Raw genomic sequence first — 72,089 nt, forward strand, 5'->3', positions numbered from 1 at the left:
TCTCATAAAATCCCTCCTTTATTGCCTATGTGCGCAGGTGGCAAAACTTAAAAAAACAAACAAAAACAAAAACAATGAACCTGCCATTGCCATGCATCTACAGAGGTAAGAGGTATTCCACAATCTCAAAGTAGAATTAGTCACTGAAATCTCGAAACGGTTCCAAACGGTTTGATTTGTTGAAAACGTCACGCATGTAGCTATGACACGGGATGGTTGGATATTTTAAAAATGTCAGTTTTACTACCCAAATACAAAATTTACCTAATGTTTTCAGCAGACAATCCTTGACACTCCTGACAAAAGATGCCAGACTTTTGCCGCTTATGGTTGTTCTAATGAGTGGAACATAAATACCAGGTCCCGTGGAATCACTTTTCAAAGGTAAGGTGTGAGGAAGAGATATTATCGATTGAGCAGGTTGTTAAATAGTGAAATGAACTCTGATAGGACATGATATCACCAACTCACTTAGTGAAATAAATAATTTTCAGATTAGTCTCAAAGACAAAATTTGGGTTAGAATTCAATGTTATTTCATCTATAAACTGGTCTGGAAAAAAAAACAAACCTTAGCCTGCAGTGACTCCAGTTAGAAGATCAACGATATTGGATGTTTATGTATTATGTACTTAACCTCAATGTGAAGGATGGAAATTCTTTACATCTCTGGCTACTTTTCTCACATTTTTAAGGTTTCCTAAAGGCATTATTTTTAGGAGACAATGAGAACTGGCAGTGAAATGGGAAGGTTTTGTGGCAAGTGAGAGGTTCTTGCTCTGCAGTGAGCACTTTCAGGCAGAGGATTTTGACAGGACAGGGCAGATGGTCTGGCTGAGACATGGAGTCAATCTGTCTTTAACTTTCCATCTCATTTAAAAAAGGTATGTGTACCATTTGGCTAAAGAGTTCATTCGTGTCCATGATTCAAATGTTAATGGAAGGATTTAATTAACTTAATGACACACTTTTCTTAACATTTTTTCTGTCTGCATGGAATAAAGTACAGTACACGTTTAGCAAGTACCATCAAGGACCACACAAGCTTTGAGGAAAGCTGAATTGTTAAACTGGGAGTGAAGGGCAAAGAAGAATGTGCATGCCCTTCTTGAGAATTTGAGGGAGAAGAACCTCATAAATGAAGAGCTGAAAGACAGGCTTGAATTCTACTCAGGTAAAATAACAACACTAATCTGAATATTCTATATAGGTAGCCTACTTAATGTTCACACTCTTTTTTCTGCTCTCATTCTCTCTCCCTCTCCCTCTCTCTATCCAATTGGTCAGGCAGATGCCCCCCCACCACCACCAAGCCTGGTTCTGCCCGAGGTTTCTGCCTCTTAAAGGAAGTTTGTCCTTGCTACTGTAGGCAAGTGCTTGATCATCAGTGGATCTGTTGGGTCTCTTTAAATCATTTTATAAAGAGTTTGGTCTAGACCCGCTCTACATTAAAAGTGCCTTGATGTAACTTTGTTATGATTTGGCGCAATATAAATAAATCTGATTTGATTTGATTTTGACTTGGTGGGCCATTTTTTTCAATGGCTTCTTTTGTGTTCTGTTCAGAAGGTATGCTATATAATTCCATTTGTGAGTACAAATCAAGCGATTCCTTTTTTTCACTCTCTTCCAGTGTTCACTGAAGTGCCCCTTCAGGTGTAGAGGGTGGCTGAGAACTGCCTCCAGCTGTCAAAGGCTCACTGACTGAAGGAAGATTCATTTCTGGAAACTGAAACATTGTGTACAACATGTATGATTAAAAGCTCTCTTGCTTTCACTTTTACATTTCAGGCTTACAAACATTCAGGATTTCACAGTTTTGATTAAAAGTCTACAGAAACTATATGTAAGACACCTACTGTATACTTACAAGAGGTCAATGTGATGTAGTTCACAAGGATTAACGCAGGGTGTCTTTTTTGTGTTGTGGTCAAATGAGACTGTTGGTCAGGCTTCAAAACAGTGAGCAATTTCCATCACCTTAGGTAAAATGTTAATTCATACTCTTGGAATGAACTCTTGCATGGGCAGTTGAGTGTGACAAGCAGTCCGGAGTGTGAACATGTGTGGTATCCTGTGTAGCACCTGGCATGTTAGTTATTAGCCTGTCTTAGCATCCCCACAGTGGATTAATGTTTAAGACTACCTGCCATTCTGTCATTACTGATCTGTGGTGTGTGTTAGCATGAAATTTGAGTTCATGTGAATTGATGGCTGACATATATAGTGCCTTAACCTCTACATTATAACCAACACTTGTCTAATACTACTGCATGATAGGCATTTGTGTGAATCAAGACTTATTTGTCAAGATCCAGCACAGAAATATGAATAAGTTAAGGAACACAAGAGCTTACTTACTTGGTGGCTTTATGGAAATATTAAATGAGTGTGAAAATAAAACAAAAATATTGACATATGTGAAAAAAATCAATCACCACACTTACTTGTGAGGGCTCTGTAGTACTCTTCTCAAAATGTTCTCCATCAGCTTCAGACTGTTGTCCAATGAACACAACGGAGTCCTGGGATTCAACCAAATTGTCACTTTGGCTGATGCTGGCCATAGCCATTGGTACTTCCAGCATCAGGATGAGGTATTCCCTATAACCATCCATTATGGAGTGATGCTCTGGGCATATATGCTTTGCTGTTTGTGGGGTGGAATGTAGAACTGGTCTAAGTGTGTGGCATACTGGACTCTGGAGCACTGTTGCTTCTGGTGTGGCATGCTCAACTAGACTGAGGGAATCAAAATCATAATCATCTGTCTCAGAGGGTTGCAGTGGACTTTATGCTGCTTGTTGTGAGGTGTTTTTGACTGGATTTGTCAGAGCTGAAGTCCCATTGGTGTGTTGATCAGACTGTCTGTATCTTTTTGGATGCTGTTCAAACAAACAAACAAAAATCAATGCAAAATGTTGAATGTTGAACAAATGTTTGTAGAATTTGATCTGAGCAGCGAGGGGAGTTTACTCAGGGAGTTAAATTTTCAAAGTTTATATAGAGTACAGGTGTCAAACTCAGGCCGAGGGCCAATTATATTTGGCCCGCCAGTATATAGCTTCCCCGCAAATCGTACAAATCCCAGAATGCTTTGCGTTGGCGCATCAGCCGAGACCGCTAAGCACCCTCTCCCTTACTGTTGATAACCTTTAGCATCCACTTTTTCCAGGCACCTCAGACAAACCTATCTTACCCGCCGTTTTGCCGAGTGCACAGTTGGCTGAAAAACTCAGCGTACTCAGCGCCGACTTTACCCGACGATTTACCAACTTTGAAGCCCAGATTTGGATTGCTCAGTAATCCGTTTGCGGTTGACGTGGAAAGTGTACCAGCCAACCTCCGAATGGAGCTGATTGAACAGTTTCCGTGTTTCCTCCCCAACACACTGCCCCAACTGTTCTCTTTGATGACGATGAACAAAACACCACCAAGGAATCGTCTCAGATGAACCTGAGGATTTCCTCAGCTCAGAGCTGTGGGGAATTCACATAATATGTTTGAGTTATAATCTAGTACTGTAACAAGTGTGAGAATTCATATAATATGTTTGAATCATAATCTAGTGTATTAGTAAAGCAGAGCAGCTTATGTAATAATGGCCTTGAGAAAACTGCTCTGAACAAGAAAGAAGGGGGGGGGGGCGAGAACTGCAAAGACTCACTGTCATTCGAAAGCAGAAAACTCCATAATAGGATAATATACCAGAAACATAGGGGGATCCGGGGGTACAAAAGACTGGGACCTCTCTTTGTTGTTCAGAGCATTTTCACACACGGCACTTGCATGTAATGCTCTCCAACAATCGTTGAATAAAGAAGTGTTTATCCTCACCCGGTTTACCTGTCTTCGCATTAATTCGGACTTTGGGACAGCAACCATGAGAGGAGCATAGCAAGTGCGGTTGCAGCAGAGCCTAACCCCAGACAATGACGCACTTGCATCTAAGAAGAGATGTCAGGTATAAGGCTCGAACCAATGTGCATCAGAATAAATCAGAGCAAACTGAGCTTGAATTAATGTTGTCTTTATGCACTTTTTCTACTCCAAGGCATGGACTGCTGATTACTTGAATTTTCATTGAAGGAAATTATTATTATTATTGGTTGTTTTGTTCTCGGCATGTTAAAAAAGATTTACATTAAATTGGAACTTGAAAGGCTACAGATGGAGAGAGACATAATAAGAAACAAATACGACTATGTGTTTTATTTCAAATTTAATTTCTCATGTGTTAATAATATTAAGCTTTGTTTGTTCCAGATTCAATGTTGACACAAAACTAAAGTTTCCATATGAAAAGTTTCAACATTACATATATGGAGAGAAGGCAAGAGATGCACAGTTGCAGTCCATTTTTCAATAAATATTGAGTTTGGCCCACGATTTCATCCCAGTTTTTAAATTTGGCCCACTGTGAATTTGAGTTTTACACCCCTGATATTGAGTATACTTTTGCTTCATGAAGTGCTCCGATCCCTTCACTTTTTGCAATGTACTGTGCTGTAAATTTAACACTTACTTGTGCTACTTGATGTGAAGTGACGGTATGCCTGGTTCCTCCTCCATTCTTAGCCCTTACTTGATCAAAGTCACCATTTTGAAAATGGAGCCAGCCCCTCCATGTGGTTCTTTCAGTACTGCTATTTTCAATCTTTGCCATTTGACTGGCTTTTTGCACACTTGAAATTTGACTAGGTTCTCCAAGGGGTTGTGCCTTTTTCATTCTTCTTGAGGCAATCTTTTGGGGTGCGCAATCTAAAACTGCTCTGTTTATAGATTCTTCAGCAACATGCCTGAAGCGAAGGGATTTTTCAAGGTCCCACTCCATGTCTACATAAAAGAGTTAGTTAATAGTTCAGGGGCCCGTTTTACAAAGCAGGTTTAGTGGAAACTCGGAATCTGTTAGCCCTGAAATGAGGGAAACTCTTAAGCTTTCTGTTTCACAAAGGGAGGTAACTCAAACCAGAAAAAGGGGGGTAACTATACCCTGTTTCCCCGTGAAAGGTAAGTTAAGCTCTCGGTTGAAGTCTGGATGATTAAACTATATAAGATAGCTCTAAGAGATTCAGAGGTGAGAATGATTCAAGATGTAAAAGTGGCGTTGCAGCTGATTCAGGAGTTGTTGTATTCAGTTAGAGATTTTTATCTAACGTAGGCAAGAGCTGATAAATTCTTTCTCTGATCATGAGAATTTTATCTGTAAAAAAGTTAATAAAATCATCACTGCTTAGAGCTAAGGGGATCACTGGTTCAACTGAGCTATGGCTCTCTGTCAGCCTGGCTACAGTGCTGAAGGGAAACCTGGGGTTGTTCTTGTTTTCTTCTATGAATGCTGAGTAATATGAAATTCTAGCACTGCAGAGAGCGCTTTTATATGTTATTAGGCTATCTTTCCAGGCTCTGTGAGACTGTTCTGACTTACTGGAACGCCAATTTCTTTCTAATTTCTTTTATGTCTGCTTTAAGGCACAGATTTGGGAATTATATCAGGGAGACAGCCTCCTTAGTTTGAATACTTTCTTTTTGAGAGGGGCGGCATTGTCGAGATTTGAACACAGTGTGGCCATAGTGCTAATCACAAGGTCATAAACCTGTTTATGGGAGAAATCCTCATTTGAATTTAGATATGGCATTGTTGGGAATGATGACCGAATGTTCTCTTGAAATTTAGCCACAGCGGCTTCAGATAAACATTTTCTACAGCTGAATTTATTCCTCAATGCTGTGGAGCTCATTAAAGTAAACTCAAATGTAATAAGGTAATGGTAAGTCAGGAGAGAGTTTTGGGGAAGAATTGTTAGCTTGTCAATTTCAATGACATATGTTAGAACAAGATCAGAGATATAGAGCACTTGAGTAAGGCAACTGTATGCAAGGTGGTCAGAGACACCATATACCATAATCTATTCAGAGATTAAGTCATCATCACCACAGCAGGCAAATAAACACATAATATACATATCATTTGGTCTTCTTTATTTACTACAAATACAGGAGCTAGTTCCAATAGTTAACATAATTAACATAATTCACCTGTGATCATGCACCCATCTCTAACTTGTGCTCCAGTATTTCAATTGCTAGATCTGCCCTCCTAATCTGGCGGTCCAAGTACTGCATTTCTTTGTGTTTTTTTTTTCAGCAGGTGAATTTGCAGTGCATTGGAAGTCAGGGGCCCTCCTGCTGCTACCCAGCCCTGTCCTGTTGAAAAAGATGAGAATGTGTTAGTACTTCTGTGTAGGCTAAATGTCACTCTATATCACACCAGAATGTTAAGAAATGTGAACGGGAAGAGAACTATCAGTAACATATCATGTTGTTACCTCTATAGGCCTTTCTGGATCCCCCTCTGTAAAGGCAGCAGATACAGTTTCCTTGTTCTCTTCATCCTAGATGAGTGATATGTTTCAATATACTTAAACAAAATCTTTGGAGTATTGCCTACTTACAGTTTCATGGTCTGTCGGGGCATGAGGGGGCACCACCAGGCAGATAGCACCATCAGAATCTGTTTGGAACAAAAAAAAAAAAAAAAAAGACATCAAAGGGAAATAAATATTTTTACGAATAGGCTTGAAAAAGATATACACTGAAAAAAAAGTCTGTGGGATTTACATAAAAAAATATGGACATTGTTTGCACATATTAAAGTTATGTTTACTCAAAATTATATATTCATATTCTACACATTACATTTTATTATTTGTTAAACCACCATGACTTTTTTATATTTATTTAAAACTTTTATTTAATGTTAAGTATATTCAATTGTCATTTGCTAAAGTAACATACAATTTTAATGTTAAGTTTATGATTTTCTTTAATATTGATATTAAATTATCATCAGTTGTCCCAACTTTTTTATGTGAAGTTGACCTAACTTCCACAGGTAAATCATACACTGTTGAGTTATAAACTTTGGCATACTTTGATTATCCATTTTTTACATGTTAAAATTACTTTTGTAAGCCAATTTGTAATTTCCCTCCATTTGATCCACCCTAATATTTTACCTACAACATTTACTAAAAATAAAAAAAAGCATATGTGGCAATAAACAGACAAACATCTTCACTTCATCACAAAACCTCTATTTGGTGTAACGACATTGTACAACTATTAAACGGCACTATTGTGAGGATTAAAACTGATTTTGGCTTTTCCAAAAATCCCTCAGTGTGCATAAACATACACAAGAAAACATCAGAAAAAGCACATTGTCTTTAAAATACTTTAAAGTGGTAATATCAAAGATTTCAGTGCTGGTTGATTTGATGGCATCTACCAGCAGTTAATTTTCTAAATGAATCATACAGCAACTAAAGAAGGCTGTAGATGGAAAGGTAGGGGAAGTTTTGCATTGTATGTTCAAATTTGCCTATTGCTGGTTTAATACATAATCTTTGTCCTGGGAATGACCCCATATACACCAGTTTGTAATACTGCAAACATATAAATATTACAATACTTTCACCAGTGGGCCAGTGGTAACACAATTGTGTTACCTCATTTGACGCTGCATAGTGAGCTAAAAGACATTTAGTTTTTTTGAGCTAAATATCTTCAAAATTATCACATTAAGATACATTTTAAGATATATGTTATCAAGACAGTGCATAATAAACATCTGTAACTGCTGGAACCTAATGCAACACTCCAGAGAGAGTAATATGTACACCTTCTCGTCAAACTTGACAGGTCCTTTGATCTGAGCTGACCTTTTGGCTGCTCCCCTCTCGACCAATGAGAACGTTTCCCCATCCCTAACCACTCCCCTAGTGTTTCCATGCCTCTGGCGATGAGGTCACAACCAATCAGATCCTTCGAGGGCGGGTACTAGCAGGACGGCGGGAAATTTATTTCCAGGCTGACAGGAATAGAGAGAGGACGTGTTTTGTTAGAGTGAGAGGAAAAAACTTAAAGTGTTCAGAGCAGATTGAGTATGTATTTTAAAAAATATTCGCATGAGATGGTACACAGAGAGTTTCTCTCTCTCTCTCTCTCTCTCTACAAAGAGGGAGTATATTGACAATACTACAATGATATTCACACAACAAGATAGAAAAAATTGTTTTAAATCATCTAAAAGTAGTGTTTTCTCCCTATGAAGGGCTACTCACTAGCGTCTTTGTAATTTTTGGTTTAATGGTTTCGTCCGTTGGTCAAACCTCTGTTGTAATGAAAGGAGAGGATGATTTTCAGATGACACAGAATGTTTCTCTCTACGAAGGATCTTTGCAAATTAGGGTTGAGTGGAGAGGAGGTAGGTTTTCACCCACTGATCCGGCCATAACCACTTCCCTAGTGTGTCCACGCCCCTAGCTATGAGGTCACAGCCAATCAGATCATACGGGGGGCGGTTACGAGCAGAATGGCGTTCAATTCATTCATTCACAGGTAAAGAGTTAGGATGTGTGCTGCAGTGAAAGGAAAAAAACTTAAAGTGTTGAGGGTACGTGTTCAACTATACCTCTCAAGAGATGTGTTTTTACCAGTTGGAAAAAGATGAGGTTTACAGCCTGACGGGATCGAGAGCAACACTCACCTCAACAGACTGGTCGGCACTGACGTTGGTGGGTGTAACAAATTTGAAAGTGAATGGTGTGAAAAAAGAAGAAGAAGAAGAGGGATCATCAGGAGTTCCGAAAAAAACTATTGTAGCCAGCATGGGTGGGAGACCAAGAGCACCCCGTCAGGTTGATGGTGCTACAGAGCCACCTGTTGGGTGAGTGAAGGGTGTGAGGACGAGTTTGTGTTGGAATATTTCAACGAGTGCGGAGTGTTTCAGAGATGTTTGCACATTCTGTTCAAGAACTGGTTGACGGTGATGGACGAATACATGGAGAAAATTAAGACTGTTTCTGAGCAGTCAGCAGAGACATTCTGCTGGTGAGAAAAATTCAGGTGTACCAGACTCCACCCCTTCTGTGCCATTGGTCTACGAATAACTCCTCAACCTCCTCCTCCTCCTCCCGACCAACACCCTTAAAGAAAAAAGTTCTGTTCCATTGGCGTGCAAGTAACTTCGCCTCCTCTCAGCCGTAAAAAAGAGACGACGAGAACAAGAAGATAAAATCATGTCTTTCATACCCACAACCGTTCGCCCGCGGAGTCCTCGTCCTCCTAGGCCGCTGACTTTGCGGTCTCGCAGGAAAAGACATCTGACCCGGATCGGTCCTTATCCGTCTAGCGGATATCTCGCAACAGCGCCAAACTATCCGACGGCTACGCAGATTGCTCCTGACACACCCCCTTCCCCGCAGGCGAGCCAATCTTCGACGGAAAGTGCACCGGAGAGAGAGGATGTGACCGATGGACGGCCGCCGTTCTTTTGAACACGGTGACAGCCGTGGTGTCTCATCTGCTGAACCACGTCATCTGGAGGATGGAGGATGCTCCGGACTACTTTTACCTGAAGTACTTTGAACGTGAACAAGAGACTTTGGACGGATAAATTTATTCCCATTTATTCCCATCTACGACTCCATCGCTCCATCCATGTGTCGGGTGAGAGGATCCAAGGTCTGGCAGAAGCCTTTCTTGATGATCTGAAATTCAGAAAACGCGTGAAGGAGAAAATCGCCGAGCTGTACGATAAAGGAAACGCCCTGGAGTTGAAAAGCATCGGAGAAGTCTTCACCCTATGGAACGGCGGAGAAGAGTTGAACAAATGGGGGATTATTGTGGAAAATTGATGGCGCATTTGGAGGATCACTGTTATGGGATTGTTCTATACTGGTAGTTCCCCCCCTAGTGTTTGCATGGTAATGGTATGGCCCGACTGAAAAACAGGAAGTGCTGTGTTGTTCATGTCTCTGGCGGGAATTCTCAATACAGTTCATGTGATAGACTCGCTCCATGTCTCCTCTCCATTTATTACACACAAACATGGTGTCAGAAGTCAATAACCAAGTCCAATAACTAAGTGACACAGAAGAAGACATCAGCAGCACGATGGCGTCCGCAATACCTCCACCGGGAGAGATGAAATTGTCAGGAGACCTCGCCAACAACTGGGACGAGTTCAGGTCGGAGTTTGAAGACTACATGCTGGCGACGGGTATAAAAGAAAAAGACAAAGATGTGCAAGCAGCAACCCTGCGACGGGTGATGGGCAGTGAATGCCGACACATATATAAACACAATTTGAGACTTTCAGCGGAGCAGGCGAAAGACCCCACAGCTATCCTTGATGCTTTGGAGGTGCATTTCAAGCCAGCAAGGAACGTGATATTTGAGAGATACATCTTCGGCAATTGCAAGCAGGACGAGGGAGAACCCATTGATGCATTTATAACGCGCCTACGAGAGAAGGCTTAAAGAGGATCTGATTAGGGACAGACTGGTGCTAGTCATGTGCGATGAGGCTGTGCGCCGTTGCCTGCTCAGGGAGAAAAAGCTCACACTCGCATCAGCCATAGAAATATGCCGGGCGGCAGAACTGACAGATTCGAGCTTGAAAGCAATGACACATGACAGACCTCCAGAGACAGTGCATGCAGCAGACAGTCGTCGGCCGCGGGCTGCACCGAGGCAGACCCGCCATGACAGGTCTCAGAACCAGCCGCCTGGCGCGAGTGAAGGCGCAACTTGCAGGTTTTGTGGCAACACACACAGGCACGGACGTGAACTTTGCCCTGCATATGGCAAGAACTGTCGCTATTGTGGAACAGCAAACCACTTTGCAAAAATGTGCATGAAGAAGGGCCAAGCCACCAGACAGTTGAACGCAGCAGATACTGAATTCCTGGGGGATATGAGCCCGTATGACACAGAGGCACACATATATACTGCACAGAGCATTGGGGCAGTGCAGGGATGTGGAAAGAAATGGTTCGTTAACATTAAGATAAATGGGGGATCTCAGAGATGCCAGCTAGATTCAGGGGCGACCTGTGATGTAATGAGCGTAACAGATATGAGGAGACTGGCGCCCCAGGCAAAGTTATCACCAAGCCACACCAGGTTGGTTCTATATTCAGGCCAGTCATTAAGATCCATTGGCAGATTCAAGACAGAGTGTGTAGTGAGAGGAAAAATGCACGAGCTGTGCTTTGAGATAGTGAGGAGCAGTCAGAGACCCCTGTTGTCAGGTGACACCTGTGAGCGTCTAGGTTTGATGCACTTTACCATACCTAAGGAGCTACTTATGGTAGGACACAGCAGCTCAGAGTGTCTAACTAGGCAGCATCTTCTCAAAACCTATGACGATGTTTTCAATGCACCAGTTGAATCGCTCCCAGGGGAGGTTCATTTTGAGTTAGACAAAGATGTAGCTCCAGTGCAGGCTTCCCCACGTAATGTTCCAGTAGCTCTCAGGGAAGCAGTCAAGGCTCAACTGGACAAACATGAGAGAGATGGACATTTAGCGTCAGTGTCCGAACCAACCGAGTGGATTAGCAACATGGTGATAGTCAGGCAGCCAGAGAAACTGAGGCTTTGCATAGACCCCAAGTCACTAAATCTAGCTTTGAAAAGGTCCCACTACATAATGCCAACACTTGAGGATGTCTTATATAAACTGCCCAAGGCCCGTGTCTTCACTCTTGTAGACGCGCGTGATGCCTTCTTACAGTGTAAGCTAGATGAAGAAAGCAGTTACACTACCACATTTTGGACGCCCTGGGGCAGGAAACGCTGGCTAAAGCTGCCTTTCGGGGTATCGGTGGACCCAGAGATATATCAGCGGAAACAGCATGAGGTACTGGCTCATGAACCCATTGCAGACGACATACTGGTGGTGGGGTGTGGGGACACAGATGAGGAAGCCACAAGAGACCATGACAGGAAACTGCTAGAGCTCATGGACAGGTGCAGGGAGGTCAAGCTTAGACTGAGTCTAAAGAAACTGCAGTTCAGGGTCAGGGAGGTCAAATTCCATGGACACATTTTGTCAGCAGAGGGGCTCAGGGTGGACCCTGAAAAAGTCAGGGCTGTCCAGGACATGCCTCTTCCCACAGATGCTAAAGCAGTACAGAGACTGATAGGCTTCATGACCTACCTGGCAAAGTTCACCCCACACCTCTCGGAGGTGTGTGAGCCACTACGAAGGCTGCTGGACAGGGACGTCCCATGGCACTGGCTACCAAAGCATGACGCCGCAGTTGAAGAGATCAAGCGTCTGGTCACAGCGGCCCCAATCCTGAGATACTACGACGTGACCAAGCCGGTCACCATCCAGAGTGATGCAAGTCAGAAAGGACTTGGCTGCTGCCTGTTACAGGAGGGACAGCCTATAGGGTACGCATCACGGGCGCTAACTCGGACAGAAGAGAACTATGCACAAATCGAAAAAGAGTGCCTGAGTATAGTGTTTGCATGCCAGCGATTTCACTACTACCTGTACGGGCGGGGGGAGATCACAGTGGAGACAGATCATAAGCCACTTACCTCAATCTTTAACAAGCCCCTCCTCACTGCCCCAAAGCATCTCCAGAGCATGCTGCTCACGCTCCAGAATTACAACCTCAAGGTAATATACAAGCCTGGTTCCGACATGCACATCAGTGACACTTTGAGCAGAGCCACGGTTTCACCACAGAGGACTGACACAAGATACACGAAACACAACATCTGTCACCTGCAGAAGGCGCAGGAGGACACGGAACAAATAAACCAGGCTGATTACCTGAATGTCACCAGCAGGCGCCTGAGTCAGATCAGACAACACACTGAGGGAGATGACGCTCTTCAGTGGTTGAAGGCAGCAGTGCTTCAGGGATGGCCAGATCGCCGGGAGGACACCCCACTGGCCATCAGAGAATATTGGTCAATCAGGGACGAGATCAATGCACAAGATGGAGTGCTTTTCAAAAGCCAGAGAGTCATAGTCCCAAAATCGCTGCGTGCAGAAATGTTGAAACGCATTCATGCCAGCCATGTAGGAGGAGATGCCTGCTATAGGCAGGCAAAAGACACACTGTACTGGCCGAACATGCATGGGGAAGTCAAGGACTATGTGAGCCAGTGCTCAGCGTGCAACGAATACTCACACGAACAGCAGCGTGAAACAATGTTGTCACATGCACTTCCAACGCGGCCATGGCAGATTGTGAGTATGGACTTGTTCAGGCAGGCGGGCAAAGACTTTCTGCTTATTGTAGATCATTATTCGGATTTTTGGGAAATAGAATTGCTCCCAGATCTTTCGGCAGAGACCACAGTACTGAGGTGCAAGGCCCAGTTTGCAAGGCACGGGCAGCCTGACCGGGTAATAACAGACTGTGGACCCCAGTTTGACTGTGAAACCCTCAAAAGGTTTGCAAAAGACTGGGACTTTGAACACGTTAAGTCCTCACCCAGATATCCAAAATCTAATGGAAAAGCAGAGTCCACTGTAAAAATAGTGAAGAATCTGTGTAAGAAGGTGGCCTGTGCAGGCAATGACCCGTGGCTGGCTATTCTACAGTGGAGGAACACACCCTCGGAGGGCATGTTCAGCAGCCCAGCGCAGAGACTGATGTCTCGTAGACTGAGGACCCCGCTCCCAGTGGCTGACACACTCCTGGAGCCGAGTGTGGTCACCGGGGTTCCAGACAAACTGCGAATCAAACATCAAACAGCCAAGCTTTGGTACGACAGGTCAGCCAGGGACCTACCTGAGCTGAGAGTTGGCCAGGACATTAGAATGAAGCCATTGACTGGGGACAGGACGGGCAGGTGGAGAAGAGGAGTTTGTATGCAGCAGGTGGCTCCCAGATCGTACCTGGTGGATGTGGAAGGAACATACTACTGGCGAAACCGGGTGGACCTGCGGCCAGCAGAGGTCGGAGGGACAGGGCATCACCCCCAGCAGCACGGCGAGCAGCAAAGTAGCCCACCTGCCGAGCAACCCGGTAGTCCACCCTGTAATGCGGTGGATGAGGTCATAGCCTGTGGCACAAGTGCACAGGGCACCAGGCCACCAGGGCAGAGTGGTCTTCACCAGCCCATGGGTGTGTCCCCACCCACACCAGGACACAGAACGGCCAGTGGCAGGCTGGTGAAGGTGCCAAACAGACTGAATCTATAGACTGGACTTAGTGCCTGGGCTAATTTCTTGTTCGTTAGGGTGGGGTAAACCTGGAATTTATTTTTTACTTGAATTCAAGTTGCAATACAGTTAAACAATTTAGTGCAATAAGGGCTATGTTAAGCTGCTATCTACAAAAGGGGAGATGTTATGGGATTGTTCTATACTGGTAGTTCCCCCCCTAGTGTTTGCATGGTAATGGTATGGCCTGACTGAAAAACAGGAAGTGCTGTGTTGTTCATGTCCCTGGCGGGAGTTCTCAATACAGTTCATGTGATAGATTCGCTCCATGTCTCCTCTCCATTTATTACACACAAACAATCACTGGACTACCGGCTGGTTAGTCTTTATTTTACAAGGGGTGATTGAAAACACAACAAATGATAATCGTGTCGATGAAATGAGAAAGAGGTTGGACTTGGTTCGAAGTCATGCGGGACCCTTGTGGGGTTTACTCATCATGGTTGCCTCGCAATTCACGGACGAATGGTCATTACCCGAAGCATTTGATTAAATGAAAAGAGAGATGAATTATGAAAATGTGGATAATTTTTTTATGATATATGCTTTGATTGTAGATGTCATAAATCAATGTGTACAAAAGAATTTGCCTACACATGTCTCGAGTGAGTTGCTGAAGCTGCATTGTGTTATTAGAGCCACCATTGGAGCCTCGGTAATGAGGACCGCCCCATACAGCCTCAATGTTTAAATATTATATGTTATAGTGTGTGTTGGCCCATTATATATTTTCAATGTATTTTGAACCTTCATATATTTAACGTATTTCTGATGCTTTATGAAAAATAAAAGTATTTAAAAAAAGTAGAGTCTCACTGATTTTTCATTAACTCTGGAGAGGCGCATGTCTGAGAAAAGTGTAATGAAAAAAGCATATTATAACCCGGTTCACCTGGGCAGCTTTGGCGGAGCGGTCAGACTCCGCAGGGCCTTGCAAGATAAAACGGGTGAAAAAGTTAAAGAATTTCGATCGGAGCAGGATGCTTATACTCTGCATAAGCCGGTCAGAGTAAATTTTCCTAGGAATAGAGTGTTTGTGCCACGACCGATGGTTAAATTTCAGGCCGATCTCTGCCATATGCAGGCCTTGGCCGAGCACAACAATGTTTATCGTTATCTCTTGACGGTCATAGATGTATTTTCCAAAAAGGCCTATGTGAGAGTTTTAAAGAATAAAAGTGCCTCAGAGACTGCAAAGGCTTTTGAATCTGTTTTTAAATAGAGCTGGACCCCCAAAAAGTTAGAAGACTCTGGTAAAGAATTTTTCAACAAGAATTTCCAGAGGCTGATGAAGAAACAAAGTGTTAACCTTTTGCCACAGCCAGCAATTTGAAAGCTTCGGTGGTAGAAAGATTTAACCGTACGCTGAAAACTAGAATGTGGAGGTATTTTACCACTAAAAACAACCGCAGATACTTGGATGTTTTACAGGATTTGGTGAAAAGTTATAACAACAGCTACCATAAAAGTATAAAAATGACCCCTCAGCAGGTGACTGGGGAAAATACCTCTCAAGTTTTTCAAAACCTGTACTGTTCTTTTCCTCTCAGATAAAAAGCCAGGTTCAAGATGAATTTGAAACGGAGACACAGTGAGAATATCCTGACTGAGGAGAAAGTTTGATTAAAAAATACGAACAGAGCTTTACCGACGAGCTATTTACAGTGTCTGAATGCATACCATGTCTACTGCCGGTGTACAAACTCATAGATTACAACGGCGAACCTATCAAGGGTACTTTTTACAAAGTCGAGGTGCAAAAAGTAAAGACGGCTCCGGATAAGCTCTATAGAGTGGAGAAAATTTTAGCCAGGAGGGTGGTGGGGGGTGAAAAGCAAGCCTTGGTGCAATGGAAAAATTGGCCCGAAAAATTAAACAGTTGGATCAGAGCCGACGATCTGAAAAGTGTATAAAACAAATCCAGTGAGCCGCCCATATACACACTTCATTTTATCCCTCATAGCGTTTGTACGGATAGCAAGGGCTTTTACATCACCCTTCCCTCCAACGCCAGCTGCAACGTCTTTAAAAATAATACGGCCTCCGTTTTCCAGGTGGATTTACCTCAACACATTGATTTAGAGGGCCCGTGGCAGGTGGCCTTGACGGAAACTTCATACCGGCACACCTAGTTTAACATACCTAAAGGCGCAGGGTACTTTGAAAAAGAAACCTAAAGAGGATGAGGAAGCGGGAGAAGAGATGAAGGCCGTTCTTCTCGTAAAGAGAAAAGGTGATGTGCGGGTAGCGGCGGTTGCGGGCGCGTCCAAGAAAGAGACGGGGGGTCGTCTTCAAAGATTTACAGAAGGTTTTTACGGAAGCGTCAAGCAATTTGCGGACGAGTTCAACATGTTTCTTAGACGTATAGATTCGGACATTAAACTAGTCTTTAACGACATTCACAAGAAATTTGAATATCATGCTGGGGGTCAGGTTCATCTTCGTTGTTTTCCACCCGTGGCTCACATCCTCGGTGTAAAGCCTGGAGAATGGATCAACTTATCCCGCGGATATAAAAGCAGGGATGTACCACCTCTACTGTTTCACAGACGTGGTACAACACCAGGTGCTGGGTGACGCTCACGCTCCTCTCTTGAGAATCGTCAATGTACAGGGAACGTACGGGGACGTGATCACACAATAATTCCGCTTACTATCTGCCCGTGGCCAAGAACAACATTGAAAACATTCACATAGAGATTAAATCCGATCAAAACCTACCCGTCAATTTCACCTTTGGCAAGACTGTGTTGAAATGACATTTCAGACCCGTCAAAACTCTTTCCGGTGTATAAAAAAAAAAATTATTCAGAGTCTCAAAACAGACCCTCACCGTTTTGTGAGTTATTATAAAAATCAAGTAGGGGGAGCACTTCCTGACTTTTACGGGTACCCTGTGATGTACGGGAGAGGTATAGGCTCTGTATTTAGTAAGTTATTTCGTTTTGTAGCACCATTGGTGAGAAAGAGCTTTGCGGCTTTGCTTTGCATCAAAACGGCGGCCAAAAACATAGCCTCCGAAGTGTTTATCCACGTCGTGGGTAAATTATCCGCCGGTGGTGGGAGAGAGCCCTGGATCTCAAGACGGCGCTGGAGGTATCATGGTTTTGGCTAGAAGACCTAGAAAGAGACCTCCTGGGGAGTGTGATGTTTCGGGAGGGCCGAGGGTAAAAAAAACGCAAAGGAGGCTTCAAGAAGAAATTAGTCGGAAGAAACCGTCCTAAAGGGAGGAACTCGCGCTAACCCTTTAGGAAAATAAATAAATAAATATAAAGGATGGCCTTATTACACCACAAATCAAGCTAATGCAGTATGGCGGCGCTGGATTTATTTTCAGCGCCCATGACCCAGCTGTCTATCGATGAAAAACTGTATACAGAGGTTTTGCCTTTGTCGGCGATTACAAACGGCGGCCCCATACATTTTTTTATACCAGGAGACTGTGACAAATATCTGAATCTGAACGACACCTTGCTGCACCTGAGGGTGAAAATCACCAACGCGGACAGTATGGACTTGACGTGAGCCTGATCAATTACCCCTTGAATACAATTTTTAGTCAATGCGACGTTATTCTAGGAGACAGATTGATATCACAATCCAGCACCACTCACCCATACAGGGCCATGATAGAAACTATTCAGAAGACGCCTTAAAAAGTCAGTTCAGTGCCGGGTTATTCTACAAAGACACGGCCGGTGCTATGGACTCAGTGGTTGTCACCAATGGGCCCAACAAAGGCCTGTGCGAGAGGGCCGCTTTCACCTCCGAGTCCAAAGAGGTCCACCTGCTGGGACTTCTCCGCGCTGACATATTTTTCATTGAGAGGCTTCCTCTGAACGCGGTGGATTTGAGAGTCAAGCTAACCAGAGCCAGCGACGCCTTCAGCCTCATGTGCGCTGGGCAAAGCTTTTCAACCTCAATTTAACCGAGGTGTGTCCATCAGAGAGTTTTACAACATGTTTACCGCCACAGGGAGACACTTGAAAGATTTACCTCTAAGCATCAACAGGGTAGAATTTGAGCAGGATTAATCTCTGTTTGTCTTTAACTTCAACGCCGCTGAAGACGCAGACGCCTTATCCCCTGTTTCCAACGGAAATTTAAGGCTGGAAATGAGATTCAGGGTACCGTTACCTCATACCACCACCCTGATCATTTACGCTTGCTATAAATCTATTTTGGAAATGAACTCCAAGCGACAAGTGTTGGTAGAGTACTACTAAAAGCCAAACCGACGCAAAAATTAATAACCCTCAGCTGGAAAGTCTCATGCATCGTTTACTGGGAAATGTTTTCTGCGGAGTTTGGGCCTTGGATCAGTTGCCTTTAATGACGTCATCTTTCACCCTCCCCGCCTACATGATTGTGAACACACATCCGGGACACAAGCCCGGAGAACGCTGGTTGGTCCTTACTTTGGAAGAAGATGGAACAGGGACTTTTGTCGACTCTTTTGGATTCCCTCCTGATTTTATATACTACCCTAAAGACATTTTAACATTTTTAGAAAAACGGTGCAAAACCGTGTCATATCACGACGGACAGCTGCAGCACACCTTGTCTACGGCCTGCGGCCAGCATTGTGTTGATTATTCATGTCACAGAGCCTGCGGTTTAACTTTTGAAAATGTTTTATCTTTGTACGGTGGTGAAGACGAGGCATTAAAAAATTATGATACGGTGACTCGTTTTGTGAAAAAATATCAAAGCTGTACGAGAAGTTGTAAAGACTCACCACACTGTCTGCTCTTTACAAATGGTTCAAGATTGTCACAAGCTGGATAAGAAATAAAAGACGCACACGCACAAAAAAGAAAACAGTCTCTATAAACTATTAAAATTCAATCCACGGAGGTTTCTTCATCTTTTTCTATCTTTTCTCCACCGGGGGTGTTTCTTCTTCTTCATCATCATCATCTCTTCTCTCTTTGGGGGGCGTGCTCCATCGTGGGGATAGGATGATTTTCTTCCGAGCAGTTTCAAAACAGCCACCACTGCTCTCTTCCTCTTCTTTCTCTTCCTCACCCCCTGTTCTAAGTCTGCTCTATTGTTTGTGAGCTTGAGGGTTATTCATGGAGGATAGGGGAATGTTGACCTCTGTTAGAGTATTTAAAAAAAACCATCCAACCCTTCGGCACTGGTCTGTGGAATTTTTTATTATAAGCGGAGGACAAATGTTTAAACAGGTCCACTATATGAGAACCTCTCACAGTCTTTCCCTTATACACAAATTCACCGTTTGGAGTCCATCCACCGTTGCTCTTGCTTCATTTCTTCATGATATAGGAGGCATTTTTACGATCGCAAGGAGCAAGGTTTTGCAGGACTTCAGAGACCGCATCGTCCTGGTTGTCTCTTCACCGTTTTATTTTTTTTATTTATTTTTTAATTTTCTCATAAGGGGTTAGTCCCGCCTCGTTTAATACAGCCCTCATTTTTTCATCCAAATCACTTTCGGCCGCATGTCTCATGGTTTGAGCCAGAGTTTCTGAACACAGGACGACCGTCGGGCCTGACGTCTGTGTCTGTCAGCTCAGCTGTTGAGGGTTCGGCAGAAACATCTTCTGGCTCATTTTCTGACTCATGATTTAGTTTTTGTGAATCAGACCGCCGAGAAGCTGACCGAACATGGGTACCATGGCAGAGAGCAGAGGCAAAAGAAAACCTCCAGTCTGTTTCATCAAAACCCCTCGTTTTCTCTTCAGACTAGTTTTTTTGTCTGCAGTCTAATTTTCTTCCGGCTTTTGAGTTTTTTATATTGACAAGCGTTCAACGGCACGTTTCCTTTCAACACGTTTAAACAGAGCTCACTGAGACACTGAAGAAAGTCTGTGGAACAGTGCAGGAGAATGTCTTTACATTTCAAGGCCCTCAGTCAAGAAGCGTTCCTTTTCATGTGCGCCGACATACTGTTTTTCCAAATATGTAAATGATTTCACTTTGTTTTAGGCAAATAAACCACCGGCCACTGGCGAGGTAGTATTCCCGACCTGAGTCTGAATCTTTCTGGACAGGCAGGTGTGAGGTCCACCAATAAATATCTCGAGTAGCGTCTTCAAAACTTTGAATAAAATAATCTTTTTGACCGGGACATATTTGTTGAGCCAATATGTTGATTTGCAATTTATCCCGTGGGTTTTTAAACAGCACCAGGTAATTACTGTTTAAGCTGATGGTGCAACTGTATTTACTTCTGTAACACACATTTTGGGTCAGCAGCATCACACTCATATTTTTATGGTGTTTGTATTGTGTGAAAATTCTTACCACTTCTGGATGATCTGCTTTTAATAACACGTTTAATATAAAGAGATGGTTTTGTTGAGGGGGAAATAATTCTTCAAAAGAATCTGGCAATCCTTTGACAAATTTAATATTTTTATTTTTCTTTTGCAGTTCTTCGTACATGCTTTGATAAGAAGTATAAATCCATACAATATTCTCAAGTACACGGTTCATCACATGTTGACAATTTTCCAATACATTTTTTACAAAAAAAGTTTTTCCACAACCGCTGGGTCCCACAATCTGGCATGAAAAAGGCAGGACCAATCTAGGATCAAAATCAATTTCTTCAACATGGTGTGATATTTCACACCTTGGCTGCAGCTAATTCTTGTATGCTGTCTCCGTCTAATTCATCGGTCAAATCTCCCAGGTAGTTGCCCAGAGGCAGTGTGTTTTAGCCCTTTCTACTGGTGTAAATGAGGCTGTCTGTGTCAAAGTAAAGAACTCTGTCCTGCATCTGTTCCAAGTAACCGTACAATTTTAATCTGCTGTAGGCCGTGGTGAAAGCAGCTACACATTATCTACCTTGTTGGGAGGGGCGATGTAGCGATCTCCGTGCACCCACTGGATCAGGGCCACTCTGTCGTTGATGAAGTTAAAGTATTTGACTTTGTGCTTTTCTGAAAACATAAAAGACAAAAACTCTTCGGGTTCTGTGATGAGAGACGTCTGACAGAGGTTATTTCTCTGAACAAACTTTCCCCAGAAGCTGTTGAGACAAAATTTAGAAATTTGTCTTTGTCGGATTTGGTTCAATTTGGGAGGCGTTCAGCAAAATACCCTGATGCGTCTGATAGTTCCTGATGTATCTTTCCTTGCTCTCCTCATCTACGACCTCAGGTGGGTAACCCGAATCCTCCTGTTTACCTTTCAAAAATGTCTGCATGTACTTTAAAAAAGGTTAAAATGCCATACTTCTGTGATCTTGGCCAAACGATAGCCCATGTCCAAAGCCTTGTTAAACTCTGGCATGACCCAGACCCCCTTGAAAGCTCTAGCTTCATCACAGTGAGTGCACACCCCCTGCTGAAAATTCATCTCTGCGCAGGTGCGGCACAGAGTAAAAACCAATTTACCGGAGAGAGTTCTGTAACTGCTGGGGTGTTCAAAATCTTTAAGAATTATTTCAGAGTGACCCAGAGGATAAGGGAAACTGCAATTTACATAGAGATACAGGGAGGTCATGTCCACGTAGCACGGTCTCGTCAGGCTCTGCAGTGTGCCTCAGCTTCACAGCACACGTACTGCCACCGTACAAAGCCTCGCAGGCTGAGGAGTATCATAACGTCTGAGAAAATCTTTCACCCCCTCGTGTGTTTTTTTTCATATCACTGCCCACCTGTGCTCCCTCATGACGACCAGTGTTACACCGTGCACCGAATGTAACCTTTCTAGTCTCCTCACGGTGCTAGAGCGGAGCTCCTCAAATGTGGTCCCTGTGAGAGGAGAGCGTTCTTGAGGCTGAAAACACACGGGGCAACCATGATAAAAACAACCAAGATACTCCCAGATGTACTTAACGCCTCCTGCTTCTGCGTAACCATCTACAAAGTACTTTACCAGCTGTTTTTCACCAGCGTTCAAAGCGTGCTGTATAAAGATGCCGCGGGTGTTAGAAACCCATTCTAACCACTGTATGCTGTTGTGCAAATAAGATTTAAACTGACGTTTGTAATGATCGGGAGGAGGAATGGCTAAGGTTCTGGGCCTGAGAAAATTGGTGAGAAATACTTTCATGCAGGCCGAGGCTATGGTCGACCTGCTGAAAGGATCCACACCCATTTCCTGAATGTAACAGTTTCTGAAAACGGTACAAGCCTCGGAGAGAATGTCCACGTTGTTTTGACAATAAAACAGCGCTTCTTTTTCAAAGTTAAAAACCCTGCCCCTCACCGTTTCGTACCACGCCTCAAACTCCCTCTTGCCTGCGGCTGTCATGTGCTCTGCAGTAGTCCTCAGCTACCTCAGGACCTTTGTACTTCAAACGCTGCTCAGAGCTAAAACCGTGAGTAAAATAGCCTTTGTTTTTATCAGCAAAACCTAAAGCTTTGGGCATGGCGGAGAGAGGCATGGTCAGAAAACTCAGGGAATCTATGTTTTCTCTCTCTCTCTCTCTCTCAAAACTTTTCAGAAACAATCAATTAACTGCATCTTGACAGCCCAGGGAGCTACGCAAGGATCCTGTTTGTGGATTTCAACTTGGTGGTCAGCACCATCATCCCTGAAATCCTCTCCTTCAAACTCCCCCACTTCAATGTGTCTCCGTCCATCTGTCAGTGGATTACCAGCTTTCTGACAGACAGGAGAGAGCAGGCTAAGAGACGTCACCTCAACAACCCGGACTGTCAGCACTGGCGCCCCTTTTGGGTGTGTACTGTCCCCACTGCTCTTCTCCCTCTACACCAATGACTGCACCTCCAAGCACCAGGCTGTAAAACTCCTGAAGTTTACAGACGACAACAGTCATCAGCCTGATCCAGGATGGAGACGAGTCTCCATACCGGCAGGAGGTTGAGCGGCTGGTGCTTTGGTGCATCCAGAACAACCTGGAACTGAACACACTCAGAACTGTGGAAAAGACAGCGGCCTTCAGGAGACAGCCCTTGCCACTGCTTCCCCTCACCATCAACAACAGCCCTGAATCAGCTGTCGAGTCCTTCAAGTTCCTGAGAACCACCTTCTCTCAGGACCTGAAATGGGAGATGAACATCCACTGTATCCTGACAGAGACATGGCCTGTCTCAGGAGCTCCTCAACCATTTCTACACTGCTGTCATTGAGTCTGTCCTGTGCACCTCCATCACCGTGTGGTTCAGAACAGTCACACAGCAGGACAGAAACAGACTGCAGTGCACAGTTAGAACTGCTGAGAGGAGAGAAAAAAAAAAAAAAAAAAATCACTGGAGCTCCACTGCCCTCCATCCAGGAACTGTACTCCTCCAGAACCAGGAAGAGGGTAGGGAACATCATCAGAGACCCCACACACCCTGGACACAAACTGTTCTCCCTCCTCCCCTCCAGCAGGCGCTACACAGCCCTGCACACAACAAACCTCCAGCCTCAAAAACAGTTTCTTTCCTACAGCAATTATTTTAGTAAATTGCTGAACTATGGACCTGCTACACTGTTGAATAGTCATGCATTCACATTAACAGGACACTCATTCAATCTGCACAACATTGTGTACTTTGCACCAGCTGTGTAGATATTCATTTTTTCTGCATAGGTGTGTGTGTGTATATATATATATATATATATATATATATATATATATATATATACATATATATATATACTATAGGTATATATAAGTATATATATATACTTTTTTCTTTTTTCTATTATTTATGTTTAGATTTTAGCACATTTCTGCTGTCCACTCCTTGAGTGACACCACCTGCTGAAACCATATTCCTTGTATCTTGTGAATGTACTTGGCCAATAAAGCTGATTCTCATTCTGAAAAGCTCTCGTATGATAATATTCCTTTGTACCAGTGTATGCTACTGTTTGTGTCTGGGGTCCTTCACCTCAATGGTCAGAGGCATGGCAGTCATGAGGCGCTGTAAGAAATGTATGCCAAGCTACCTGATAACAACTAATTCAGGTGCTAGTTCTCTCACATTTAGATTGTGGTGGAGTCATCTGGTACAATACAACACAAAGTAATTTGCACAAGCTATTAATTGCAATTTCTTAGAGTGAAGTAATATGGAAGTATAGGGGCAGGACAATATAAGCATTTAAGCTTCCTTCCGTCCTTTACTTCTCAAGCATTGTTGGAGTTCTTTAAAAAAAAAAAAAAAAGATTGCTGGATATTTTTTGATGTTTTTATGTTTGAGATAAATAAATGAAATTAAATTAAGAAAATAAGTAGCCCAAAATAAAGCAGCTCATATAACTCTGAGTTGTCCATGTAGAACGAGCAGTACATCAATGCAAAATCAATCTGGTTAAATTTTAAAAGTAAGTTACATTACTCACTTGTATCCTTCATTAAAAAATTCTTAGAAATAAAAAATATAATATAAAAAATAAACAAGTTGGCCGGAGGTTTGATATATGCATTAAATTTTCACTCAGTCTTATCCCCCATTGACCATAAGGCAAACCAGCATACATAAACCGGAACAAAAGACAGTAAACAAATAGCAAAAATAATATAGTGTAGGCCGATTAATGTCCAACCACAGAATTGTACCTGATTCTACCAACAAGTACAGAGCCCCTCAAGCTGAGCGGACACATGGCGCAGATATAATGGCAAAAATCAGGGATCGCAAAGATCAATCCAAAATTATTTTCTCCACTTGATCCCTAAGGGGCTTTGTAGGATCATGTAAAAATGGAAAGTTATTTTCCAAGAGATCTGATTGGTCAGCGGGCGGTCTCATATACCTGAGGTGTTTTTATAATATTATAACCTATCTGTTATATTTGAGAGATCCCATGGCGCCCCATCTGGTGGGAGCCCAAATCGGCCAGTACAGCAGAGTACAGCACAAGAGTGCAGCGGAGTGGGGAAATCATCTTCATGGGTTCCTCAGGGAACTACGACAGGCAGAAACACTGCCTTTTACTGATCCTCACTCATTCAGCCACAGAAATGCTGCCTTTTGGCGTAGTTATCACCACATCTGAGAGTGCAGCCACTCTAACCACTTGGATGTTGCTGCTAAAACACCTCCTTCCACCTGGCTCCTTCTACGGGCATGAAAAAAATTAACTGCATGCAGTACATCATGCTGTTAAAATTATTATTATTTGACTGCATTTCTGTTCTTAATCATGGCGAATATAGGAAGATGAAACCAAGTCACAGTTGGTGTGACTGGTGCACCCTGCAAGCACCAAAGTGCAGTTGTGCAGACAGACCTTCTGTGTGTGAGTGTGAGATGGTGCATATTAGTAGCACACCACATCTCAGAAGGCTCTTCTTTGAAATCACCTCTGGTAAATGACATTGAGAGAAAACACAAGAAACTTGTGCGACAAAAAATGGACCAGACTCAGTGATCACCTTCCTAGCAACAAACTTTCACTCTGCTCTATGTTCCCTACAGATAATATCCAACTAGGCCAGTGAGCGGTGATAGCTATCATGTCTTTGGGGTCATCAGGTGGGAACCTCCTTTCACCGGTGTTTCGTCTAGTTAGGCCCACAACACCTCCAGGCTAGACCGTGAACACTGGCGTCCCAGAGTCACCCCCTAATGCCAGCCATCACCACTCCTCACACAAAGACAACCATCTCAAACAGCACGACTATCACTTACTCTGACCTTTCACCAACTGCACCAGTGAAAGTGGGGTGGGGATACAGACCCTGGTTCGGGTAGGGGGGAGAAATAGAAGAGGTGGAGATAAAAGTAGGGATGGGATACAGACTCTGGTTCGGGTAGGGGGCATGAAAGTACAGGAGGTGGAGGCAGTACAAGCTACACTAGCAGATTCAGCGACTAAACTCATCTAAACAATCCTATATTCAAGTAAAATCAACACACCAACACACCTGGACTAACCGCATGGTGGCAAAGAGGCTCAAACAGGCCACACCTTCCACTTAAATACACTTCCCCTTCCTGGATTTCTTCCTCTGCTTCTCCCTAGAGTCTGTCTATTTTAAGAGCTCCCCCTGCTGGGCCCCCAGCTACTATTACCTCTTCTAACCCAAATCCACTGACTAGATCTTACTGCCTCATCTGACATTTCCTTCACTAACCCTTTTCCTCACCCTCTGGCCGCTTCCTCCTAACTCCCTCAACAAAGCAACAGCAGATCTTGCTACAAACCCTCTAGATCCTACTTCTACTGGACAAATCCTAACCTTCCATCCTCGCTGCTCAGCATCCTTACCTAAATCTGCATACCTGAGCTTTTTCCTTTCATATGCTTCTTCAACTAAATCCTCCCATGGCACAGTCAGCTCTATGAAATATACTTTCTTTCTACTCCTTGACCACAAAACTATATCAGGCCTTAGCTTTGTGCAGGCTATTTCCTAGGGAACAACAAGCTTTCCTCCTAAATCTACCTGCATCTCCCAGTCACTAGCATCCTCTAAACTGCCTTGCTTCCTTATTATCTTATTAACTTTCCCTCCTTCCTGCACAAACTGTATTGCAACTCTTTGTCTTAGACCCTCCTAAAACTGCCTGCCTCCGTATATCTTCAATGCCTGCAGCTAAGCTTTTTAAAACCTGGTTATGTCGCCACGTATATCGGCCTTGTGAGAGACTAACCTTACAACCGGACAAGATGTGTTTTAAAGTTGCAGTACCTGAACACAACAAACATGCCGGGTCTCCATTTACCCAGAGTTTTAGGTTCTGGGGAGTTGGCAAGACATATGTTGCCCCTATCAAAAATCTAATCCTACTTTCCTCCATACTCCACAGCTCTTTCCAACTAAGCTTTTTCTTCTCTACACCTTCCCAGTTCAACCACTGTCCTTGCTTAGCCTGAGCCACTGCCCTCGCACCTCTTAATATTTCCTCCTGTCTACGAACCTGCTCCACAACTAGCTTCCTCTTCTCTTTGGGACCTGCTCTACTCCACACCGGTTTGCCTGAGCCAAGCCCCAGGCCTCCTCGGCCTATCTGTACATTACCCACAATCTCGGTATGCCTAAGAGCTGCTTCTGCTTCCTGCACTGCCATTCTTGGATTCCATTTTCTCCCCTTGGTTGGGTTTGGAACCACTTTACTAACAACCACGTCTTTACTCCCAGATAACAGGAGCTCTGTCCTAACCTTAGTACATTTGAACTCCTCCACTAAACTAGATACTGGGAGCTGAAGTATGCCTTTCCCATACAGTGCCACAGTGCTTAAACATCTCGGAACCCCGAGCCACTTCCTAACGTAACAGCTTACTATTCTTTCCATTTTCTCTGCAACAGATATTGGAATCTCATATACCGACAGTGGCCACATCAATCTAGGAAACAACCCAAACTGCAAACACCACAACTTCAACTTTCCTGGAAGTCCTGATTTATCTATTCTATCCAGTCCCTCAACAACATCCTTCCTAAACTGCACTACCTGTTCTCTGTCATTCAAATCTGCCTTGTACCACCTACCTAAACTCTTTACTGGTTTTTCCCTAATTATTGGAATTGCTTCTTCATTTATTACAAACTTTCGATCACTTAATCTTCCTCTACTTATTGAAATACTTCTAGACTTACTAGGCTTGATTCTCATACTAGCCCACTTTAAGTTTTTATTAAGTCTCTCAAGTATTCTTTTCATACATGGCACAGTTATAGTTATCAACGTCATGTCGTCCATATATGCCCTAATTGGTGTAAGGCGCATCCCATCCTGCCGCCTCTCTCCACCTACAACCCACCTAGAGGCTCTAATAATTACCTCCATTGCCATTGTGAATGCTAATGGAGAAATCGTACACCCTGCCATTATACCTATTTTTAACTTCTGCCAACCTGTTGTAAAGCCTGCCGTACTTAAACATAGTCTGATATGTTGGAAATAGTTTCTTACTAAATTGACAATTACTCCAGGCACTCTAAAATAATCAAACGCATCCCAAATAAGGCTATGTGGCACTGACCCAAATGCATTTGCTAAGTCCAAGAATATTACATGCAAGTCTCTTTTCTCACTCTTGGCTGCCTGAATCTGATGCCAAATCATGCTAGTGTGCTCTAAACACCCTGCGAAACCTGGTATTCCTGCCTTCTGTACTGAAGTATCAATTAGGCTATTCCTTTCTAAGTAACTAAGTAGTCTCCGTGCAACTACACTAAAGAAAATCTTCCCCTCTACATTCAGGAGAGAGATCATACGAAACTGACTCAACTCTGAGGACTCCTTCTCCTTAGGAATAAGAACACCTCCTGCCCTACGCCATGCTCTGGGAATAAACTGTTTCTTCCAAACTATTCTTAACTGCTTCCACAAAAACTTTAGGATATCAGGTGCGCTTTTATATACCCGGTAGGGGACTCCATTTGGCCCTGGGGCCGAAGAAGCCTTCGCACGCCTAACTACCTCCTCTACCTCCTTCCACCTAGGTGGTCTAACATCCATTTCTTGATCCATCTCCCCTAATGGTGGCATGTCAGGTGGAAGTCCTACTACTCTATTCTGCTCAGAATCTGAATATGTATTTCTCAGATACTCTTCTACTTCTATCTTTGTCGCTTTAAGCTGCCCTCCCTTTTCCTGGTTAAACAACCCTTTAACAAACTTGAACGGGTCCCTGTAAAATGCTGTTCTTACATATTCTTTCTTTTTCCTCTTTTTCCTAAGATTTTCAGCCCTTCTAAGCACAGCTAGCGTACTTCTCAACCCCTCTTGCAACACATTAATTCCCTTTCTCTCTTCCTCTGTAGCTCTTTTCCACTGCTTTCTTAATTGTCTTCTTTCTTTAATTAATTTCTCAATTTCTCTTTGCCGTCTAGACTTAGCTAACTGTACTCTTTCACCCCTCTTCCTATCTTGCACCCCAAATCTTTCGACACCGTAAGAGTAAATTATGTCTCCCATTTTTTCTAATCTATCACTTGCGTCTCCTCCTAGTCTACTAAGAATTATTGACAAGTCCCTGTTGACTGTCTCCCATTCCTTACTACTATTTGCCCGTGGCCATCTAACTCTAGCTTTCTGCTCCATATTTCTCTCTCTAACTGGCCTATTCACCTCAGTGTCAGCTGCATCCCTTCTTCTAACCTCCTCTTCCACCTCTGTGGCTGTGTTGTTGACATCCTTCGAACTGTGGTTTTCTACCTGTCGCTGGATTTCATCCGACTTACTCAATTGACTTCTTAAAAAGTTCTGATCGATGCGGCCACACTGCCCTTCCTTTCCCACACATCTCATCCTTCCTTGATGCACTCTAAGGCCTCTGACTGATGTTATTTTCTGCCAACCACAAGGACAAACCTGGAGCATCTTTCCCTCTAATCTACCTTCTTTATTCCCTATGCCCTTCAAACTATTCTGCCCACTTCTAGTCCTAGAGAATAGGTCCGTGCCCCTATCCTTCACTGAGTCACATATCCAACTCGTAGTCTTATCCGTTCCAGTATCTGTTACCATGTAGTCTGCCTGTGAGTCATCTTCCACCCCTGCTCTCGCTGACCCTTGGGGTATTTTCCTTAACTGACTTGTAGCTTGTGCTGGTTGTGAGAAAGCTGTTACGCCTTGCCACAGCTACCTTGGATTGCTAGTCCACGGCAGCACCTATGGGGTCTTTGCCTCCTGTCAGCTGTCTATCCAAGCTGTCACATGGTCTTTCCCTTGTTGTCAGCTGCCCTATTCACAGCAGTCACTAGCTATGCTAGTTTGGAATTTAGAGAAAACACAAGAAACTTGTGCGACAAAAAATGGACCAGACTCAGTGATCACCTTCCTAGCAACAAACATTCACCATGCTCTATGTTCCTCTATGTTCCCTACAGATAATATCCAACAAGTATTTATCATGACATGTGAACTCCAGTGAAACATATATGAAAACGATTGTGTGCTTTCCACACAGGAGCGACCATGCCAGAGGACTGGTTTGAAAGCTTGGCTCTTCAAAAGCCTTCAAAGGTCTGTAGTGGGTGAGTACAAAGATGTTGAAATTTTTGTAGTTACACTTATGACACTCATGGCAATTCACATACCCAATTTAATTTCTTAAAAATTAAAGAAGAAGAAGGACACAGAGGATGTGATGGCGATTCCATCGGTGCAGCACCAATGATTACCTCAGGTAAAATCAGTTTTGCAGCGGGATAATGATGATTAAGTATTAAAAAAATGGGTGATACTATGACTCATCGGACTGATGACTACTTCACACGTAATTGATGAGCAATACAAGAATGCTACTTTAGAGATTGCACTGATGAATTTATTCAAATGATTTCTTCATTTATTCTGCACTCACAATACACAGTAGTAGCAAATGTTTGTGAAACTACATGTACGTTGTCGCAGCGAGGCAGCAAATGTAAAGGTCAGATCAATAGTTAGATAATTTGCTGAAGTTTGTTTATTTTCTCAATCAAAGATGACTACCAGTCCAATAAAGAGGGGGAACCTGCTCTGACTGTAGCAGCAGGGCCAGGTAAGTGTACTCTTCACAACCTCTCAGGTTTGTCCAATTGTTTCCCTTGGCACTAACACCAGACACCATAGCCAGTTCAATTACTGTTCAATCTATCCAGGCACATCAGAAGTCATTTTTGAACAACTTCCAGAAACTGAAAACTGACAGTGCTGTAAATCAGCATTGTTCAGTTTTGGAAAAAACTGCAATATAGCAAGGAAGTTTCAAGCCAGGCAAAGGGGCTTCCTCCAAACCAGCACTGCAATTGGTGTCCAACCAACTGCAGTGTCGAGGAGAAATGCAGCTTTGGGAGGAAGCAGAATCCTTGGCACTTGTAGACCCCCCAAACTCCAGAAGAGATCATCCTTACACCAGGCAAAGGAGGGCAAAAGCTGTGTCCCACAGCTGGTCTTTCTGTGTGCAAGAAAATACCTCCCTCAGTTTGGATATTGTAAGTTTGTCGAAAGTTTCCTTGATTTTATTTCTATTAGCTTGAGTTATAGGTATAGGTATAGGTATAAATCAAGCTGGGGCCTGAGAATATAACATGTTTTTGGCTAGGATAAGTAATGCATCTTCTACTACCACTGTAGTGTGATTTTTGATAGGATCTGGATAATTCCCTGGTATCCTCCCCCTCGACCTCTTTAATCCGATGAATGCGGAGATTCCAGCACCTCTTGTATCTTTCACACTCCTGTAGTCTCACTTTGAAGTCTTTGCTTTCAGTTGTGACTGCAGATACTTGTTTTTCTAGAGTTGTCACTTTTTTTGTAAAATCTTACCTTGTCCACTGATGTCAACCATCTTTAGCTTTGGCGCATGCACTTTTGAAGGAATCGCAGTACGATTAGTTTCACCTGTGACCTATGTGATGCCATTTCAACACTTTTCTTCTTGTACCCACAAACTTGATTTCGTGTTCACCAACCTTGCATTCTTCTGAGAGAGACACCTGCTAAAGACAGGGAGTGTGGAGCTGGATTAAAGACACCCCGATCCTTCTGGTTCAGAGCCCAGCATCTTCAGAATTCACTCAGGACTCAACAGCACACTATAGGATAAAGAAACACGTCTCAGGAAAATGTGACTATTGCTATCTTCTATCTTCTTTTATTTTCCAAAATATAATGAAAAAAGAAAGCCTTGAGCCTCACAAAACTGAAGCTGAGGTTTGTTTTAAAGACATTCTACAGAGAAATTTGAATGAAAAATGTTATGACGCACTGACACAATATCACAGTTTTGAAAAAAGAATATAATTTAGTTTAATCTTCTGAGTTTCCCTTCGTACAATTAAGTTAGAGTCTTGATCCACACTCCATTCCAGTCGGTGGCGGTAACGCACCATTATGTTTTCTTTGCCAACCGCAATTAAAAACCACAAGAAGAATTTGTGTTCACAGTGAAGACTTCATAGTTAAGGCACTCACAACATTTAGCAATACTCTTGCAAAATACTTATATAAAAACAATCCTAACCCAAACAATTTCTCAGTCTCACTTATATGACAGCAGAAATGTATGTACAACAATTTTATTGACATATAAATATTTAAAATTACGAATACAAATGGTTAAAATCATGCACATATCATAAATGTCACCATTTCAAGTAAAATGTCAATCAACTTTATCAAATTGGGTTTAACTTGAGATTCACATTTCATTAGTGTTTTATAAAATAAACATTTCATTTTGTTCTCCCACATTTACAATTCAAATGCACTATTTTCATAGCCTCCCTTTTGTTTTGTATTGTTACTTTCATCCTCAATATTCAACTGTTGCAGGAGCTGGTCGGTTCGTCTCACTGTCTTTTAGTTTTGGGGGTTGCAGGGGGCAGCAGTCCGCAGACGGTTAGTCCAACCTGCCTGAACTACAGAGGCCGAAGAAGAACAGTCGTTACCGTCTCCAGGAAGTGTCCGTGTGGCTGTACACATCCAACGCACCCCAGCAGATCGTTGGTGAGTACGAGACCAAGTCGATCGTGGTTGGTATGGTGCGGTAACATCAACTAACCAGATGAGTCATGGTACATGGCTTGTTAAAATTAGCCGGTTATGGATGTTGACTGTGAGGGGAAATGACCATTCACTGTTTAGCCTTAACGCAAAAGGCATCCGCGTTGTTTACCGGACCGTTAACTAGCTGTAGCATTTTGCAACGTCAGTGGCGTTGTTTGAAGCCTTTACACATCGGTTCCCGTTTCTGTTCGTTGAACAAGAGCCAAACTTGTGGGGCATCGGTCTGAGCTAATGTCAGCTTAAGAGACTTTCTCTGAGTCTAGTGTTCTCAAATGCGCCCACGGTCCTCAGCACAACAAGCACCTATCGGCGAACTGATGGGCTGAAGTAGCCTCTGGTAAATATTTCCAGAGCTACGTGTCTGCGGCTGCCGTGAAGTCCTGGTTTGGGACGTTAAAAAGGCAGATTGTTAATAGAGTTTGGTTGAGAGGCTTCCTGATCTCTCCCACCGTTTCTCTCCACGTAGCCACCGTCAGTGACATTTGAATGTGTCCTGTTGACTTTAAGGGAAGGTCTCAGTGTTGATGGGTAATGATTAACTATCACCCTCCGCCATGCTGTATTTAAAGCACTCTGAGAGAAAACTGGACGTTGCCCCATCCGAAGATTTATTTCCAGACCTTAAAAAGATCTAACCCATGAGTGATTATGTTCCAGAGGTTATAATTCTCCTGTAAAGGAAGCAGGCAGCTGCTTGGCTGTGTAGGTAGAATCAACATGTAGCTAATAATCAAGCTCAGCTAACTTAAATAACGACGGGTTTTCTTATTGAAAGGGTCACTTTTACAATGTAAGATGATTACATATGCTCAGATGTTGCATTGTAAACCACTTTCTTCAGTTCATTTGAGTGATATTCACACAGTGGTTATAATGTTTAGTGTACCTATGGATTCAACATAGGTTCTGCTGTTGTTTGAACTCCAGCCTATGCAGGTGGGGCTTTGCAAAGGCCTCAAAACAGCCTACAACCATTGCTACCAGATTTATATGTTAAAATACATTATTTTTAGAAACAAATAAGATTTTAAAGTTGATGTTATGTAGCTGTTGAAGATGGTGCTTTTGGCTAGAGGTGTTTTAGCAGAAAAAAAATTATTAATTTGTGAGATCTCAGTGACCTTTGACCATGGGATTCTGAGCAATTTATTCTTGAGTCGAAATTTCAAACCACTTTTAAAGAAGCTGCAAGGGTGTTACAGCTGCTACATGCACTGCTGTGATGTTAGATGGTATTCATTCCTTATTTCTGGCCTGTGGTGGATTGATGGCTTTTGTGATATGTGGGTTTAGGGGGTTAATCCTAACAATGTAACTAATAGAACAACAAATCAGAACTCACTAGCAAGTGAGACCAACTGTTTCTATTTGTTGATAATATCAAGGACAAGAACAACACCAGACTTCCTGGTTGTCCAGTTCATCAGATGACTCTTGCCTCATATATGCCTTGCAGTTATAGTGGGAAATCACTGTAGTCACACGAATGCTGAAACAGGGTTGGTTTGATTTATCGTTTGTAGCACAACCATTTCATATCTCTTCAAGTAGAGGTTTCATGACACAGTGAGCTGTGCTGGAACCAGTTACTGGAGCAATGGCTTTTGTTAACTCATGTTTGTGTTGGTTGTGTTTGTGTCTTTTTGCCTTTTGTAGGTCCAGAGAATTGATACTGCTTTCACTTCTTCCTGGTCTCCACCATCCTCAACAAATGTGTGCATGTATGTTTGGAAAATCACATTAGGCCAGTGTGTGTGTCCACAATGTCCCAATATCCCTCGACATTTCAGCTGAGTCCTTGGGTGTGTCTTCACCTCCTCTGCCTGCTGCTGTTCGCCACTGACTCTGCCTCCTTCATATTACCTAACGATGTCCCACCTCCAGCTGCAGCAAACCAACCAATTCAGTTCAACACAGAACAAACACAAGCTAACTGCTCCACCACATGTGAGTATGAGCCAGGCTAACAATGTTGAGGAATGCCGGGGATAAGTCGGTGTAAGTAAATTAAATCAAATCAGATTTATTTATATAACACCAAATCATAACAAAGTTACATCAAGGCGCTTTGCATATAGAACAGGTCAAGACCAAACTCTTTATAAAATGATTTAAAGAGACCCAACAGATTCCCCCATGAGCAAGCACTTGCCTACAGTGGCAAGGACAAACTTCCTTGAAGAGGCAGAAACCTTGGCCAGAACCAGGCTTGGGGGGGGGGGGGGGGCGGCCATCTGCCTCAACCGATTGGTTTAGGGGGGGATTGGTTAGAGTATGGAGAGAATGAGAGCAGGTGCTATGGCAGCATAGTTAAAGAGTAGATGGACTTTGACTTTTTAACTATAAGCTCTGTCATACAGAAAAGATTTAAGCCTGGCCTTGAAAATTGCTAGAGTCCGCCCCCTGGACCAATACTGGAAGTGGGTTCCATCGAAGAGGAGCCTGATAACTGAAAGATCTGCCTCCAGATTTACTCTTGGAGACTCTAGGAACCACAAACAAACCTCCATCTAGAGAGCAGAGTGGCCTGCTAGGCCAGTAAGGAACTATGAGTTCTCTGAGATATGATGGAGTTTGGCCATTAAGAGCTTTATATGTTAACAGAAGGATTTTAAATTCTACTCTATATTTTACTGGCAGCCAATGAAGAGCAGCTAACACAGGAGAGATGTGATCTCTTTTCCTAGTTCCTGTTAATATTCGTGCAGCAGCATTCTGAATCAACTCAAGGTCTTTCAGAGATTTGTTTGGATATCCAGATAGTAATGAGCTACAGTAGTCCAGCGTAGAAGTTACAAATGCATGGACTAGTTTTTCTGCAACATCCTGAGAAAGGATGTTTCTGATTTTCCTAATATTTCTCAAGTGGAAGAAAGCTGCCCTACAGACTAGTTTTATGTAAAGGACAAAGGACATGTACTCGTCCAAAGTTACTCCAAGGTTTCTTACAGTGGAGCTGGAAGCCAGAGTAATGCCATCCAGGCTGAATAGATGATCAGATACGGTATCTCTGAGGTTCTCAGGGCCTAGTACAATAACTTAACTGCTCCAACATACCTGATTCAAATGATTGGCTCGTCATCAAGCTCTGCTGAAGTCTGATCAGGAGCCACTCATTTGATTCAGGTGTGTTGCAGCAGGAAACATCTAAAACATGTAGCTCTCCAGGACCAGAGTTGGAGCCCTCTGCTTTAACCTGTGCTTTGATGACTGACTGAAACTCTTCAAGCAAACCGTTTATATGTAGATGGTTATATAATGAGTTTGCAATTGCTTTTTCACTGATTTTAGAAATTAACAGAAGGTTCGATATGGGTCTATAATTAGCCAAAACATATGGATCAAGATTCATTTTTTTTAGTTGAGGTTTGATAACTGCAGTCTTGAGAGTCTGGGGTACATAACACAAAGATAACGTCAGATTGATCAGATCTAGAATGAATGGCTCAATTAAGTAGAAAATGTCTTTAAAGAGGCTAGTTGGTACTGGGTCTAATAGACAGGTTGATGGTCTAGATGATGAGATGATAGAAGCTGGCTCTGAGAGATTCACAGATGAGAATGATTCCAGATGTGAAGTAGGCATTGCAGTTGATTCAGGAGTTGCTGTATTCAGTCGAAGATTATTGTCTAATGTAGGTAACAGCTATCTATAGCTGAATTTATTCTTAGACGCTGTGCAGTCAATTAATGTAAACTCAAACATAATGAGGTAATGGTTAGTCAGAAGAGTGTTTTGAGGAAAGATTGTTAACTTACCAATTAAAAAAAGAACAAGATCAAGGATATTATTGAAGCAGTGAGTTGGTTCATTCACAAGCTGGGAAAAGCCAATTTAGTCTAGTAGTGAAAGAAATGCAGAACTAACGCTGTAATTTTCTACATCTACATGAATATTGAAATATCCCTGTATAATGATTTTATCTGTACTGATTACTAATTCTGATATAATCTCAGAGAACTCTGATAGGAATTCTGAGTACGGACCAGGTGGACGGTATACTGTAACTAACAGAACTGGTTTTTCAACTTTCCAGTTTGAGTGGGGAAGACCTGGTTTATGGTCCTGCATTTAATCAACGCTGTGCCTACACCGTTGGTGTGACACCGTTGTGAGTTCTTCGAACTTTTCCATCACTCCATTTCGCCGCGGCGCAATTCACCACCACAGCGGTAGGGGACTGTGCTCCTTCCCTGAATGGTTATCGTTGTCACCTCTCGTCGTGTTTTTTTTTTTTTTTTTTGATTCCGGCTTGAAGAGTTGTAAAGGTGCTCATGTTTTCTCACTTCCTCAATGAGTCGCTCCTCGACTTGATCCATGCTCCGTCTGTGTACAACAACAAGATGTTTGAAAATGGCGGGGATGGCACAACCTGGAAATGCGTTGCTACCAAGCAAACCAATCAGAGCCCTCTCAGTCTGGCCGGAGAAAACTACAGTGTCTGACATCATTTTAGTTTAATTACAGACCAACTCCACATTAATCTTTGTGACCTCCAACTGGCAAAGTTGGGTGTCGTTACTGCAGACGTGAATAACAATTTTACCATATTTACGCTCATCCTTAGGCAGCAGTTTCAGATATATCTGGATGTCACCTGCTCTGGCCCCCAGGATACACTTAACTATGGCTGTCAGTGTCACGGCCATAGTTGATTCATGATTCATGTTGTCTTCATAGTCACCAATCAGGAATGCGCTGATAAAAATAGAAGCGGCCGAAACATAACCCTGGAGCACATGCACTAATAGCTCATAACAGGCTGTCCAGCGCTGGCTGTCTGACAGAGCTCTACCCTCTTTCTGAGCTCATTAGCTGTAAGGAACCTGACATGGGTGTCCTGATTTGAACGTGGCATTATGTTCTATCATTCTCAAGATAACCAGCTCATTCATATCCCTAATGTCCACGAACATGATCATACCACTCAGGTTCGTCATTAGCCTGCGCGTGTGTCCCCTTGCACAACACTGTAAATAAAGACAAAGATAAGGAAGTAAATGTTTTAAGGAATCTAAGCAAAGGGTGTGAGACTCTTATATGCAAACAAAGATAAGATATAATAATCCTTGATTAGTCCCTTAGATGGAGAAATTCACACATTACAGCAGCAAGAGATGTAACCAAACATATAAAGAAAATATCATTTCATTAAAAAAAAAAGATAAAGTAAAAAGAATTTTGACAAATAGAATTTTATTTCATCTTCTACCTCTTATCCGTTTCTGGGTTGTAGGGGTTGCTTGAGCCAATCCCAGCTCACATTGGGTGGAAGCAGGTACACCCATGACAGGTCGCCAGTCCATCACAGGATCAACACATAGAGAGAAACAGAGATGAACACCTACAGGCAATTACCGTAGTAATTACCGGGAAACCGGAGTACCCAGAGGAAACCCATGCAAGCATGGAGAGAAAATGCAAATTCCACACAGGAAAGCCTCAGTCCCATGGCTTTTTTGTTGTGGGGCAACCCCACTATGCTGCCATGCTGCCCTACAATATTTTGATAAATATAAAAAATTATATCTATATAATTAGATATCTCAGTAACGCCTCAGTAACATTTGACAGAAACATTCAGGATAACGAAAGAACAAGCTGTTCTTTAGAACTCAAAAGTTGAGGCCATGGTGGCCTCACAAAACCCCCTTTTGGCCTACTGAGGGCAGTAACACCATGATGCCTTTTAGGGGTTTTCTTTAAACTTTGTGAATGTTCACCTGGAACCCGTTTTACAAGGCAGGTTTCTGGTTTGATGTGTGTGTTTGCTGGTTTTATTCAGTGCTTAATCTTCAGGTCCAACTTCGCTCCATTTTCCTTTTGTTGAGCTTTACAACTCATGGAATTTGTTATCCCACAGGTGGTCATGAAGCTGTCAGTCAAAATGCAACAGCAAAGGAGTCCTCACAGACCAAGCCCACTCTTGTGAGAATGTTGGGGAATTCATCTGTTGATGCAGACCCTAAACACACCAGTCATATCCTCAAAGGGAGCAGTTCAACAGCAGGTTCATATGAGTCTACAGCTGCACCATCTGATGGCCGGACATTAACAGATGCTGCACCAGTGACTTCTATATCATTAACATTGTTAACAACAACAACCACAATAACTCAGTTGACTTCGAAAACCACAACAGCACAGCTGACTCCGACAACCACAACAGCACAGCTGGCCACTACAGCCACAACAACACAGCCAAAAAGTTCAAACACAACACAGTGGCTTACAGTAAAAGCAACAACCACACTTCCAAGTGCTACCACAACAGTTGATTTTACAACACCCACAGGTACAAAGATGATACCTTCATCACTGTCGTCGTCGTCGTCGTCATCATCATCATCAGCTGCCATGCTACAGCCAAATGCTCCAACTACCAGGATGCCACCATCTCAGACCACCTTTATACCCATAGTGCCATCTACTGCTGGAACTACTAGTGCAAGTTCTATCACCAAACACAACAAGCCAGTTGCTGTGGTAGAAGCAGCAGGGGGCGTTCTGACTAGCCAGCTGGTGGATACAGCATCTCTGCTGGCTGTCTTGCTCTTCGGTCTGCTCTTCTTCTTGGTCACAGTGGCCATGTTTATCACACAGGCCTATGAGAGCTACAGGAGGAAGGACTATACCCAGGTGGATTACCTGATTAATGGCATGTACACAGACTCTGGAGTGTGAGGGGGGAGGGAAGAGGCCGAACAACATGTGGAGATTGTTTTTGCACTTGGGGTCAGAGACTGTGTGCAGGCAGATGGACGGGATGGGAACACTCTGGTGTAGATTTGTTGCTATTCCTGCCAGGAGAGAGCTAACTCACCTGATCACCTGACTCTGATGCAGCCACTCATATGATCCTCCTAATACTTTGTTCTCTTTAGCTTCTTTTTCTTTGTTTTGATTATGAGGTGACTCGCTTGTCTCCTTTCTACCAGATGCTAACATGACCTTGGTTTATTCTGGTCATATAAGGATCTGGAAAACCTGCAAAAGCATCTTGGAGGGGCTTGACGGATCAGTGGGTTCAACAGATGACTTTGTTTGTTGAGGTTTGAAGTTTTGTTTCTTGAGTCACATAAGTTTGAAATATTTTGAAATAATATCCAGATGAACGAGTAATTTATTTTTTTTTGGCTCATTTTCCTTTCAGATGAATGTAGTCACACTCTTGTTGGTGTTTGGGACTGAACTTGAAGTAGCTTATGATTGTTCCTAAGCTAGGTGGAATACAGCTGCAGATGACTGAGTTCGGAGGAGAGATAGCAGTCTTGTTCAAGACCAATGCATATCAGTAATTACTAATAATTAGTTATTAGCAAACCCAGTGCCTCAAAATCATGATCACTGAGCTTTGAGGGTTGTGAATCAGTCATAGGGTTGGGTTAGTCTTCTTATGTGGGAGAATAATATCCTTTGAACTATGAGGGATTTTGGAATAATTTAAATTCATACAAATAAGGAAAAGCACATAGAAATCAAAACTCAAAATGGTGTGATTGTGGCTCATGACTTCCAACACAGTCAAATAGGAGATGATCAAAACATTTTCCTTGAGTGGGACTGATTAAGAGGTTAAATCAATCAACTGCACAGACTAGACTCAGAGTTACCACGGTTCAATACTCCGTTAAGTTTAGATGTCTATGGAAATACCAAGTTGTGAAAAAGCTTAAACCTGAGGAAGTGAACTGGCCTTCCAGAGATGTCTGACAGAGGGCTCACAGGTCTGAAACAAGTAGTCCTGGTTGCCTGAGCTGCCAAAGGGCCAGAGTATATATGAGGATGTGTGTGTGTGTGTGTATATATATATAGAGATATAGAGATATTTGGTGTAGACAACAAAGTCATGGAGTTGATGATATTCCACATGGTTTGTCATTCTGTTTCTCAGCAGCACCTTTGTTCTGTTCATTTAAATGGAGGCTATTTTGCTGCAACTGCTGCAGCTTAACAACCTGCACTGGCTGGAAAAGTTAGATGACACTTTTCACTGTCAGCTCATTAGATGAACCTTCTTTGTAAGAAACATAACTGAAGATGCTGTTTACACTAATTTGTTGTAAAAGCCACAGGCACAGTTCAACACTTAAATAATTCAGGATTTTTTTAGCTTAGCAGAAAGATGGGGTCCAATTATTTAAAGTGGCATTAAAACATTTCAATTGTAACAAATATAATGGTGTCTTAATTAGCAAACAACAGTGCAAAAAGGGAGCCTGTCCTTCAGTCAGAAACCGGCCACAGGTTGTCTGTCATCTGGTCATTCTGATGTCATCATCAGGGTCTGTTGCTAGGGGACATTTAGTGATTGTAGTGATGACAGTAGCAAAGGAGAAATTGTTTATAGAGCAGCAAAGTAGATGGTGAATGGAACACAACAGAGAACTGTGTTTGATCCCAACCAAGATCATTACTGTTGATCTTTTTATATTACCCCAAATCATAATCTTCTCCTGAAATAAACCAAGATAGGACTGTATAACAGTAACTATGGTGATGGAGGGAAGTACTCTGCTCTGTCTTTGTTCAGGAGGTCCAGGAGGTCCAAGATCACAAATAGGTCAACAGACAGCAATTTCAAGGGGCAACACAAGCAACTGGGACATCCCATCTTAAAAGACTGCATCTGACTGTCAGTCACACACATACTCAAGAACAGGGCTCACCAACACCAATCCTAGAGGGCTACTTTCCTGCATGTTTTAGATGTTACCCTGCTCCATCACACCTGATTCAAATTATCAGTTTATCATCAAGCTCTGCTGAGGTCTGATAAGGAGCTACTCATTTGAATCAGGTGAGTTAGATAATTACTTCAATGAAATTGAAATAAATAAATAGAAGATATTTCTCTGAAAAATAATGTTCAGAGGGATAAATGTGGGTGATGTGACAGTAAATCTTGTAAACTGTTGCAGAAAAACTGGAGATCAATGTATAGTTGCTCTGAGGGCTCAGGACACCTGTAATAAACACCTTCATCAGCACATGATGATGAAAGTGTTTTCTGAATCTGACAAGAGCTCCAAATTTTCACAACACAACCAATATACACAAATACTTCTCAAATACTCACAGCACAAATATATGTTTTCAGGTGATGCCATGTTTGCATCATCATTTTGTTCAATGTATGTGATTGCTCTGTTCCAATCCAGCCCTTCCACACACTACTGAATTGAAATATAATGTTATTTGGTACAAACTTTCTGTTGGCATGTTTATTCACTCACTCACATCATCATCAAATGAGAACAAAAATGTTCAACAAAAAGACTTCAATTTTACTTTTAGAAGCTTAATGTGATGAATGAAGACAAGATTATTTATTCATTCATTCATTCCTCTTTTACTGGTAATCTGTTTCTGGGTCACTGGGGATGCTGGAGCCAATCCCAGCAACATTGGGCAAGGGTGTGGTATACCCTATACAGGTCCCTTGTCCAGGGCCAGAAAATAGAGAGAGACAGAGACAATGACAAGATTATCGCTTAGATAAATATTTATATCATTAGAATCATTTCTGAAGTACTTTGGATAACAGGTTTATCATTACAGAACTTGACCTTTACTGTGATTTCGCCCCAAGACAGGAATGTAAAAATGGGAAAGCTTGAAGAACTACAGTGGGGGGAAGAAAACTGAACACATAATTTGTTTCAGTAAATATATTTCCAATGAGGCCCATAAAATTTGGTCCACACATCTAATCAAATCAAAACATTTAAGCCCATAAATTAGTTTTTGTGTATCATAGTGGAATGAAACAGAAAAAGTATGGAACATGTTTCTTGAAATTTATTTAATTCTTAGTGGGGAAGTCTTTGCTTTTAATGGCAGATTCAAAATGTTTCCTGTATAAGGAAACTAATCCAATTGAGCATTAGTGGAGGAACTGAAGACCGAGGTTCAAAGGGCCAAAATCACCCCAGAGCACTGCAGGCAATTAAAGTCAGGTAATTGAGTGGGCCATTCTAACACCTTGATTTTCTTTCTCTGAAACCAATTGAGTGTTTCCTTTGCTTTATGTTTTGGATGAATGTTCTGCTGGAAGTTCTACGAAGTTATCATCCCCATCATCCTGGTAGATAACAGCAGATTTATTTCAAGAATCTCCTCGTATATGGTTCCATTCATTGTTCCTTTAATTATATTAAGTCTGCCACTACCTTGAGATGAGAGACGACCCCAAGATGCATCCATCCCTATGCTTTACTTTTGGCATAGTGTTTTAGTGCAGTGCCACTTCTCCAAATATGTAATATGTAGTATAGTAACCAAAAAGTTGGATTTTTTTCTCTTCTGACCAGACTACATTTCCCCAGGGTGTCACGGGTGTATCCTAATGTTCTGTAGCCTGCTTTAAACTTTAAGCTTCAACATGGACAAGTCGCATCCTTCCATCCTTCCAGCCCAACATACAGAGACAAAGATAAACAGCTACTTGCATTGTACACCTACGGGCAATTTAGAGTCTTCAATTAATCTAAACATGCATGTCTTTGGAAGGAAACCAGAGTACCCATAGGCAAGCCATGCAAACACAGGAAGAACATGCAAACTCTGCACAGAAAGCCCCAGGCTGGGAAATGAACACATGACCTTCTAGTTTTGAGGCAACAGCACTAACCATTATGGCGCTGTGCTGCCCTTATGGGCTTCAGTGTCTTGCTTTCATTTATATTTGAGGATTTCTTCAGATAATACCAAAGTCAGATGGCAGTTTTGTACTAGTAGCCCCATCACAAATATATTTACTGGAAAAAAAAAAAAAGTTGACAGGCTGAATACTTATTTCCCCCACTGCATCAGGTCTGTAGTTTATTGTAATGGGATGTTAATCTTCCTCTTAAGAATGAATTCTCATCTTATTGTTAAGGAGAGAGGAGGATGTTTGACTATCCCCTTCGTTAAGACACACTTACTATGAGAAGGATGGAATTGAGTCAAATGTGCCCCAGCAAGTGCATCACCTTGAAACACTTTAGGAACCCAGTGTGTTTGTGTTTCTGTTGTATCGTAACAAGTCAACTTTTCCTCATATTTTGCAGTCTTCAACAGTATCTGTGGACTGGGTTATCATTGCCTTCTCTTTCTGCATCAACTTGTGTTGCTTTGGTTCTTTTTTGATGCACACTTGATGGAACTGCTGCCCAATAACCACTGAAGCGCATTTTTGAATGATAAAGCCATGGGAAACATAAAGCCAAAATCCATATGTGGTGAGCTATGTGATTGAATCTGAAAACTTAAAGAAGCCAACATATATAAAAGTCATTGCTATGTTATTGTGTATTACTGTACTTTATACAAAGTGCTAGGTTTAGATCATTGGATCATTGTTCTGCTGGGATAGCCGCAAATTTTCATCCGCACCATCCTGGTGGATAGCAGCAGATTCTTTTCAAGAATCTCTTCGTATATAGCATAAGTTCACATATATACATATATATATATAAAAATATATATATATGTATAAATGTTTTTTGTTTTTTTTACTGGACCTAACACCATTGTCTTAACTTTATCATTTTCTATAATTGTGGGGTTGATGCCATAACTGACAGAATCAAAGTCATGTGATGATTTTTATTTCTTTTTTTTTTTTAGTTTGCAAAAGTAACATATGATGGAATAAAATTTATTTTACTCATAATCACAAAACAAGTATGTCTTTATGTCGCAATAATCCAAACATCATAAGGTAAAAATAATGGGGAATTAAGTCTCCTATTCCTATGCCTCCATGTTGCCTACAGACAGAAGATTACCTCACTGGTTCCCAACCTGGCAGTCAGGGCCCACTGTTGAACACTGAACATATTTTAAATGAACCAAAAAATCATCTTCAAACTGAATTTGAAAAGATGAATTACTATCTATTATGAAGTATACCCACACTTTAAGGTCAGTCCTAAGTATTACATGGCGACTACAATTGCTGCTGTATTGATGTGCGGTCAACTGGGAAATTATGTTAATGTTCATGTATAATCATCAGAAAATTCTATCCTGAAATCACAGACAGTTATTGTCTGCTGATGCAGTGACAAGGAAACTGCTCCTATGCTGTTGGGCCTCTTACATGATTTCAAACAGTTCAGAGTCTGTTTATCATCCCAGAAACAAGCTATTTCTCAATTGGGTTTGTATTTTGAGAGACTTGCCATTTGTCAACACTGCACTTATGGACTTTGAAAACATGTTTTTACTCAGACAGAATAAATATATATAAAAAAACAACCTGCACTTGTCTGTCAGTGCTGTCTGCTTTATAACATGAAGCACATTCAACACCCACAAAAAAAATTATTCCTTGATGTCACATATAAACATTGCTCTGTAATGAATGACGTCAGTCAACAGTTCGCAGTAGAGAATGAGATGTGCTTGAAGATAGTTTCACTGTTCAGTTGTCCTCATAATCTGATGTCCCTCTCCTGCATAGTCTTGGGTCTGAAGCAAAACTGGCATGCAGCACAGTCTTATAAGCAGTGTTGGACCTGTGTTGGATGTCAAAAAATTACTAAACTATTAATATTAAAATTTATGTTAAATGATAATGCCAAAACTAACTTTGGCGTACCACCCTAAAAAGGGAACAAATAGCCAAACCACTAACTTAGTCTCATGAATGACTATTAATTAGGATCTCTGACAAATAATTAACACAACTACAGCTGAATTGTCATAACATTGAAGTATATCGAGTTCTATTATCGAGTTCTTATTTATTTAATTAATTAAAAAAATTGAATAAACAATCGCTTTTATGAAGTAACAAGTACTGGTGTAATGTGGGCTATATCAAATCAAATCAAATCAAATCAGATTTATTTGTATAGCGCCAAATCATAACAAAGTTACATCAAGGCACTTTACATATAGAGCAGGTCTAGACCAAACTCTTTATAAATTTATTTAAAGAGACCCAACAGATCCCCCGATGAGCAAGCACTTGGCAACAGTGGCAAGGAAAAACTTCCTTTAAGAGGAAGAAACCTCGAGCAGAACCAGGCTCGGGGGGGCGGCCATCTGCCTCGACCGGTTGGGTTGAGAGTGGGAGAGAGAGAGAGAGAGAGAGAGGCATTGGAGGGGGGGGGGTGTAGGCAGGAACATGTTGTTGCATGAAGTTCATGGAGTTGAGCTGTAATACAGAATTCATGCTATATGGGACCAGCAGGCGTTGCAGGAACATGGGATGGAGATGAGTCACCACCTGCAGGATGAGGACAGGGAGGGAGAGGAGAGGAACTGGGAGAGACAGAGACTTTGGCAGAACATGGTTAATAAATGCAGTATAAATGCTTAGAACTGGGTGAAACTGTTTTTTTTTTTTTTTTTTTAGAGGGATGGTTTTTATCAGCGCATGCAAGGAGGGAGTTAGAGAGAAAGAGGGAGAGGGGGAGAGAGGGTGACAGGGAGAGACAGAGAGAGAGAGAGAGAGAGAAGCTCAGTCCTTCCCCCAGCAGCCTAGGCCTATAGCAGCATACCTAAAGAGTAGAGGACTTTTTAGTAACTTTCAAGACCAGGCTTAAAACTTTCCTGTATGACAGAGCGTACAGTTAAAGAGTCCACCCCCCGGACCGATGCTGGGAGTTGGTTCCATAGAAGAGGAGCCTGATAACTGAACGATCTGCCTCCAGATTTACTCTTGGAGACTCGAGGAACCACAAGTAAACCTCCATCTAGAGAGTGGAGTGGCCTGCTAGGACAGTAAGGAACTATGAGCTCTCTGAGATACGATGGAGCTTGGCCATTAAGAGCTTTATACGTTAAAAGAGGGATTTTGAATTCTACTCTATATTTTACTGGCAGCCAATGAAGAGCAGCTAACACGGGAGAGATGTGATCTCTTTTCCTAGTTCCTGCTAATATTCGTGCAGCAGCGTTCTGAATTAACTGAAGGCCTTTTAGAGATTTGTTTGGACATCCAGATAGTAATGAGTTACAGTAGTCCAGCCTAGAAGTTACAAATGCATGGACTAGTTTTTCTGCATCATCCTGAGAAAGGATGTTTCTGATTTTCCTAATGTTTCTCAGGTGGAAGAAAGCTGCCCGACTAACTTGTTTTATGTGAGGGACAAAGGACATGTACTGGTCAAAAATTACTCCAAGTTTTCTTACAGTGGAGCTGGAAGCCAAAGTGATGCCGTCCAAACTGATGAGATGATTAGATAGTATTTTTCTGAGGTGCTTAGGACCGAGTACAATAACTTCTGTTTTGTCAGAGTTGAGAAGTAAAAAATTTCCAGTCATCCAGACTTTTATGTCTTCAAGACATGCCTGCAGTCTGACTATCTGACTGACTTCATTTGGCTTCATTGATAGGTACAGCTGAGTATCGTCTGCGTAGCAGTGGAAATTGATGCTGTGTTTCCTGATAATGTTGCCTAGAGGAAGCAGATAAAGCGTAAAGAGGATTGGTCCAAGTACCGAACCCTGCGGGACTCCATGACTGACTACAGTACATGAGGAGGAGCTGTTGTTTACATGAACAAACTGATGTCTATCTGATAAGTAGGATTTGAACCACTTTAGTGCAGTTCCTTTAATTCCAATTTCATGTTCCAGTCTCTGTAGTAAAATATTATGATCTATGGTGTCGAATGCAGCACTAAGATCTAGAAGGAGAAGTATGGAGGCTGATTCATTGTCTGAGGCCATTAGAATGTCATTGGAGACTTTAACCAGCGCTGTTTCTGTGCTATGATGGGCTCTAAATCCTGACTGAAACTCTTCAAACAAACTGTTCCCATCCAGATGGTCGTGTAGTTGTTTTGCTACAGCTTTCTCAATGATTTTAGAAATAAATGGAAGGTTCGATATGGGTCTATAGTTTGCCAAAACATCTGGATCAAGATTAGGCTTTTTAAGCTGGGGTTTGATGACCGCAGTCTTAAGTGCCTGAGGTACATAACCCAGAAATAAAGTCAAATTAACCAAATCTAGAATGAACTGCTCAATTACATAAAAGATCTCTTTAAAGAGGTTAGTTGGTACTGGGTCTAATAGACAGGTTGACGGTCTGGATGATGAAACTATAGAAGCTAGCTCTGAGAGATTTAGAGGTGAGAATGATTCCAGATGTAAATGAGGCGCCGCAGCTGATTCAGCAGTTGCCGTCTTCAGAAGGGGATTTTTATCTAACGTAGGCAAGAGCTGATAAATTCTTTCTCTGATCATGAGAATTTTGTCTGAAAAAAAAACTAAGAAAATCATTCTTAGTGCTCTTACTGCTTAGAGCTAAGGGGATCACTGGTTCAACTGAGCTATGGCTCTCTGTCAGCCTGGCTACAGTGCTGAAGAGAAACCTGGTTGTTCTTGTTTTCTTCTATGAGTGCTGAGTAATATGAACTTCTACCACTGCGGAGAGCTTTTTTATACGTTTTTAGGCTATCTTTCCAGGCTCTGTGAGACTCTTCTGACTTACTGGAACGCCAGTTTCTTTCTAATTTCCTTGATGTCTGCTTCAAGGCACGGATTTGGTAACTATACCAGGGAGCCATCCTCCTCAGATTGAATACTTTCTTTTTGAGAGGGGCGGCATTATCAAGATTCGAACGCAGTGTGGCCATAGTGCTAGTCACAAGGTCATCAACCTGCGTATGGGAGAAATCCTCATTTAAATTCAGATATGGCATTGTTGGGAATGATGACCAAATGTTCAAAATTTAGCCACAGCAGCTTCAGATAAACATCTTCTATAGCGGAATTTATTCCTCAATGCTGTGGAGTCCATTAAAGTAAACTCAAATGTAATAAGGTAATGGTCAGACAGGAGAGAATTTTGGGCAAGAATTGTTAGCTTGTCAATTTCAATGCCATAAGTTCGAACAAGATCAAGGATATGATTGTAAAAGTGAGTGGGTTCATTCACATGCTGGGAAAAGCCAATTGAGTCTAGTAGGGAAAGAAACCCAGAACTAAGGCTGTCGCTTTCTACATCAACATGTATATTGAAATCTCCCAGGATAATGATTTTATCTGTACTGAGTACTAACTCTGATATAAACTCAGAAAACTCTGATAGGAATTCTGAGTACAGACCAGGTGGACGGTATACTGTATACTATATACATATGTGGGTGGGTATGCATGTGTGTGTGTGACAGTGGCCAAATGACAGACAATGAAACTACTGACAATATGGCTGCTAAGACTACATATCTCATTTTCTCCTTTGTTTAAGGCCATCTGAAATAGTTCAAAGGTACAAGGTTAGGAAGGGTTAGGGTTAGATGAATGCAGGACTTGCGATGTGCTAAAGCAGTGGTTTCAAACCTTTTCCAACTCAGGGCCCACTTTTAAGTCTGAAGATAAGTACACAGGTCATATAATGTGTTCTCAGAGCACTTTTTTATTGAAGACTGAACATAAAGGACTGAATTGAACACAGGAAAAACATGTTGGAAGCCCCACAGTCACAAATAAAGCATCTGTAACAATTTGCAATACTTTCAGTATTACAGTTGTCCACACAGACAGACACACACACACACATACATACACACACATGCATCAATCATTCAAGGTGCTGTCCATCAACACTACACAGATATCAGAAATGGCAAGCAAGGGGCTGTCTGTAACAGGCTAATTAACAAATTATTCATAAAAAATTGTATCTTTCAACAATGGAGAAAGGCATATAACTATTTGACATCAAAAACCCCGATATGAAACTTCAATTCAAGCAACAGCAATAACATTAAAAAAACTAAGTTAAAACATTGCACATATAAAGAAAGCATGGCTGCTGCTGGCTTATATAGGGGCTTCCATCCCTGATGCATTTACACAGCTTGTTAATGAAAAATTACACAAGGTGTGTTTTTATATTAAATTATGAGTCTACAAACAAAGCAGTGTACAAATTGCAAAATTCAGCATATAAATTTAGCAAGCAAAAGCAATAATTGCAACGAAACAAAATTTACATTTTAATAAAGCCACAGTGGATCAGTCTAACAACAGGCCAACAGCAATGCTCCGATATGTTGACTCACCTAATGAGAGGGCTGGCATGGCGGTAACCAGGTGCTTGATGTCTGGCACAGTGGATGAAAGTTTCAGCTGAAGATCTGGCTCAACATTCAGTTTGTTTCTGTACTTAGTTTTTAATGCCATGAGTGCAAAAAATCCAGTCTCACAGAGGTACGTCGTCAGGAAAGGCATCAGGAATCTCACAGCTCTGTTGGCCAGGATACTCAGAAGCAACATGAAGCCAAAAGTTCGTCAGGTGCTTCTGTGAGAAGACCAGCTTCAGCGCAGTGTCACAAACAAGATCCAGGAGACTGTCTTGCTCTTTTGCGCTCAGGGCAACGAGAGCCTCATCACTGTGGCTGGCAAACAGGTTTTCTATCCAGTTATGCTGCACATCTGAGATTGTGAAGTATGCGCGCAGCTAGGTACTCCTTGCAGGTGCTCTCTGACAGCATTGCTCACGGTGATGGGAAGCGGATTCTGTTCCTTTGTTAGAAAATTGGACAGATTATCAAACAACACATAGTTGGTCGGCACACTTAATCTACAGTGCTAGTTTTCTTATGGTCGCTTCCTCTTTGTTCTGGACATTGATGTTTTAAATGTTAAAACTCAGTTACGTTTAAAAGGATATTCAAGGGACAGCAGTGAACACGTTAAGTTTGTACATTTTTATTTTTATATAATTATAAAAATCACACACTTCTTGATCCCCCACAAAAATCATTATTTTTTGGAAATGATTTGGTGGCCCGCTTGCAATACATTTGCGGCCCACAGGTTGGAAATTACTGTGCTAAAGTATAAGAATGCAAGGCAAACTCCACACAGAAAGACTTCAGGCCTGGGAACACACATCAAATCACATTTTGCTGTTAAAATTAGGTTTCATGTAAGTGTTTCCAGGTCATTAGGGTCATCAGAGAGTTTAGTAATTAGGTGACTGTTGAGAATGGCTTCAACCTCACAGAGAACAGTACAAAAACTCTCATCATCCATGGCTGTTTGACGATGAAGTACAGCACCTTTCATATGAGGCGAATGATCCACTCCCACCGTGATGAGATCCAGCAGGGCTAAATGTCCATTCTGTTCCTCTTCTTGCTATCGCAGTTTGTATTTTGTTGTGATCCAGGTTTTTGAGAGCTTCCCTTAGCTCTCTCCGCTCCAACAAAATTTGTACCATTATCTGGCCTGAGGTTGGAGACTTGTCCATGTCGACACATAAGCCGTCAAATGGCATTTATGCATGAATCTGTAGCAAGTGAGTGGGCTACTTCAAGATGCACTGCTCGACTAGTCATGCATGTGAAGATTACTCCATTTCTTTTGACCAGGATGCGAACTCTCTTGATTTCAATAGGTCCGAAATAATGCACATTTACATTAGTAAATGGTGGCAAGTCTGGTAGGATTCTTTCAACTGGAAGGTCAGACATTTTCTGTTCTCCAACTCTCCCCTGAAGGTGACAACAGATAACACAGTCAGTAATGATTTTTCTGCTGGCAGAGTTTGCATTTGTAATCCAATAGGTTTTGTGAAGAACAGATATCACGTGATTACGTCCAGCATGACCCACTTGTGAATGTGTTGTAAAATAAGTTTAACTATGGGTGGCTTAGACAGAATTATGGGATGTTTGATTGTCTCAGGCATGGATGCCTTCCTCAGGTGGCCACCTACTCTCAACAGCCCATCTTCGAGTACAGGATCCAACCTTTAGATGTCACTGTTGGTCTGCACAGATGATTCTCCTTTCTCTGAGAGAGATTTCCTTTTGAAATCTTTGCTGTTGACAGAGGTGTGTAATTTCCAATTCTGCATTGTGTAAGTCATCCCAGGTCAACAGTTGAACCTTTATCTTTGTGTTTGTGATGTCCTTTGTTGTTGCAGGAATGCTCGAGTTGATTTATATTGTTTCCTTAGCTCTTAAAGCAGATTTTTAAACTTGAAATACCAGGCAACTTTTCAGTTTTCCCCAATCTGAAAAATTGTTGAGAAGGTTGTTTGTAGAATTGGATGGATCTTCAACAACGCAAGTGTTAAGCATGAGGTCCAAGCTGACAGGAGTTTTGTTCACCTCCTATTTTGGCCAATTCCTTTCATTAGTCAGCAGAAACTTTGGTCCTTTGAGCCATCACTCACATTTTAGAAAATCATCAGCTGACAGTCCTCTTCAAAATCAAATCAAATCAAATCAGATTTATTTGTATGGTGCCAAATCATAACAAAGTTACATCAAGGCATGTTACATATAGAGCAGGTCTAGACCAAGCTCTTTAACTCTTGAGGCCTCAACAGTAGGGTTCTTTTTAGATCCATATGTACCTCCATTGGACCACCTACAAATGTGACTGATTTGTAGCAAAAAAATTTGCTACAAATGTGTGGAATCTCTGTTTTTGAAATGTAATTAAGCACAGTTATGAGATCGGTCCAGAAAACTGACATGTCCAATTCCAGTTGCAGCTCTCTCTTTGTCATCTTCTCCACATTGACAGCTAATACAGCATCTGTAAGTTTAAGCCTTGGTATCGTGGTTTATTTCATGGGAGCAACTCTGGACTTTCCAACCATGAAAGCAATGTTTACTTCTTTATAGATGCTTTAAACAGCGCCATATATCACTAGAATCTGAGCAGTGATGTAGCTGGGCATTGTTTACTTTTCCAAAGTCTTTTGGCTTGATACACCGTTCCACTTTAACTGTCACAGTTTATGAAGATTTGTCAGGCACTGTTTCCACTTCTGCAGAAAGGTTTGTGATATTGCCTCCCAAGCTGATGCTACAAGAGCTGAGCAAAAGAAAGATTAGTTGGGAAGACACAGTGTGAATGGTGACAAGAATCCAAGAGGATCATAGATAGAATTGACCACTGACAAGATTGAACATGAACATGTCTGATTCCACACTCGTGCAACCCAAGAGCTCTTTCAACAAGTAAGTTGTGTTTATTCAAATTGAGCTTGTTGGATGCTTTAGAAAAATCTTCACCAAGGATGCTTGCTATAACTGCTTGACAATTGCTCATCCACTTTGAGAGCCAAAAGCCTCCCTTTGCACATGCAGCAGTGACATCTTGTACCATCTGCAAAGCTTGTTCTGAGGACATAGTCTTTAAACAATCGTCCATCTAGAAATTTTGCCTGATGGTCTGTAATGAAGATGTAATGAGCCATGTTGTCATCAGCAACTCTCTTTCATGTGTAATTGGTGCAGCTTGGCGATGAAGTTGCTCCAAATGTAAGAATTTTCATTCTGAAGTCCACCAAAGGTTGTGCCACATCTCTGTTATGCCACCACAAAAAGAAAAGTAAGTCAGCATGTTTCTGAGATGCTTTCACTTGGTGAAACATGGCTTGAACGTCGGTCATTATGGCAAATTGTTCCTGTCTAAATCTCAAAAGAACACCAAAAAGGGATTTTGTGAGATCAAGACCTTATAACAACTTGCTGTTCAAAGAGGTGCCTTTGTAACTTGCTCCACAGTCGAATACAACTTTCAATATTTTCTTCTTAGGATGATGGGGACGGTGGTGATTAAATATAGAGAAGGGATTTTGATTTCGGATTTTCTGTTCCATTCTAAGGAGATGTTTCTGAAACAACTACTCAGTCCAACGCAAAATAACACAGTTGAATTAAATAATTCTGATGGCGCATGATACGGGTTGAAATTAAATGTGTGAAGGGCAATAATAAAAACATAATCCTTCTTCTCACTCTTCATTTCTTCAGTCTTGACTTCACCACTGCACCAGCTGTGTCGCCAATTCCCCTTTTCCTCCAAAATGTTCGTACACAAGAGTCAAAGTTTCCGTAGTAGTGTGCACATTTTCCCATCAAGTCCAAGTTTTATAGATCACCTATGTGACCTAAGTGACCTATGCAAGTTTTTGTGCATACGAAATGTTTATAAATGAGCCCCCTGGTCTTTACCTTTGTTCTTTGATTTATCTGCTGGAGTGAGGCTCTTTGAATTATTTCTTTACCTGTAATTTCCATCCATCTATTCATTGGTCCATGGACACATTGTACACTAGAGACAGTTTCAAAGACCTTTACATCAGAAGAACTGTATTGAAGTCCAGTTTCAACCCCTGGAATTTAGTGATTGTTTCCATGAAAGCTGCAGCATGTTGCAGCAATTCAAAGCTACACTTCACTTCCACGCTGATTTGTTTTTCAGAGCAGCAGTGAGTGCTTTTCATCTTAGTCATCTGGCAGCACACCCACAACAAAGACAATACACAGCAACATGTCCGTCAGAATGGGCAGTCCACAGCAGGCCATCTACATTTCGTGTACAGTACTTTATTTTTAAATTTTGTTCATTTTAGCAGAATATGCACATTGCACAGATAAATAATAGTCTGGCATAGGTTTTTTAAGCTAGAAATGTTTGCAGTGGTCTTGTGGACATGAAGCCCAAGGCTTCTAACCAACTCACTTGCTCCATAAAATCAACCAAAAGTTTCGGCATCTGTTCTTGTGAATCTTCAAGTTAGCAGATGATGGACTGTTCAATGAAAGACATAGATATGACAAATTTAATTTCAGCGTGTGAATTATTTTTATTTTGTAAAGTTGTAGAGTGAAAAAGGAACGGAACACAATGCAAAAGGTTGGGCACTCCAATACATTTGAGTCCTCTGAGGAATGTTGACAGAGCTTCCAGACCTTAATTACCTAGCTGAGTAATGGCTTGTTGATTTTCATCACTGAGAAAGGTCAGGTGGATTGATTATGCTTTGGGGTTGTGTTGCAGCCAGTGACACAGGAAACCTTTCACTGGTAGAGAGAAAAAGGATTCAAATAAATACCAAATTCTGGAAGCAAACAAAAAGTTAAAAAGAGGATGGACCCTACGAGAAGGTTGTGATTCAAAACACACCCCAAATTCTACTATGGGATATATGATGAGGTGCAGGTGTAAGATCATTATCAACCTATGGACAGAAAAAAGCAATGTATGCAGGAAGTTCCCACAAAATATGCAGATTAAAAGTTTTTTATCAGGATGAATCAAATCAGATTTATTTGTATAGCACCAAATCATAACAAAGTTACAAGACACTTTACATATAGAGCAGGTCTAGACCAAACTCTTTATAAAATTTAAGATAAGATTTAAAGAGACCCAACAGATCCCCCGATGAGCAAGCACTTGGTGACAGTGGCAAGGAAAAACTTCCTTTAAGAGGCAGAATGATGAGATGATGCTGTAATATGGAATTCATGAGGATAAGGGAGCAGCAGGCGTTGCAGGAACATGGGATGGCGATGAGTCACGACCTGCAGGATGAGGACAGGGAGAGAAAGGAGAGGGACTGGGAGAGACAGAGACTTCGGGAGAACATAGTTAGTAAATGCAGTACACATGCTTAGAGCTGGGAGGAATGGTGATTTCTAAGAAGCATGGTTCTTGTTAGCGCATGCAAGTGGGGGAGTGCTTCCCCCAGTAGCCTATGCCTATAGCAGCAGAGCTAAAGAGTAGATGGACTTCAACTTTTTAATTATAAGCTGTCATACAGAAAGCTTTTAGGCCTGTCTTCAAAATTGCTAGAGTCTGCACCCTGGACCGATACTGGAAGTTGGTTCCATCGAAGAGGAGCCTGATAACTGAAAGTTCTGCCTCCAGATTTACTCTTGGACACTCTAGGAACCACAAGTAAACCTCCATCTAGAGAGTGGAGTGGCCCGCTAGGCCAGTAAGGAACTATGAGCTCTCTGAGATATGATGGAGCTTGGCCATTAAGAGCTTTATATGATAGAAGAAGGATTTTAAATTCTATTCAGAATTTTACTGGCTGCCAAAGAAGAGCAGCTAACACAGGAGAGATGTGAGCCCTTTTTCTAGTTCCTGCTAATATTCGTGCAGCAGCATTCTGAATCAACTCAAGGTCTTTCAGAGATTTGTTTGGACTTCTACATAATAATGAGTGACAGTAGTCAAGCCTAGAAGTTACAAATGCATGGACTAGTTTTTCTGCATCCTCTTGAGAGAAGATGTTTCTGATTTTCCGAATATTTCTCAGGTGGAAGAAAGCTGCCCTACTGACTTGTTTTATGTGATGGACAAAGGACATGTCCTGGTCAAAAGTTACTCCAAGGTTTCTTACAGTACACTGGAAGCCAGAGTAATGCCAGACTGATTATACTATTAAATAGTTTCTCTGAGGTGCTTAGGGCCAAGTACAATAACTTCACTTGTGTCTGAATTAAGGAGTAAAAAATTTTGGGTCATCCAGACTTTTATGTCTTGAAGACATGTCTGCAGTCTGACTATCTGACCAACTGTGTTGTCTTGATAACATTGGAATTTGATGCTGTGTTTCCTGATAATGTTGCCTAAAGGAAGCAGATAAATAGTGAAGAGGAATGGTCCAAGTACCAAGCCCTGTGGGACTCTATAAATTGATATAGTGTATGAGGAGGAGCTATTGTTAACATGAACTAACTGGGAAGGGGAACAGGTGGAGACAATCTGAAATCAGGGGAGACAATCAGACCGGGACACATGAGGAAGGGCAAATGACCTGAAATGAGAGGAGAGTTACATTTCAAAATAAAACACAAAATCACAAGACGAAACATAAACAAATTTAACAAGGTGTGACAGAGCTCCCCCCCTCTCGGGCCAACTCCTGATGGCTGACTCCCAGGCTGGTCGGGTTGGTCATCATGAAAAGCTTCAATGAAGCTTGGGCCCATGATGAAGTGTCTTTCCTCTGATCCATAACCCTCCCAGTCTACTTAGTATGCCCCACAGCAGGTCCACTGTTCAGGTCCACTTTTAGAGATAGGGAAGACTCCCACGAACTGTGCAGCCAGCTTTCTGGATGGGACCCTCAGATGGAGGCCCCTGGTCGAGAGCCAAACCCTTTGGCTGGGCTGGTAGACGGAGGAGGGCCGCTTCTTGCGGTCAGCAGCTTTCTTGGCCTGATCCCCCTTGGTGGATCTGCACCTAACGGGTGGCAGCCCAGATGCAGCGGCAGCGAGGGGGGCGATACTTTTGGCTCATTGTTTGAGAACACTGGGGGTTAATATCCAAAGACTATTTTAAAGGATGAAAAGCCGGTGCCAAGGTGGGCAGGAAGTTGTGGGCATATTCAATGTAGGTGTTTGCTACATGTGGAGGGATTCTGGGACACCAAACAGAGAGGCCAATTTCCAACTGTTGATTGAGGTGTTCAGTCTGGCCATTGGCTTTCGGGTGGTACCCTAAGGTTTGACTGGCCGTGGCGCTGATGAGTCTGCAGAACACCATCCAGAATTGGGACACAAACTGGGGCCCCCGGTCTGAGATGATGTCCTTGGGAAAGTTGTGAATCCTAAAAACATGATTTATCATGATTTCAACCATTTCCTTAGCCGAAGGGAGCTTGGACAGGGGCATGAATCTTTGAAAACTTGTTGACCACGGTGAGGACAGTAGTATTCCCTTGGCAGACCAGGAGCCCTGTGACAAAGTCCATGGAGATGTCTGCCCATGGTCTGGAGGAGATAGAGAGGGGCTGAAGTAGTCCTGCACAGCGTCTGGCAGATGTCTTGTTGCAGGCACAGACCGAAAATGTCTCTGTGTACTCCTGGACCTCCGACTCCATGAATGGCCACCAGAACCTCCGGGAAATGGTGAACATAGTCCTCCAAACTCCTGGATGGCAGTAAAGCAGTGAGGTGTGGGCCCAGTGAATCACCTGAGGGTGCAACTCAATGTGAATGGATTGTTTTTATCCATTCACTGGGCAGCCATCATTTTCTATTGGCTATGTCACTGCTCCAACCACACAGGACAGTGAAAGCCCAGGGCCCCCTTCTGGATACTTTGCGCAAGGCTTTGGGTTGCATAGACGTGACAGAGCATCAGGCTTGACATTCCAGGACCCCGGCCTGTAAGAGAGTGAAAGAGAATCAAACAGTGCCCACCTGGCCTGACGAGTGTTTAATTAAACGATTAAACACTCGTCCTTGATGTATTCCAGATTTTTTGCAAACGTAAACAAACAAATAGAAAATCTATTTAAAGAGGCTAGTCTGTACTGGATCTAATAGACAGGTTGATGGTCTAGATGATGAAACTATAGAAGCTAGCTCTGAGATGATTAAGAGATTAGAATGACTCCAGATGTAAAATTGGCATTGCAATTGATTCAGGAGTTGCTGTATTCAGTAGATTATCGTCTAATGTTGGTAAGAGCTGATGAATTCTCTCTCTTATTGTTATAATTTTATCTGTAAAAAAGTCCATAAAATCATCACTGCTGAGAGCTAAGGGGATCACTGGTTCAACTGAGCTATGACTCTCTGTCAGCCTTGCTACAGTGCTGAAGAGAAACCTAGAGCGATAGATAGATAGATAGGCATAGCTTTATAGATCCCTAAGGGGAAATTCACCAAATTCACCTGGGGTTGTTCTTGTTTTCTTCTATTAGTGCTGAGTAATATGAACTTCTAGCACTGGGGAGAGCTTTTTTATAAGTTTTTAAGATATCTTTCCAGGCTCAGTGAGACTGTTCTGAGTTGCTGGAATGCCATCATCTTTCTAATTTCCTTAAGGTCTGCTTTAAGGCACAAATTTGTGAATTATACCACAGAGGACCTGGGGGCTGTGTTATCTGGTGCCAAGTTCCCCTGGTAGGGTCTCCCAGGGCATATTGGTCCCAGGTGAGGGGCCAGCCAGTCGTTCAAAAAGACCCCATGAAACAGAGAGAAAAGAAAACTATGACAATGCCTGGAGGAAGCCAAGGGCCCCCTTCTGGAGCCAGGCCTGGAAGGTGGGCCTGGTGGTCGGGCATGCCACGGAGCCTGATTGGGCACAGTCAAAAAAAGCAAAGTGGCATTTTCTTAACCTGTTGGCCCACCATTGTGGGGATGACCAATGGGGTCGGGTGCACTTCCAGTTAGGCAGCAGTGAAGGCAGGCGGGTTTGACGACCCAGACCTGGGCAGTAGAGGCTGGCTCTGGAGCCAATATCACTTTGCTGAGGGGAAAGAGCTGGAACTTGTGTGAGAGGTTGAGCGCTACCACCTGAATCTGGTGGGGCTTACTTCTACACACAGCCTTGGTTCTGGATCCCTACTCCTGGAAAGGGGTTGGACTATATTCTTCTCTGGAGTTGCCCATGGGGTGAGGCGCCAGGCGGGTGTGGGGATACTCAAAGGAGTGGCAGACTGGGGTGGTGGTTCCCTTGTTTAAAAAGGGGGACCAGAGGATGAGTGCCAATTACTGGAGCATCACACTCCCTGGGAAAGTCTACTGCAAGGTGCTGGAAAGAAGGGTCCGTCTTATTGTCGAACCTCAAATTGAAGAGGAACAATGCGGATTCCGTCCTGGTCGTGGAAGAACGGACCAGATCTTTACTATAGCAGGTATCCTGGAGGGGGCCATTCCCTGGGATATGTCGTGGGAGGTGCTGCGGGAGTATGGGGTGAGAGGGTCTCTTCTGAGGGCCATCCAATCCCTGTAATCCCAAAGCAAGAGCTGTGTCCGAGTTCTGGCCAATAAGTCGGATTTGTTTCCAGTGGAGATTGGCCTCCACCAGGGCTGCGCTTTGTCACCAATCCGTTTTGTGATTTTCATACACAGCATATTGAGGTGTAGTCGTGGGGGAAGAGAGCTACAGTTCGGGGAGCTGAGGGTTACATCCCTGCTTTTTGCGGATGATGTGGTCCTATTGGCTCCATCGGTCTGTGACTGGAGAAGTTCGCATCCAAGTGTGAAGCGGCTGGGATGAAGATCAGCACCTCTAAATTGGAGGCCATGGTTCTTAGCAGGAAACTGCTGGGCTGCGTACTCCGGGTAGGAAATGAGTCCTTACCCCAAGTGAAGGAGTTCAGGGTCTTGTTTACCAGTGAGGGTAAAATGGAGCATGAGATTGGCCAGAGAATCGGAGCAGCAGGGGCTGAATAAGCTGAATTTAAATTAAAGTCAATTAAAATAAACTCAAATGTAATGAAGTAGTGGTCAGTCAGAAGAGAGTTTTGAGGAAAAATTGTTAAGTTGTCAATTTCAATGCCATATGTCAGAACAAGATCAAGGATATGATATGAATTTGCTTTGTCTGACTGTTAAAGTAAAGAAATTTTTCAAGACAGGACAAGACTCTACTACTTTGGAGAAAATGACGTGCGTACCTTAAACTATGTGCCTGTGAGGGTGATTTACAAATAATTTTTTTCAATAATCATCAGCTCACCGACGCACTCTCACTGAAGATTCCTCCACTCTAAGCCACCAACATTCCGTGCAATACACACACATGGGAAATTGAAATTTTCAGCAGAAATGAGGTGAAACGAGCATCACACTTGAACAATTGCTGATTGAAAAGTATAAAAATATCAGAAAGATGTAAAAGACAACAAATCTTCCTCCGTTTTAAATGTTAACTGGACTGTGTAGCTGGAAGTATGCCAGAGTATCAGAGGTTTGAAAACACTGAAGATTTTTGAGGATTTTCACCATCTCTCATAGGAAATGATTGGAGTTTTTTGGCCACATTTTCCCGCCAAATACGGTGGGAAAATATCGTATTGTACACCTATCCCAAACAGGCTGCAGATGAGCCCTCCGACAAGAAGTGAATCAAAATTCTTACGGAAGAGGAACAATAATAAAAAGAAGAATAACAAACGCACAGGATAACAATAGTGAGTCTGGAGTTGCTGTATTCTGGGCTCTGGGTGGAGCCTGAGTCATTAATAATAAACACGCAGGATGCAATATTTCAACCAAGCCTACTTACCAACCTGATACCTGATCTGGCTGCAGGTCTTTTGAAAGCCTCACTCTTAGTCTTTCCCACTCAAACTGGAAAGGTGAAAAACCAGTTCTGTTAGTTACAGTATAACGTCCACGTAGTCCGAACTCAGAATTCCATGTAGATGTAGAAAGCGACAGCCTTAGTTCTGGGTTTCTTTCCCTTCTAGACTCAATTGGATTTTCCCAGCATGTGAATGAACCCACTACTACTATTATTACAATCATATCCTTGATCTTGTTCTAACATATGGCATTGAATATGACAAGCTGACAATTTTTCCTCAAAACTCGCTCCTGACTGACCATTACCTTATTACATTTGAATTTACTTTAATGGGCTGCATAGCATTGAGGAATAAACACAGCTATAGAAGATGTTTATCTGAAGATGCTGTGGCTAAATTTAAAGAGAACATTTGGTCATCATTCCCAACAATGTCATATCTAAATTTGAATGAGGATTTCTCCCATACACAGGTTGATGACCTTGTGATTAGCACTATGGCTACACTATATTCAAATCTTGAAGATGCTGCCCCACTCAAAAAAAAAAGTAAGTAATCCAACAGAGCGGGCTGGCTCCCTGGTATTATTCCCAAATCTGTGCCTTAAAGCAGAAATCAAGGAAATTAGAAAGAAATTGACGTTCCATTAAGTTGGAAGAGTCTCACAGAGCCTGGAAAGATGGCTTAAAAACGTATAAAAGAGCTCTCCGCAGTGCTAGAAGTTCATATTACTCAGCACTAATAGAAGAAAACAAGAACAACCCCAGGTTTCTCTTCAGCACTATAGCCAGACTGACAGAAAGTCATAGCTCAGTTGAACCAGTGATCCCCTTAGCTGTAAGCAGCTATGATTTCATTGACTTCTTTACATATAAAATTCTCATATTCAGAGAAAGAATTCATCAGCTCTTACTTTTAGCCAATAATCTTCTATTCAATACAGCAACTCCTGAATCTCCTGCAACGCCTCTTTTACATCTGGAGTCATTCTGAACCTCTCAGAGCTAGCTTCTACAATTTTATCATCCAGACCATCAACCTGTCAATTATTGCCAGCACCAACTAACCTCTTTAAAGAGATTTTTTATTTAATTGAGCTGTTCATTCTAGATCTCATTAATTTGACTTTATCTTTGGGTAATGTACCTCAGGCTCTTAAGACTGCAGTCATCAAACCCCAGCTTAAAAAGCCTAATCTTGATCCAGATGTTTTGGCAAACTATAGACCCATATCAAACCTTGCATTTATCTCTAAAATCATTCAGAAATCCATTACATACATCAGGATTTAGCACAGAAACAGCGCTGGTTAAATTGATATTCTGAATGATAATTGAATGATATTCTAATTGCTTCAGACAATGAATCAGCCTCCATGCTTCTCCTTTTAGATCTTGGTGCTGCTTTTGACACCATAGATCATAATATTTTACTACAGAGACTGGAATATGAAATTGAGATTAAAGGGACTGCACTAAGGTGGTTCCAATCCTATTTATCAGATAGACATCAGTTTGTTCATGTTAACAACAGCTTCTCTTCATGCACTGCAGTCAATTATGGAGTCCTACAGGGTTCGGTCCTTGGACCAATCCTCTTTACGCTTTATCTGCTTCCTCTAGGCAACATTATCAGGAAACACAACATCAACACCACTGTTACGCCGACGACATGCAGCTGTACTTCAATCACATCAATAAAGCCAAATGAAGTCAATGAGATAGTCAGACTCCAGACAAGTCTTGAATACATAAAAGTCTGGATGATCCATAATTTTTTACTCCATAATTCTGACAAAACTGAAGTTATTGTACTCAGCCCTAAGCACCTCAGAGAAACGCTATCTAAACATCTAATCAGTCTAGATGGCATCACTTTGGCTTCCAGCGCCACTGTAAGAAACCTTGGAGTAACCTTTGACCAGGACATGTCCTTAGTCCCTCACATAAAACAAGTCAGTAGGGCAGCTTTCTTCCACCTGAGAAACATTGGGAAAATCAGAAACATCCTCTCTCAGGATGATGCAGAAAAACTAGTCCATGCATTTGTAACTTCTACACTGGACTACTGTAGTTCATTACTATCTGGATATCCAAACAAATCTCTGAAAGACCTTGAGTTGATTCAGAACGCTGCTGCACGAATATTAACAGGAACTAGGCAAAGAGATCACATCTCTCCCGTGTTAGCTGCTCTTCATTGGCTGCCAGTAAAATATAGAGTAGAATTTAAAATCCTTCTGTTAACATATAAAGCTCTTAATGGCCAAGCTCCATCATATCTCAGAGAGCTCATAGTTCCTTCCTGTCCTAAAAGGCCGCAGATCTTTCAGCTATCAGGCTCCTCTTCTATGGAACCAACTTCCAGTATCAGTCCAGGGGGCGGACTCTTTAGTAATTTTCAAGACCAGGCTTAAAACTTTTCCGTATGACACAGCTTATAGTTAAAAAGTCCTCTACACTTTAGCTATGCTGCTATAGGCCTAGGCTACTGGGGGAAAGACTAAGGATGTCTCTCTCTTTCTCTCTCTCTCTCTTTCACTCCCCCTCCCTCCCCCCTGCATGCGCTGATAAGAACCATGCTTCTTAAAAATCCCTGTTTCTCCCAGTTCTAAGCATTTGTACTACATTTACTAACTATGTTCTCCCGAAGTCTCTGTCTCTCCCAGCTCCTCTCCTCTCTCTCCCTGTCCTCAGCCTGCAGGTGGTGAGTCATCGCCCCATCCCATGTTCCTACAATGCCTGCTGGTCCCATTTCTTCATGAATTTTGTACTACAGCTCATCTCCATGAACTTCATGTAGCAACATGTTCCTGCCTACACCCCCCCCCATGCCTCTCTCACCCTTTCTCACCCTCTCTCTCTCTCTCTCTCCCACTCTCAAGACAACCGGTCGAGGAGCTGGCCGCCACCCCTGAGCCTGGTTCTGCCCGAGGTTTCTGCCTCTTGAAGAAAGTTTTTTCTTGCCTCTGTCACCAAGTGCTTGCTCATCGGGGGATATGTTGGGTCTCTTTAAATAATTTTATAAAGAGCTTGATCTAGACCTGCTCTTCATGTAAAGTGCCTTGATGTAACTTTGTCATGATTTGGCGCTATACAAATGAATTTGATTTGATTTAATTTGTATGTATATGGGTTCTTATGAATAGGGCTGTATATGGCTGTCTGTCTATATATTTGTGTCCGTTTGTGTGAGTCTGTGTCTTTGCACGTCTGGCTGTGTGTTTGTGTGCGTGTCCCTCTGGATACGGTTTTGTATGTTTGTGTATGTCTGTATTTGTGTTTCTGCATGTATGTATGTGCTTATGTATAGGGCTGTCTGTATATTTGTGTCTCTTTGTATGTGTCTGGCTGTGTTGTTGTGTACCCATCTGCATATGGATGTCTGTATATTCATTCATTCATTAATTCATTCATCTTCATCCGCTTATCAAGTGCCAGGTCACGGGGGCAGCAGCTCCAGCAGACAACCCCAAACTTCCATTTCCCCGGCCACATCAGCCAGCTCTGACTGGGGGATCTCAAGGCGCTCCCAGGCCAGTGTGGAGATATAATCTCCCCACCTGATCTTCGGCCTGCCCCGTGGCCTCCTCCCAGCTGGACATGTCAGGAACACCTCCCTTGGGAGGCGTCCCAGTGACATCCTTATCAGATGCCCGAACCACCTCAATTGGTTCCTTTCCACACGAAGGAGCAGCAGCTCTACTCCCTCCCAGATAGCCAAACCTCTCACTCTATCTCTAAGGGAGTTTCTGCCCACCCTCCTGAGGAAACCCATTTCAGCCGCTTGTAGCCGTGATCTCGTTCTTTCAGTCAAACAAGGGAACCACCACCCCGGTCTGCCACTCCTTTGGTACTGTTCCAGACTTCCATGCAATATTGAAAAGGTGTGTCAGCCACAACAGCCCCTCAACACCCAGAGTCTTCAATATTTCTGGATGGATCTCATTAGTCCCCGGGGCTTTGCCACTGTGGAGTTGTTCAACTACCTCAGTGACCTCCTCCGGGGAGCTCAACACTGATCCTCTATTATCCTCCAGCTCTGCCTCCACCCCAGAGGACATGCAAGTTGGATTCAGGAGTTCCTCAAAGTGCTCTTTCCACCTTCCAACCACTTCCTCAGTCGAGGTCAACAGTGACACATCCTTACCATAAATGGCTTGGATGTTGCCCCGCTTTCCCCTCCTGAGATGCAGAACGGTTTTCCAGAAACACCTTGGTGCCTCCCGAAAGCCCTGTTCCATGCATTCTCCAAACTCCTCCCACACCCACTGCTTTACTTCCCTCACCACTGAGGCTGCAACCTTTCGGGCCTGTCCGTACTTTGCAACCGCCTCAGGAGTCCCCCGGGCTAACATATCCCAGAAGGTCTTCTTCTTCTGTCAGACGGTTTCCCTGACCACCAGTGTACACCACTGTGTCTGAGGGTTACCGCCCCTTGAGGCACCCAAAGCCTTGAGGCCACAGCTCCCAGTGGCAGCTTCGGCAATAGAAGTTTCGAACATCGACCACTGAACTTCAATGTCCCCAACCTCCACAGGGATGCTAGAAAAGCTTCGCCGGAGGTGGGAGTTAAAGGTCTTTTGGACAGAGGCCTCCTCGAGACATTCCCAGTTCACCCACACTACACATTTGGGCTTGACAGGTTTGACCTGAGTCCTCTCCAGCCACCTAACCCAACTCACCACCAGGTGGTGATCAGTTGACAGCTACGCCCCTGTCTTCACCTGAGTGTCTAACACATGCAGCCTCAGATGAGATAACATGATCACAAAATCGATCATTGACCTTCAGCCTAGGGTGCTCTGGTACCAAGTATACTTATGAGCATCCTTATTGTTATGCCCCAGTCTAGGGGTGCCTAGAGCACACCATGATAGGGCCCCATCTTCCCCAAGTCCCAAGTAGCCACCGAAAAAAACAACTGTTAGTAGCAATGGATTGGATTTTGTTTACAAAGTGCTCTACGCACGATACATATACAAAGATAAACTAAAGGTGAGCGCTAGGCTTCAGGGTGAACCAAGGCCAAAACAACAAATAAAGGATTCCTAACTATAAAACAAAAGGCTTCCCTATCCAAGACTACTCAAACAAAAGACAGAGGACTTACCTCCCTACCTAACAAAAACAAGAGAAAAAACACCATCAACCAAAAATAGCAGACCACCCCTACTGCTCACAAGTTCCTAGTGTGGCACAAAGCAATCTAGCGTGTCCGGTTGGGAGAGGGGGTAGATGAGCGAATGCCAGCTGCCTCCTTACATCTGCCGCCTTGCCTCCTCTTATATCAGCTGGCTCTGGTCGTCCGCTTATCACAGGCCAGGCTGGAGCTCATCCACCAATCGGCTACCGGCTATGGAACACACCTATTTACATAGGGGATAGAACACAGACACACACACACACACACACACACACCAGGTCCAACCCACACTACCATGCACTTCTCACAAACATAATGACTCCAGTCATAACATTATGCTTGAACATGGTGTTCGTTATTCACAGACCATGACTAGCAAAGAAGTCCAAAAACAAACCACCGCTTGGGTTCAGATCAGGAAGGCTGTTCCTTGCAATCATGCCTCTCCAGCTGTCTCCATCATTGCCCACGTGCGCGTTGAAGTCCCCCAATAAGACTATGGAGTCCCTTACCGGAGCCCCGTACAAGACCCGATTCAGGTTCTCCAAGAAGGTAGAATGCTCCAAACTGCTGTTTGGTGTATGCGCACAAACAACAGTCAGAGTTTTTCCCTCCAAAACCCTGAGGCATAGGGAGGCAACCCTCTCGTCCACCGGGGAAAACTCCAACGTAGTGGCACGCAGCCGTGGGCTTGTGAGTTGGAGTGACGCTAGAGGCTTAGTGCAGTGCAGCCAAACTTGTTCCGGTCGCAAGCAGCCTTGACTTCAAGTTAGAACTTAGCCCTTGTAGTTTAGCAGCTAAGTTCTGACTCCTGAGCTTCTTTATGTTATTGTTGCTCTGTCAGGTCTCGTAGGGAAGCTCTCCCCAGAACTTCTTTCTCTTTTGTATTGACTATTTATTGGGGACCTTTCGGGGTGTGGGGGGAGGGGGGATTAGGCATGTTTTGCTGATTTGTGGCATGAATTGCAATTTATTTATTAATTCTTTCAATGCCAGAGTCAGATAAGAGTCCGGGATGGCACTTAACAGAGATCTGGGAACTCTCTGCTGGAGGCAACAGTCTCTCTGAAACTTGAGGGGTGTGGAAGATGGGAATGTCCACCCCCCCTTACCGGACCTCACAACACTGTTAACCCGAGTTCAGTATTTGAAACTGTTCTGAACACTTTTCTTTCAGTCAATAATCAGTTGAATTCCTCCTGTTAAATTACATGTAAAAGTTCAGCCCACAGGTGAGATGCAGAGGTACAGGACTCAGTCGTGGACGTAACCCCAGGATTTGAGGAAACCTTTTTTTTGTCTAGAGGGCCTCATTTCCAGTCCAGCTGTTCAGCCTATACTGAAGTTCTTCTCATCCACATGTCAGAAACCTGATGCTCAATTATGTAACAATAATTGTTATGAGTGACCAAATTGGCATGAAAACCGTACGCTTAGCAGGATAAGAGTCAGCATTGTGGAGCACATCAAAGATATATGGTGTTTGTGTCTGCCTCAAATGCTACTGGTCCAGTGCGACATCCAGTGGCAGTGATAAATGTTCACAGAACCTTTCCTCAACCAATACCAGTGATTCGGTTTGGCTTGCCACCCAGTTCACATTGGGAATCTCTGGGTCGAGGGATCTGAAGCCTCACAGCAATCCAGCAGAAGGTACTGGCTGCGTCCCTTTAATGGTATCACTACACACACACACACACACACACACACAAAAAAAAAAAACCTGACCTAGAGACAGGCCAGAGGAGATCCAAGTATCTCATTACATTTATAGTGTCTGCGTAAACATAAATGTTCATTCTCTAATCTATGAATTAGTAACAATTAATAATATTGAATAGTTCAAATCATGTTCTCAAAAAGGTTTAGTTGTACAACAAAAATCTTCAGTTTCAAGTATTCATTTGTATTTGTGTAACTATTAATACATGCAGAGTACTTCTTATTATCATGCTCAAATACAAATACACATTAATAGCCATTCACAATTTCTCAAAATCACGTAGTAACATAAGCAGAAATACATTTTACAAACATAAAATACCATACCATGGACTACCCCTTTAATTTGGTCAGGAATTGCATTAAATGCAGTAAAATTAATAGTAACCTGAGGTATTAAGGCTTAACGTGCTTAACTGTCTCTCCTTGCACCAGTAACAGTGAGAGACTGCACTAAATATTAACCTCTTTAATTACTATAAACATAAATTCGATATAATACCAAATAATTATGCCAGCTAAGTGGCTAGACTCATAGGCTCAAGCTAATATGCTATAAGCATCACAAAATACAGTCTCAGATAGAGCACTGTTAGCTCCTTTTCATGGCTATCAGCGCCAATTAACATAAATATCAGCTGCCTTACAAGCATCTTAACAGGTTTTATAGTGTTTTTCCACTCACCTCTGAGTCAAAGTATGAGTGAGCTTTGCAGCATTTCACTTCAGCAGTCCAGCGAAAATCATCGGCCTCTCCACTCTACAAAGCCTAAATGTAACAGTATGGTGGTCAGCAACTGTTTAACATCATGGAGAATCAATATTACTTTTTTCAGAAGATTGTTTTTAGCTCTTGCCCAACAGATGACAAAAGATTTTATTTTCTTGTGTCCCCCAACAGCGTTTGAAGTAGCCAGCATGAGCCGATACGTAAATAGGAAGTGATAACAGGAAGCGGAATCAAGGCTGATCACTTCGGACTAATGGGGCTCATTGATTTGTCATTTGGGTATAGTGTCAAACTGACCCTTTCACTGCTGCTTGGAAAACACAATGTTGGCTGTCTTTCTCCCTTTATGGACAATTTTGTGATTTTAAACAACTCTTAACAGATGTATTTATTTATGAGTTAATTGAATGATATATATATATATATCACCTTTCTTAAAAGTTCTTATTGTCATAATTTTTAATGCATATAATCAACTTACATTAATTATTTATTTGTTCCAAAATAAAATGAATTGTTTTTAATGATTTTAATGACTCTCCAATTAATTATTTGTTTCTCAATTAAGATGAATTATTTTAAAGGGGTAATGCTAATATTTTCGGGTGCCATTTTAGAGCCTGGCCTACACTCTACTACTAATGTCCTGGTTAATGATGTGACAGATGACAGATGACAGATGACAGATATTTAAAGATTGTTACCCAAGATACCCTCTGATTTACAACCCCCCCACCACCACTACCTTTAATTTCAACACACTGTACTTGTATTTTAGATGACCATGTTGAACCGGTTGTCGACCAATTAGACTGACTGGGTGATTGTGAATTTAGCTTCCAATGTCAGTGTACTAACTTGTAATGTTATTAACTGGAATTAAGGTTTAAATTAAGTTGAATATATTCTTTCAAAACCCTGAAACACCTTTCTTCAGTGCAATGTGGTGTTCTGGTTGAGAACTGCCGTCAGCTGGTTATCAAACAGAATGCAGTAAATTAAGTTTAAATGCTAAAGGTTTGGAGACCCGCCTGTCTCAGTTCCTGAAAAGTTGCCATTTTGGACAGTGTTACTGATATGTAATGTACAGATGTGCACATCCCTGCATAACCAGCACACCCACACTGCTGGTGAACTCACACACACTCGCACAGCATGATGTTTTTATGGTTTAGGGAAAACAAAGGTTTTAAGAGGGAAACATGGGAGCAATTAAAGGAGAAAACTGAGAACACAACCCTTTGGTTCCATGGGCCTGTTACAGGCTGCTTCTCTCCAGGTCTGACTTGCAAAACAAATGTGATCATTGCACATGCCTTAGAGGGCTTTTTTCACTTGTTTTCAGGTCTATATTTTATTTCTTCATGCCCCTCTGCTCCAGCTGGCTGAGGTTGGTAATAGTTGGGCTAGTGCAAAAATTAACTCATCATCTTAACTGTCTCATCTCAACTGTAAAAGGCCTAGGAGGACACAAAAAGATGTGAAGGGTAGTTTATAAGGATGTAGGGGGAGTAATGGTAACGGTGGATGAGAATGAACTCTTGGTTACCTTGGACCATCAGTCTCTTTGTGTTAGAGAAAACATCTTCAGTAAAACATTCTTTTATCAGTGTCTCACTCAGTCCCTTAGCTTGATACACAAAGGAGGAAAGCCTTATAGACTCACTCCACCACACAGCTGCACGAGTCCAAGTCTTGATTATCTCTCACCTCATTTCCTACAGTGATATTTTACAATTAATATTATTAATTATTATTATTTTAGAAGTTCTTCCTTTGTGCTCATTAAAACTTTGACAGATGGTCCAGAATCCACCATCTGATCTTCAATCAGTCCAGAAAACAAAATTTCCCTCTGCTCCTCATCCACCTACACTAACAACCCACTGTCCCTGAATGTGGTTCAAGTCCCTAATTATCCTTCAGTAAGGTGTTGCCTCAGTCATTCAGCCTTCTGCTCCTTATCAGCCACTTTGTTCCTCCATGAATGTGGTCTGTTATGACAATCCCTCTAGTTTATAATTTTTCCAACCTTACATGGGAGGATAGGTGTGGGGGAACTCTGAACTGTGAGACCCCAAAAGCTCTGTTTTCTTAAGACATGTGGCTGCCGACTGATTCCTTCAACTGATTAACCTGATCTTTGAAGGCCTCATTTTTGAAGATTCTGTGGCTATAGCCACAAAGTGGCAGGTGTTACCTGAGGTCATAAATGCGACCACAGAACTTGACGTTCAGACCTACGAAGTCTCTTCACCTGGTTCACTAACAGCAATATCAGTTCTTTCAACAGGGACATAACCACTATCTGATGTAGCTGGCTGTTTGGCTTCCTGAGTGTCAGGTGAGCTTGATAAAGGAGTATGAACCACAGCACACTTTCGATGAAATCATTGGAAAACTTCTTGACAAGCGGTTGTCCTTCTTTCTCAAAATGGCTCCCTGGGATTGTAGTATTTGGCATCTCCTTTGTTTACTTTGCTCACTTTCTGTGTTGGCGGATAGCCTGCAGTGAGACTGGTTAAAGGCTCCACAATCTTAGACTAATCTTGTAGAAATCTACAATAATAACCAGAGAAGCCAGAGAGAAGATCTGAGCTCCTGCAAAGTCTGAGGTCTTGGCCAGGTCTTAAGGGCTTCGATCTTTCGAGGATCTGTTTCAACTCCGTTTCTTGACACAATGTGCTCCAACTAACGTACAGACGTTTGAAAGAACCGGCATTTCTCTGGTGACAGCTTGAGACCATTTTCTGTCAGTCGATTCATGACATTGATCAGTCGAGCTTCATGTTCTTCTAGGGAGCTAGAAAAGACAATCAGGTCGTCAAGGAAAATAAGCACTTCACAGAGATATGTCCCCCATACACTACATCAAGCGCTGGAATGTTGATGGTGCATTTGTTATTCCTTGCGGCATGCAATTCCACACCCAAAATCCCATGGAACTCTGATAGTCAGCGTTAGAATGCAAATCTTTGCAGAAGAAGATGATGTGTAAACTGATGATCTGGAGTTTCTTTCTCTTTCTCGCTTGTATCTCTGGCAATGGGAAGGTAATGCTTCCCTAACGTCACCCAGATGGATGTCCCCTCTTAAGTTTATCTCCTGTCTAGAGAGGAAAAATTAACGAAACTTACATTTCAATATGCAATGTAACTGTGCTGCTGCGATCTCAGACTCCACTGAAGTCCATAAGTACGCAGTCTGTTTTTACAAATTACTCTTCAGAAGTGAACTGGTGGAAAACTCTGGCATGTGAAGCAGCTTCCTCAGCAGTCTTGCTGAAGCCAACAAAAAGCTTCTTCAAGGAGCTGCACACTGTATCTAGGGCAAGCCCTGGCTGCTTTTGGGTTAAGCACAGGTTTCACATAGCCAAATCCAGGTGCTGTATAGCGACATCATGAGTGTCCTGAAAATGAACTGAGGTCTGAGTGCTCCCTTTAGTGTGCAGAGAAGGCTCAGACAGGCCTACTGTCTGTCTGGCATGCCCTCTCTCCGGCCATCAAGCCTCTGCACCACAGCCTGAGAAACAATCTAAATGGTGTGTATTGTATCGGAAAGACAGGTGCCTGAGCAGTCCTGATGACCTGACTCTCATATTGACACAGAGAGAGGCCTCTGGACCCTAACAAGTCAAAACAATAAGTAGAAGACATCTGAGTGCCAGGAAAGAGAACTACACCACACACACATAGTGCTGCATAATCACTATGGTTGAAGTTCAAGGTAAGGGTGACGGTTATCCACACAACACACACACATAATCCTTCTTAGGTATAAGAAACATGTCACGTGTTTTTCTGGTGGTTCTGTCTCTGACTACGCTGTTAGTAGGGCTGATGTGAATAAAGAGATTCCCCATCTGACACCTGTATCCGGACAACCTCTTTTGTCCTCTTTTCCACGTTTTTCTACCGCAACATAATTGGTGACCCCAACATGATCCAGTTTGGATCCTGGGCTGGGAGGGAGGCTGCCGCGTCCCACACCGAACAAAGCTGCAGCACAAGATAGGTTAAATTAAATCTATATCAGTATACTCGCTGCAGGGGAGTGGCGGCTAAAGTCTCAGCTACTGTGGATGCACTCGAAATGAATACCCCTGAATTGAGACTATTGGATCAAAAACGTTGTTGAAGCATTGTTGAAAGAAAAAGTGGTGGAGGATCAGAGGGTGACACAGGTCCTAGGGGACACCTACACGTGGAGGTTCTGCCAGCAAATTCTGTAAAAGTGTGTGCTGTGTTATTATGTTTATGTATTTATGAGAAGCACGGAAGGTGCTGTGTGACAGCTTGATCAACGT

General features: G+C 42.5%; 1 protein-coding gene and 1 long non-coding RNA gene across 7 annotated transcripts in view; both read left to right on the forward strand.

The window, feature by feature from the left end:
- Positions 1-1,325, forward strand: part of LOC115056810 (uncharacterized) — a 1,629-nt gene extending 304 nt beyond the window's left edge. The window contains exons 1-3 of the long non-coding RNA XR_003841823.1: positions 1-884; positions 1,005-1,174; positions 1,288-1,325. The exon at positions 1-884 is cut by the window's left edge and continues 304 nt beyond it. This is a non-coding gene — a long non-coding RNA (uncharacterized LOC115056810). The remainder of the gene's footprint in view (positions 885-1,004; positions 1,175-1,287) is intronic.
- Positions 1,326-32,325: 31,000 nt separating this feature from the next.
- Positions 32,326-44,646, forward strand: c16h11orf24 (chromosome 16 C11orf24 homolog). Of its 6 annotated transcripts, none has more exons than XM_029523797.1 (4): positions 32,340-32,365; positions 33,811-33,924; positions 34,082-34,372; positions 38,290-44,646. In XM_029523797.1, exons 3-4 carry the CDS (start codon positions 34,189-34,191, stop codon positions 39,108-39,110), a joined length of 1,005 nt encoding a protein of 334 aa, XP_029379657.1. In that variant the 5' UTR covers positions 32,340-32,365; positions 33,811-33,924; positions 34,082-34,188; the 3' UTR covers positions 39,111-44,646. The 6 variants fall into 6 exon arrangements, with proteins under 6 accessions (XP_029379653.1, XP_029379657.1, XP_029379652.1 ...); XM_029523794.1 differs by lacking the exon at positions 32,340-32,365 and adding an exon at positions 32,371-32,433; XM_029523796.1 differs by lacking the exon at positions 32,340-32,365 and adding an exon at positions 32,388-32,400.
- Positions 44,647-72,089: the final 27,443 nt, after the last annotated feature.

This window comes from Echeneis naucrates, chromosome 16 (genome assembly GCF_900963305.1).
Source record: "Echeneis naucrates chromosome 16, fEcheNa1.1, whole genome shotgun sequence".
NCBI lineage: Eukaryota > Metazoa > Chordata > Actinopteri > Carangiformes > Echeneidae > Echeneis > Echeneis naucrates.

Excerpts from the sequence above, each read along its gene's own strand:
- c16h11orf24 (XM_029523793.1), top strand. The coding sequence starts at position 34,189 with ATGTCCCAATATCCCTCGACATTTCAGCTGAGTCCTTGGGTGTGTCTT. Across the intron at positions 34,373-38,289 it reads AGCTAACTGCTCCACCACAT|GTGGTCATGAAGCTGTCAGT; the intron begins GTGAGTATGAGC and ends GTTATCCCACAG.